The 67975-nt window shown below is 47.8% G+C and overlaps 7 protein-coding genes across 13 annotated transcripts; 4 read left to right on the forward strand and 3 right to left on the reverse strand.

Annotated features, from left to right (window-relative positions):
* Window positions 1-662: 662 nt before the first annotated feature.
* Window positions 663-6988, reverse strand: necap1 (NECAP endocytosis associated 1). Its single transcript, XM_086171241.1, has 8 exons — window positions 6865-6988; window positions 5639-5739; window positions 4973-5077; window positions 4805-4886; window positions 4374-4482; window positions 3694-3841; window positions 3369-3462; window positions 663-2787 (listed from the first exon to the last, which is right to left on the reverse strand). The coding sequence occupies exons 1-8, from the start codon at window positions 6957-6959 to the stop codon at window positions 2733-2735; spliced, it is 789 nt and encodes a 262-aa protein (XP_086027367.1). The 5' UTR covers window positions 6960-6988; the 3' UTR covers window positions 663-2732.
* A 671-nt stretch (window positions 6989-7659) lies between these two features.
* On the forward strand, window positions 7660-15991 carry LOC147219626 (uncharacterized). Its single transcript, XM_086171387.1, has 10 exons — window positions 7660-7725; window positions 8214-8360; window positions 8438-8545; window positions 9128-9283; window positions 11076-11204; window positions 11346-11466; window positions 11543-11718; window positions 11997-13449; window positions 13851-13940; window positions 14137-15991. The coding sequence occupies exons 3-10, from the start codon at window positions 8477-8479 to the stop codon at window positions 14148-14150; spliced, it is 2208 nt and encodes a 735-aa protein (XP_086027513.1). The 5' UTR covers window positions 7660-7725; window positions 8214-8360; window positions 8438-8476; the 3' UTR covers window positions 14151-15991.
* Window positions 15992-17715: 1724 nt separating this feature from the next.
* On the forward strand, window positions 17716-24074 carry LOC147219627 (germ cell-specific gene 1-like protein). Of its 4 annotated transcripts, XM_086171391.1 has the most exons (7): window positions 17716-17956; window positions 20474-20759; window positions 21404-21598; window positions 21955-22014; window positions 22075-22233; window positions 22303-22414; window positions 22492-24074. In XM_086171391.1, exons 2-7 carry the CDS (start codon window positions 20564-20566, stop codon window positions 22982-22984), a joined length of 1215 nt encoding a protein of 404 aa, XP_086027517.1. In that variant the 5' UTR covers window positions 17716-17956; window positions 20474-20563; the 3' UTR covers window positions 22985-24074. The 4 variants fall into 4 exon arrangements, with proteins under 4 accessions (XP_086027517.1, XP_086027514.1, XP_086027516.1 ...); XM_086171388.1 differs by having other exon boundaries at window positions 21955-22233; XM_086171390.1 differs by having other exon boundaries at window positions 20529-20759; window positions 21955-22233.
* Window positions 24075-24803: 729 nt separating this feature from the next.
* Window positions 24804-27882, reverse strand: LOC147219628 (recoverin-like). The gene is made up of 4 exons (XM_086171392.1): window positions 27814-27882; window positions 26744-27288; window positions 25501-25612; window positions 24804-25107 (listed from the first exon to the last, which is right to left on the reverse strand). The coding sequence occupies exons 2-4, from the start codon at window positions 27122-27124 to the stop codon at window positions 25022-25024; spliced, it is 579 nt and encodes a 192-aa protein (XP_086027518.1). The 5' UTR covers window positions 27125-27288; window positions 27814-27882; the 3' UTR covers window positions 24804-25021.
* A 3208-nt stretch (window positions 27883-31090) lies between these two features.
* On the reverse strand, window positions 31091-32288 carry tmem238a (transmembrane protein 238a). Its single transcript, XM_086171594.1, has 3 exons — window positions 32187-32288; window positions 31672-31830; window positions 31091-31482 (listed from the first exon to the last, which is right to left on the reverse strand). Exons 2-3 carry the CDS (start codon window positions 31820-31822, stop codon window positions 31322-31324), a joined length of 312 nt encoding a protein of 103 aa, XP_086027720.1. The 5' UTR covers window positions 31823-31830; window positions 32187-32288; the 3' UTR covers window positions 31091-31321.
* A 763-nt stretch (window positions 32289-33051) lies between these two features.
* On the forward strand, window positions 33052-37073 carry LOC147219630 (coiled-coil domain-containing protein 106-like). The gene is made up of 7 exons (XM_086171246.1): window positions 33052-33099; window positions 34496-34589; window positions 35178-35369; window positions 35770-35916; window positions 36179-36397; window positions 36660-36820; window positions 36918-37073. Exons 1-7 carry the CDS (start codon window positions 33052-33054, stop codon window positions 37071-37073), a joined length of 1017 nt encoding a protein of 338 aa, XP_086027372.1.
* Window positions 37074-38524: 1451 nt separating this feature from the next.
* LOC147219631 (CCR4-NOT transcription complex subunit 3-like) lies at window positions 38525-51376 on the forward strand. Of its 4 annotated transcripts, none has more exons than XM_086171242.1 (19): window positions 38525-38660; window positions 41311-41373; window positions 41562-41629; window positions 41919-41993; window positions 42665-42754; window positions 43046-43174; window positions 43286-43381; window positions 44013-44141; window positions 44220-44310; window positions 45022-45155; window positions 45368-45424; window positions 45638-46559; window positions 46634-46757; window positions 46847-46994; window positions 47484-47580; window positions 47687-47882; window positions 48394-48526; window positions 48599-48724; window positions 49602-51376. In XM_086171242.1, the coding sequence occupies exons 2-19, from the start codon at window positions 41349-41351 to the stop codon at window positions 49698-49700; spliced, it is 2739 nt and encodes a 912-aa protein (XP_086027368.1). In that variant the 5' UTR covers window positions 38525-38660; window positions 41311-41348; the 3' UTR covers window positions 49701-51376. The 4 variants fall into 4 exon arrangements, with proteins under 4 accessions (XP_086027368.1, XP_086027370.1, XP_086027369.1 ...); XM_086171244.1 differs by having other exon boundaries at window positions 46652-46757; XM_086171243.1 differs by having other exon boundaries at window positions 45368-45415.
* The last annotated feature ends 16599 nt before the right edge of the window (window positions 51377-67975 follow it).

Below are 67975 nucleotides of genomic sequence, written 5' to 3' on the forward strand. Positions count from 1 at the left end.
GAGGAGCTCGTTAGTGGAGGCCGGGAGTCGAGCCCTCCTGAAATTACAACTCATACATTGCAATAACACTGTGAGTCCTCAGCATGCCGGCGGTGTGTGTCTATGTGTGTGTGTGTGTATAGAGATGTGTGACTCATCTGTCCCAAATATACAGAATAAGCCTAATCATGATTATGAATTATGACAGCGAGGATCGGAGGACAGGACTCCCTTTTTCTGGGTTCTAATGAAATAAATCGTTTTCGATGCACTATGACATGAAACGCGTTAGTAAAAATAACAGGAAGTCAAAGATTAAAAAAACAAAAAACAAGAAAAAGATCCAATAAAAAAAAAATTTTACTCACACCTGACCTGAATAATGTTAATATTTACTGAACCTATATTTAACTTGTCAAAATCTTCTTGAATTTTTTCCCTATCAATTATTCACCATGACCTGACATTTCCCACGACCTACTTACTGATCAATACTTGTGATAAACATAAACAGAATTATTATTGTTTCAAAAATACAGTGCCATTTTGTTCAGAATGTTGCAGAAATGGACTTTGCACAAGTCGCGCCGAACTCTATTTTGGAGAATGTGAACGGCGGCAATGGAGACGCTGCTGGCGAGCAAAGAGGCAGCGGGCGGGAGAAACAAAAACAGACAGAGGTTAGAAGCCTCTCATTTCGAGAGAATTTATTGCCTCTTTCTCATTGAATGGGCCGGGGTGGAATGAGTGAAAAGTGTTGTAGCCAGCGGTGCAAAGCGACGTAAACGCAACACGTCCACGAGGCGAAACGATCAGGCCTCCCTTTAGCTTAACGACAACATAACAATAACAACAACGGCGGTGATTCGACCGCCGGGGATCCGAACATTCGCAACACAGACAAAAATGATTCACAGTTGTGCGTAAAAGTCCTGTAAACAACAGAAACCACGGGTGGATCCCGGACGGCGGTCCGATCACACGGACGGCGTGGAAGGTGGACCGGGATGAGCTGCAGCTCAGAGACCTACGTTCAGTCATTCATTCGTTATCAGTGCACATTAATCCGCTCACTGGGTCGGGATGTCAGCTGTCAATCAAAGACACGTCCGACGATTAGCCAATGAAACGTCAGGAAACAGGACTAAAGGTCAACCGGTGTCGGTGGAAGCCCAGGATGTTGTAACTCCCTTTTCTTAACACGCGGTCAGACAAAGATGGACAATTCAGAGCTTCTTCACAGTTGGTGAGCTGGAATCGAGAATCAAACCAACTGATCGATTGGCGACAGACTGATTCCACTTTCTCCAGGTCCTTCTGAAGATGTGGTTTAAAATCCAGACTTGGAAAAGTTTCCGCATGACTTTAACTTTACTGGCTCTAAATTTGACGCTGGCTAACCTTCATCAATTTCCGTTTCTTTTTCTGTGAATCCGTTCTAAAATCTTCCTTTCAATTTCAGAACGTTCCTCTCAGGTCCTTCCACCCCTCGGTTCTCCTCCTTCCAGCCTCGGTGTTTTCATACTAAGACGACGTCCTCGCCGATTTAAGGACGGTAAACGCACGGCAGCAGACACCATTTCCTCACCAGAGACCAAGAAAAGTCTTTCCCCCCATCCTGTGAGATTACGTCTAACTCCATCCCATAGAGGGTGAGAACATGGAGGAAGGACACATCAAGAGCTGCAGACTCTTCCCTCCCAGCGTCCGTCCACTTGAAATTTAAGAGATCTGACAGAGGAACATGACGGGCAGCTCCCTCGTACTGAACCCCAAAAGTGCAACAACACCCGTGTTTGTGACAAAGACATACATGGAATACTTTGGGACTAACAGAAAGACGGGCCGCTAGTCCTAATCTCAATAAATTCCTGCATCAGATGGCAGGTGTCTGACTTCTTCCTGATTCTGCATGGCTTTCAGCAGCATCTCCAAACACAAAGTCACAGCTGAGAGATCTCGGAGCGGAATGTCGATGCTGCTGTCCGCCGGCTCCCATCCTAGTCGCTGTGGAGTTTGCCGGATTATTTTCGACAAAGTGTTCCCTAAAATCCTGATTCAATAAACAGACCGTGCTGCAGAGGGTGATGGAGCAGATGGCTGGAATAGAACACTGACAATTTAAAGGCTAGTTCTGATAGTAAGTGACCTAATTTGTTTTAATTAGGCCCGTTCCAAATTAATATTTGGAGCGTTTTAATTTTAAACAGTAAACACAATTAATTTCCGCAACTTTCTTTCCTGCGTTTTAAATCAAGGGATGACAAAAACTTTGATGGCGGAAGCATTAAATCACCCAGCAGCAAATAAACCATCTGAAATGTGTCCTTAGCCTTCAGTTAATTGGGCCGCGGGCTTGTTTCTCACAGCAGAAATTAAAATGAAGAAGCAGAAGCTCAGGCGCCTCCAGGAAGCCGTGAGGTTGCAGCGCCCTCTGGCGCCAGCAGGAGGAGCCGTCATTGACGAGCCGTTCCGGACTAAGGACGAAGTTCCTGCTTGGAGAGCCATCCTGTGGCGAGAAGACGCAAACACACGTAGAGAGGAGGAACGCCGGCTCGGGACGTCACACGTAGCCCTTGAGATTTCGTCGGGAAAGGCTGACTTCATGGAACGGCCCGGACGACGTCGCTTCCTGTCCTGAAAGCGTTCTGCGGCGGAGCGGCGATGTGAGGGGGTGCTGCTCGCACAGGAAGCCACGGGGGGACACAAGGACGTGGGTGATGGACGGGCGTGACGGCGTGACGGGCGGCGGCTCAGAACTGGATCCAGTTGGTTGCGTTCTGCGGCCGCGGCGGTGCCGCCACGGAGCTGAGGACACAACACACGCTTTGGTCGGGACCTGCTGCGACCACCGGACGGCCGAGATCACCTTTACACACACGAGGAAACACCTGGGATGATTTGATTCCAAACGGCGGACGCTTGACAGTCAAACATAGTTTCAAATTAACAATCATGAGGGAAAATTCTAGCAATTTAACAACCACTTTCATAGCCCTCAATTCTATTTTGATAATAGCAATAATATATAATTTTAATAATTAATAAAAAAAAAAATTTTAAATAAATAAACACAAAGAAGAGCTCATTTAAATGATCTCCCTCCAAGGTGTCAGCAGCTAGAAATCATAAATATAATAATAAATAAAGATACAATAAAAGATGGATGGGAGATTGAGAAATTGACAAATTTAGACACACAAGTTGTTAGTTCAGGGATACAAGTCCCCATTTATATGTTTTTTCTCATTTAAAAAGATTTATAGTAATATTTATAGTTTTTAGTTTGTTCAGGCAGAGAAACGATGCCATGAATACAACGAACTCCCTGCATCACAATCACAAATCAAAAACACCAGTAAACAAATCTTCAACGCCTGAAGGTCTACCTCGCCGGGGCGGAGAACTCTCCCCACAGGTCCGAACCTGGGCTGGACTGAACCACTGTGTTGGAGTTACTGGTGTCCAGCTCCAGCAGACACCCTGGAAAACACACACACACACACACACACACACACACACACACACACACACACACACACACACACACACACACACACACACACACACACACACACACACACACACACACACACACACACACACACACACACACACACACACACACACACACACACACACACACACACACACACACACACACACTAGCATTAGCTCACAGACACTCAGGACCCAGAGCATCATAGGATTCACCTGTTGCCGTGCCACCCGTTGTTGCTACTGTGTTGTGATTGGACGAGCCTGATGAGGGAGGCGGGGCTATCTTGCCTCCAGGAGGAGGTGGGAGGAGTCCCAAACCGCCGGCTCCTTGTGGGCGGGGCTTGTCCCTCTTCTTTCCCTGCTAAAAAGCAATGATAAAAATGTTGTTTATAGGAAATAGTCAAAGATAAATATGTTAAAATTGAACTCGAAACTTGATTTTTTTTCCAGTTAGTCATTGATTCGCTGTGGCGACCCCTGAAGGGAAAAGCTGAAAAGAGAAAAAGTCATTGTTTTCATATGCAAATTCACTTGGCTGCTTCCCAAATCTTCATTAAGTGTCACAGAAAAAAGAAAAAATTTGGAAAAAAAAAAAAAAAAAAAAAAAGTAAAACCACTGGCAAGAAATTTTGCACGATTTTAAATTCCTAACAGTTACAATTTCAAAGGAAATTCCTCAAAAAATTGGAATTGTTGTTTTCACATAAAGATAAATATTTGAATATTAAATATTTAGATATTTAATATTTAAAATATGAGTGAAATACCGACATTGTAAAATGTCAGCTCTGTCTGGTGTGTATAAAATTATTTTCTTATCACACAGGTAACATGAGCAGGATTTGGGATCCGGAGATTTTCCGGAAGCCCTGTTCTGATAGACATTTCCTCACCCCGATGTTGAGAGTGATGGTTTGCCCCTCCTTAAAGCCCAAGTCCAGCTTCGGCCCCGAATCTCCCAGCTGACCTGTTTTGCGGATTTCGATCTCCTGTTTCACCCACCTGTTGGGAGACGGGACGAACGGCTGATCAGCAGGGTTTAAGTTCAGGGAACGAGCAGAGGTCCTGTACTCACAGAAATACTTTACAGACAAGTACTACAGATGAATCACTCAAAATTCTTGACAGAAATTACATTTTTTGGGTTGTGAGCCTGACAGACCCCGCTGTCGGAACAGAGGCTCAAAGTGACAACACAAGCTACAGATGTCAGTCATCACAAAAATCAGCGCCAATACTTCTCACGCAGTTAAAAGCTATTAAGCATGACGGACTTTATCCCACAAAGCCAATCCAGAAGGGACAGGAGGTAAAACCTCCTCACTTGAAATGGTCCTGCAAAGCGACGTTGAAATCGAAGGCGTCCCCTCTGTCCCCGAAGCCCACCCCGATGAAGGCGCTGCGACCTGCGGACGAGACAAAAAGACGCCGGAGGTGTTCAGAGCTGAATGAAAGGTTCAGAGCAGTGTAAGTGAATCTTCATCGGCCTCACCGTTGTCGTCCTGTATCCGCAGGACAAAGTATCTGCTGGAGTCACTGACCGTTTCCACCGCGACACCAGGGTACTCCTTAACCGGCGCCTGGGCAAACAGCTCCCCTGCAGGATGGGAGGATTTATTACACCTTAATGTTTTCCTTTCAGTGGCTACATTTGAGATGAGGCGTTATAGAAAAACTAAAATATTTAATGTGGGCTAAATTGCCTGAAAACGCTAACAAGATTAGTTGAAGTTGTGCACGCTTGTTTATCATTTACCTATCAAGTAAAAACTTAAAAAAAGGTTAAAATTAACCTAAGTTTGACGTTAGATAAAAATTGGAAAATATTAGAAAATATGCCAATGTGTTTCCACTTGCATATTTTGCAAAGTACAAAACAATACATTGGAGAGAAAAAATAAATTAAAAAAATGACAACACGCGTAGAACCACTCGAGAGAACACACAGTTCCCTCCAGGTGTAAACAGACAGCGTCAAAAATCAGCAAAGAGTACCAAAGAGGCCTGCCATTTCCTGGGAAAAAAAAAAAACAAACTAAAAACAAACCACTATGCGGGACGTTAAAGGTTGTGATCAGAGCCGTTCATCATCCCACGAGTCAAACTCAGAGGTCCGCCAGTGAAAATTCAGTTTAGATGGTAAAGACTAAAGTGGCACCTGAGACTTTGTCCTCCAGCTTGATGAACGCCACCTTGCCCTTGGCGGTGATCCTCATCCGGCCCGTCCAGTCCGGAGAGTCCAGCTTCCAGTCAGCCGCCCTGGAGACAAAACACCATTCAATCCCTCTGACGTCTGCTTTTTAATGCATCAACATGGCAACCTCCAACCCCACTTAAGACAACATCCAGGAGCATCTAAACACAGGACATCTGATCTCAGGTTGCCCATAGAGCTCCTCTGTGGTCTTCCACTGGTCCTCCTGCCTGGCACTTGCAACCTTAACATTCTTCTTCACGTCCAAACCATCTCAGTCTGACTTCATCTCCAGAACATGTGCTGTCCCTCCGATGAATTCCCAAAAAGAGAACCTCCACCTCTCCATCTCTGCCTCCTGTATTCTCCTTAGTGTCTCCAAACCAGACATCATGGCTCCATCTTTACACGTTTCTTTTCCAGAAAGAAAAGAAACGTGTAAACACGCCTGACACTTTTCAGCATCTGTTCCAGCCTGCTTGCAAACATTTCTTCACCTCTTGAGAAACTTCAAATCCTTCACCTTCTTTTTCTCACAAGTGCAACGTCAAACAAATAAAAAACACATAAAAATGTCAATACGGAATATGAATTCTGAAATTAAAACAAAACAAGGGATCTGAATACCAGCCAAATATTAGCAAAAACAAAATCCGTCAAAGAAGCCTTTACAACCAGTGCGACTACGAATTTAAATAAACATTTCTGTTGACAATATTGCAATAAAGGTGACACTCCAAAGAAACAGAATCAAAATATTTGACATCCGACAGAAGCTGTGAAAACAAACAATTAAATCACCTCTATTTGTTTTAAAATATTATTTTCCTCGGCAGACCTACTTTCCCGGTCGTCACTAGCTTAAGTGTCCCCGATTCACCCCCGGCGTCCACCGGCCACACGGTGACTCGGAACCCCCCCCGCCATTCCAAACGACAAAGAAACCGGGGAAGAAAACAAAAACAAAACTGTATTTTAAATCAAATAAAAAAAAACATGTTTAAATATATATGTGTATATATATAAAATCACGGTCGTAATTTGAGATCCATCCACCAACGGCGGCTCGAGGCTCTGACACCGCGGCGGTGAAACGGAACCGGTGGCGGCGGGAAGACGTGTAACAGCGTCTCTACCGGGTCCACCGGGTCCACCGGACCACCGGTAACCGGCGGGGCCCCCGTCAGTACCTGTAGGCGCGGTTGGAAGCCCGCGGCGGGATGCGGTAGACGCTGACATCGGGCTTGACGCACAGGATGGACTCGTACTCGCCCTCGGCCGCCATCTTGCTTCGCCGTTATCGATGGTTGTGACTCATTTATCCGGCTCGAGGGACAGGGGCGCGCTCCGCGCCTGCGCACGACGCTTCAGATGAATAATTAGTAAATAAAAATGTAAACACTGATTTTTTCGTAGATATAAAGCAGTATTTTAAAAGTAATTAACACGTAAACATCACGTATCCCCCTGAAATCAGGAGTTGTTTCAGGATTCTTACCTTTAAATTCTAGATTTCAATCATCGATTTTTTTTTTGATTTTTTTTTTTTTGCATTGTGTATGTTTTCTTTGTTGTTTTATTTTGTTATTTTTCAATTCATTTGCTCTTTTTCCGTTGGATTTTACCGTAAATTTTGTTTAATTGCACATGTTCTTTGCACACATTCTGTTTTAATTTATCACTCATTTCTTTCTCCAGATGTTTCGTTGGATTATTTTCAAGTGATTTCGTGTTATGAATGTCTTGTTTGCAAGCTGTTACTGGGGTATTTTATTGCTGATTTCCGCTATCACATGCATTATTTGCAGATTCCAGCTCATTTTTGCTCCGTTTTTATTTAGGGTTGATTTTGCTGATTTTTTTTGACGTTTTGCGTCTTTTAACGTGATTAATCGAGGGATTTTTGTGGCCCCGGGTGTCCGACCTTTTTGACCCGAGCCCGGGGAGAGGAGGCGTGGACCCACGGCGGGGGAGGGGGGGCTCAAATCGGCGGAAACGGAAGCCGCAGCTTCGTGCCGTCTCCTCGAAGATCCCTCGACATCTCCCTCTGGGTAAGAGCCGCGATTTACTTTAAACCCTGCCTGTCTCAGGTGCACTTCTCAGGTGCACTATGAGAGTACATGTTTTCCTCCCGGACGCTGCTGCTGTTTTGACTGAGACCCTCCCGTTGGACGCTGGCGTCCGATGTTGGGCGCTGCTAGCTTGACAGCTGCGCTGGGCTGTTAGCCATTTTGACGGCCGCCGGGTGGCTTCGGTCGCTCTCCGAGGTCCTGAAAACGGCCCGGCGGCGAGACGCTACGGGGAAACACGTCGTGTTTCTGCTAATACGGCGACTCTAACCCGAATGGTTAAGCTTGTAGGGTGTCACTTGGCTAACACAAGAGGAGGGAGGCCTAGCTTAGCTCGTAGCTTAGCTGGACAGTCGGACGAGGAGCTGTATTTGTCGCAGTGACGGACGCTGTCACCTACCCTTCCCCACTGCTGCATCACAAATTCATTGCCATTCATCCTTTTCTTCACGACTTGTTCCTTCCCGCAGGTAAAACACCCGGTCCTGGTCCTCCGGGGTGAAGCCAAAGCAGTCTGGAGGAAGGAGGGCCAGCAGAATGACAGCCCACTGAGCCAGGAGCAGCACAAAACACACGAAGAACATACCTGAATTCTTTAAAAGCACAGTTTAAAAAATGTAGGTCCACATTCATATGCACAGATGTAGGCATGGTGTTATTTGAAAACAGAGTTGACCGGTGTCTTCTGGCCCAGATCCGGGAGGTTTGAGTCCCCGTCCTCCATCCAGACACCATGACGTCCTCAATGCTTCGCAGGCAGCTGAAAAACCTGGTCCAAAACTACTCCGAGGCCGAGGTCAAGGTGAGGGACGCCGATAACATGACTGGTATCCTGTGCATTACTTCAGTTCCAACCCTTTTAGAGGAAACACGGCGCTCAGGCTTCTCTCCAAGCTGTATGAAAACAGCTCACAGTGTTAAACTCTCAAAACAAAAGTCAAAGACTGCATAGCGTTCACTGTATTGTGGTATTGTTACTTCTGCGCTTTGATTCCTGGACCAGGTAACATTTGGTTTCAACTTTTTGCCTCAAATCGGTTTTCGGTCAACCTGGTTTCTGCGGTGGAAAAAATAAATAGGCATTCTTAATAATTGAACTGTCATTGTAGAAAAAGCTAAGCCGAATCTCTTGATGCATGCATTCACTTTGGTGACACTGGGACTGCTAATTATATTTGGACATGAATAATCCGTGACCTGTAACCTATAAATATGGCTCATGAAAGTCCATCCCTGCTTAAATTTAAATATAACACCCTCACATTATTATTTCCGTTGAGGGCAAAACCTTGTTAATTTTTTGATGATGCAGCGATTGCTAACACCTGCTTCGACTTATAAAACATTACATCCGCTAACTTTCCTGGCCTCTGTCCTTTTGCAGGTCAGAGAAGCGACGTCCAACGACCCCTGGGGTCCGTCCAGCTCTCAGATGGCCGACCTCTCCGATCTGACCTACAACGTGGTGGCCTGCAATGAGATCATGACGATGCTGTGGAAAAGGCTGAAAGATGACAGGAACTGGAGGCACATCCACAAGGTGAGGAGGCGTTTGAGGGCCGGGCATCGCCATCGTCAGCTCGGAGATAGAGAAAAGAGCCGGTTATTAAGCCGGCTGCTGGACTGAGAAGGTCCCACTGACTACAGAAACACAGTGGAGCTGGCTACTACTTCCATATATCTGGGTTCCCAGCAGTTGCCTGGTTACGAAAGCATAAAGAGGAGAAATGCTTCTTTTCCTGCACAGGAAAATTGCAATTCTGCATTGACTGCAAAGAAAAAGCTAAGAGTTCCAGTGGGACAATAATAGAGCAAAAACAGGGTAAAACTGGATGAAATCAAAATAGTCAAAATGCATGAAATCTAATTATCAGGCTACTTGAAAATTTTGACGTATTAAGATACGATGTGGAAATTCAATGTCACGTCAGCGTTACAGGGTAGAACAGTGTGCAAATGATAAAAAGAAAGGATATAAATACAAATTAACAAAGACTATGTACTGTATTGGGTTTTAGATTTCATTTAAACATGTTTTTGGTTTTCAAGGGTTCAAACGCATTTTGTAATTTTATACCGTGATTGCTGGGCCACAGGCACTTCTGCTGTTGATTCTGTCCTAATGTGATGGCAGCTACTTTATGTACAAAAAAAAACAACCTTTATGTTGATAAATGATTTATTTGCTGTGTTCAATCAAACTGCATTTGTTGATGTTCGCTTCCTGCCTCGGCCCTCATGTCAGCCGCCAAGTCGCAATCTGAACCACCGGACGGATCAGGTGGAGCCAAAGCGCGAGGACAGCTGGTCGGAGCTTTATGTTTGGAGATCAATAAAATATGCAGCTACAAAAGAGCAAACAATCATCAGCGCAGGGAAGGACAGGACAGGACAGGACAGGACAGACAAGCCTGGGCTCAAACCACAATGCAGAATTTATGATTGGTTTCAGGCCCGAAATGAGCCATTAAATGGAATTAGGAGCCGACGAGAGAGACGGACTTCACAAACTGTAAACTGCTTCCGTCGTGGATGCATCAAATCAGAGATGTGAAGGGAGTCAGAGGAGTTTCACCTCAAGAAGTTTTACACAAACAACCACGACCATCCAAAGTCAAACCAGGAGTCTGTTTTGCAGCAGTTAGCGTCAGCACAGCGGAGCGACGAAGCGCTGTCATTTGGCAGTCCTTCGTCCCTTCTGTTGTCGAGCCGCCCGGCTGACCACCGACGTTCAGCCTCGTAAGAACACAACAGGATGCCTGTATGCGAGTCTGAGAACAGCGATCGTGTTGCTACGTGGGTTTCCGAGCATCTCTTGTTTCCATACAGGCTGTTAATCAAACTATACCGTCTTTGTCGACGCCTGTTCGGCCTCTCAAAGGACGCGTTTTTTTTCCCGAATGAACGAAGGCTCTGAAAGGGTTCGGCTTGAGCCAAGTTTCCATACGAAGCGCCCTTTCTCCTGTCAACTTGCTGGCGGGGAAGCCCACCCGGCTTTTAATAGCAGTTATTGATCGCAGGACAAATGGCCGGCGCGTGTTCTCGTGTTCTGTAGCCGTCAGCTTCAACACCGACCTCTTCTGTCCCGGGGAATCGATATTAGCCGTACAAACGGCAAGGTCTTCGAGAACGACAGGGCGCAGCACCCCTGCTAATACCATGAGGGTATGAAAGCTAACCGTGCACACATTTGGACCCCCGGTAAATGGCGTCGCTCTGTTTTCGCAACGTTTAAGGAGATCGGTTTACATCCAGGCGCGCGCGACTCGTTTATGTATTTCGTTTTAGCCCAGAAAATGCTAACAGGAGCTCGGTTCGGGGTTTGTTCTCAGTCACTGACGCTGCTGGAGTACCTGTTGAAGACGGGGGACGACCGCGTGCTGCTGAAAATGAAAGACAACATCTACATCGTCAAAGCCCTCACGGAGTACCGCTTTGTGGAGAAGGACGGCAAAGACCAGGTGAAACTCCCCCCCCACTCCTTCATTTTCAGGGAGTGTCCTTACCTGCAGAATCCAAACGGGCCGACGTCTAAAAAGCACTTTCAAACAGCGAAGTGCATCGTAAGCGTGACCCTTTGTTTTACGGTTCTCTCAACCCAGGGCACAAATGTGAGAGAGAAGGCCAAGGTCGTCCTGGTGCTGATGGAGGACGACGAGAAATTGAAGGAGGAGAGAGCCTTTGCCGTTAAAACCAGAGAAAAAACGTCGAAAAGTTCCGCCGGTGAGGCCCCTCGGATCCCTCGTCTCTTTCCGCTCTCACACAACATCTCACTTATCTTCTCGCCCTTTTGCCTCAGCCTCGTCCTCAGACAACATCAAGGATCCCAACTACAAGCCCTGCTTCGTCCCTGGAGCGTCGGGGCTTCCGTCCATCACCAACATCCCCTCGGTGGCCGACCTGGCGGCCTCCTTCGAGGCCCGGAAGGAGGAGCGCCTGCGGCAGGAAGCTGAGAAGAAAGACGCGGAAAGAAGGGTGAGCATGAACACATTACATTACATATAGCAGACGCTTTTATCCAAAGCGACTTACAATAGAGGACATAGGGACTGCAAATAACACTTGCAAATACAAGATGCACAGGAAATATACAGAACAGTAAGCTGGGGTTAGTGAGTTTTTTTTTTGTTTTTTTTTTTTTTGACAAAGACATACACAAACAGTTGTACTGTTGCTGGTGTTTCCGTTGTCCATTGAGAAAATGAACTAATTCATTGACTGCTTTTGTTTCCGTTCCATTTTGGCTCTTCTAGGCCAAAATGAGCGAGGATGACCTGAAATGGGAGGATGCAGGCAAGGATGTGGAGGGTAAAGGAGGTGCGTGGGGAGGAGCGAGGGAGAAATCGGAGGAGGAGGAGGTGGAGAAGCCAAACCCGTGGGGAGCCTCTGAAGGGGCGAGCAAAGACCCCTGGGGAGCTCCGGCTAAACCCGAGAAGGATTCATTTGAAACTCCTAAAACTGAAAAAGATCCCTTTGCAAAGAATGGGGAAGACGAGCCTGATCCGTTCACCGCATCGACCAACGGGAAAGATCCGTTCGTGGCCCAGAATGACTCCGATCCTTTCAACGCACCCAAAGAGGCTCCTGACCAGTTCGACGCACCCAAAGACCAGGAGGATCCGTTTGCTGCGCCCAAAGATAAACCAGACCCATTCAGCTTGTCTAACAGTGACCCCTTCAACGCCCCCAAGGACGACCCCTTCAACGCCCCCAAGGACGATCCCTTTACTGCCCCCAAGGACGATCCCTTTACTGCCCCCAAGGACGATCCCTTTACTGCCCCCAAGGACGACCCCTTCAACGCCCCCAAGGACGATCCCTTCAACGCCCCCAAGGACGATCCCTTCAACGCCGCAAAGGACGATCCTTTTACTGCCCCCAAAGACGACCCCTTCAACGCCCCCAAAGATGATCCCTTTACTGCCCCCAAGGACGACCCCTTCAACGCCCCCAAAGACGACCCCTTCAACGCCCCCAAAGACGACCCCTTCAACGCTCCAAAAGACGACCCCTTCAATGCTCCAAAAGACGACCCCTTCAACGCTCCAAAAGACGACCCCTTCAACGCCCCCAAAGATGATCCCTTTACTGCCCCCAAGGACGACCCCTTCAACGCCCCCAAAGATGACCCCTTCAGTAATCCAAAAGATGACCCCTTTGCTGCCCCACCACCTGCCCAAGGTGACCCATTTTCTGCTCCCACAACCCCACCAAAAGAGGACCCTTTCTCAGCACCATCCAAACCGGCCCAAGGTGACTCTTGCGCCGCCCAGTCGTCGCCCCCCTCGGGGGATCCGTTCTCTACCCCGTCTGAGGGGACTCAAGAAGACACCTCAGCAACAACGCCGCCAAAGGAGGATCCTTTCTCCGCACCGTCCAAACCCTCGCAAGACGACCCCTTCGCCGCTCCGCCGACTCCTCCCAAAGAGGACCCGTTCACCGCACCGTCCAGCCATGCTACAGATGGAACGCCCGATCCCTTCAATGCCTCTCCGCTGAGTTCACCGAAAGGCAAGGCGGACGCCTGGGAGGCCGGCTCCCCGCCGCCCGCCGGAGCTGACCCCTGGGGGCCGCCATCCTCCGCACAGGTGGAAGCAAAAGCCGGGGATCCCTGGGGGGACGGCACGAGTGCGCCGACATCTGTTGACAGCTCCGATCCATTCGGAGATTCCTCCAAACCAGACAATGACCCGTGGGGAGCCCCGGGTAAGAATACCCGATGGTATCGTCTGCAAACATTAGACCAGAATGAGCCTCGGATACAAATTGTTGATTTTTCTGGTTCCTGCCTGCTTCCTCTGCAGACGCACGAACCAGAAAACATAGTAAGATCAAATATCCGTTCATCTGTCTCTTTTCAAATTGCCTCAAACAGTAAGTTACCGACCGCGGAGTGTAAAAATAAGCATTTTATTTCCTAGAAAAATCATCCCGCGTAAATCCAACGGATTAAGAACCAGAATGAGTACCGACTCCTTTCGGCTAATCTCTAATCCACCGCGAGCAGCCCTTCCTTTCCGTTCCTTCCCACCTGATGGTTATTTTTCGCCGGCAGTAAAACAAAGTTTTAACAACAAGTTCCTCAAACGTGGTTTCTCTGTGTGAAGCTGCAGCTCCGGCCGGCCCCTCGGCCTCCTCCCCCACCGACGACCCGTTCGGGGACGGCGCCGCCAAGAGCGACCCCTGGGGCAGCACAGGTGAACACGCCTCAGCCGACCGCTAACAAGAACCCGTCATCGTCTCGTGGCGTTTGTTGTCATTCCTTCTCTTATCTCTTCACATCCGTTCATGCGTCGTCATGTCACCTCCAGCGCCAGCCTAACAGTCTTTATTAACTCGACTTTTCCTCCGCTTTGCTCTCTTCCCCCCCTCCTTCCCTGCCCGCCCTGAAAGAAAACACCTTTTAGAGTAGAACTGGACCTTTATGTTATTGCAGGGAAGCGAACGCCGCGGAAAGAAGAGGCCACGCGCCGAGCGACGGCTCCCTCCTCGGCGTCGCTTGTTGAATTCGACCATCCGTTTTGCTCCAATCTCAAATCTCAAATCTCCGCCACCCACACACAGGCCCTCGGTAAGGAGAGATAGCGTCTTCATCCGCTGGGAAGAGGAAAAAGAAAAAGGTTAACTTTTGGGGGAAACGTGGCGTCGCTCCTGGAGGACGGTGGATCCGTCACACAGACGGTTGGAGATAGTTTGACAAATTGTAGTTATCATGAGTTCGTATGAAATAGTGGTTGTGTTTTGCCAAATGACCCGTCACAAGTGGTCCTATCGTAGTGTGTAGATGTACTCTGTGTGTGTGTGTGTGTGTGAGAGCATTCACGGGCTACCAAAGTAACCCTATATAGATATGTAGTGTGTAGACGACCGGACGCGACGGGACTCTTGGAGGAAATCACCAAGTAGGCGCAGGCCGGGCGGGACGTACCATTCTGCCGTCTGGAGGGGGAGGCGCCTCGGGAGAGACCATTAACAAAAGCGACGACCCCTTCCTGTTGTGACCTCCCAGCATGGAAACCCTGCGGTCCCACCGACATTTAAAGGGATTGTTTTGGATCAGGTGGGACCCGTTTGCATGTTCTACCATCGAGTTTGTTGTCGTTTACAGTCGCGTCGTCTCCCCGGCAACTCAAAACAAAATACGCCTGCCGACGGTCGTCATGGCAATCGAGCGCGATCCAATGGGATGCGGAATCGTGAGAAATAACTTCCTGTATAATTTCAGTACTTCCTGTTTTTCCGTCTCGCGATATATGGAGTTGTTTTTTTTTTCTGCCTTTATCACAGAATCGCAAACTGATTTCAAAGTGAAATGGTTCACCGCTGTTTTGTTGCAAGTGAAATAAATAAATGACGTTGCAATCCAAAGTTTTTGTTCGCAGATAATGATATGATATGATATGGTTTATCTGATTATCAGATTTAAATCTGAATTCTGTCCGGGGGTACGCAAACACTTTGGATTTGCAAAATATTTCTTTCTTTTTTTTGGAGTGTTTATTTTTGCAAACAGATTTTTATTTTTTTATACTCAAAAGCGTTTGCAAGTTTTGTTTTCTCAATCAAACATTTTTGCATAAATGACCGGTTTTATTTCCTTGCAATCAGACAACAGGTGTACACATATTTACAAGCACATTTTTATTATAATCATTGGCATCCTTCTTTTGTTCTGTGCAGTAAAAGTTATAAAAAAATAACTCTGTATATTTAGAGAATCAGAGAAAAACATACTGGTCACTCAGCAACGGCGCCGGGTTTGTCGGTTTGACGCTAGAAACCGACAGCTGTCTTAAAACCCCAAGCAAGGTGGCAAGAGTGTGTGAGTGCGTGTGTGTGTATGTGGGACAGGAGTGTGTGTGTGCGTGTGTGTGTGTGGTCAATGCACGCTCAGTGAGTGTGCAGTATTTATTGTGCTGATGTAAATAGTGGCGCAATCACAGATAAACCTTGAAAATATGCTGTATATGGAGAAAGTGTTACAATCCAGAGGAACTATTTATTGTTTATCACGAGGATATTTATCGATGCAACGACAAAAAATGGCCTCCGGCGAAGATGAGGTCATATTTGTGTGTGTGTGTGTGTGTGTGTGTGGGTGGAGCGGGTGTTCCACTGTATGGGTTTGTCGTCGTTTCTGATTGGTTGGTTGTGTGACCCCCGTTGTTTTTTCTGTAGCCGCTGCGCTCTGGTGTGTCGCTGTACGGTGTTTAGCTACGTGGCTTCGAAATAAAAGACCTTATTTAAACATCAGTGCACGTCTGAGTGTATTGTGAGTGTGTGTGTGTGTGTGTGTCAGAATGACTGCTAAAATAATAAAAGATATTTTTCTTGGATTTCAGTAAATTTAGCATCAAACCGTCCTGCTGTGCCCACTAGAGGGCCATAAACACACACATTTACACTCAGCACACACTTGGGTGATTCGGTGTCCCCATCCGAGGCCTCGAATTTCCAAAAAGGCACTTAAATATGGTCAAGTTATTCATTTCATCATGTTTTATTTTAAAACAATATATCTTCTTCATCTAATAATCTGTATCACGTCGAGCAGCAGATGTTTTTTCGGGGTGTCCTTCTTTTTCTGCACCCGTCGCTGCCACGGCAACCAAAGGGCCGTAACATGACTCAGCAGAGAAGTGGATTTGGCCTCTGAGCCGGATCTGAGTCTCCATTCGCAGCCGGCAGCTTAGCCTCTTAAAAAAAAAATCCGAAGGGTGCAGATTTGTCATTGGGACGTGATGGTCCGCTGCCTTTTTTTGGTTTTTGTAACACAAGCCTGTCAGATTACACCCCGCCGCTCCGTCTGCAGGCCGAGCGGCCCAGATCATACGCCAGATTTACATTGGGGAAAGACATCCCTTTATTTGTATGTAAAGGGTGTGTGTGCGTGTGTGTGTGTGTGAGTGTGTTGGCGTCACGGCAAGTTGAATGATGGCGGCCATCTTCTCAGACCTCAGCCCCATCAGCTTGAAACTTTTTTTTTTTAAATTTCCAATCGTTTTCAACACTGACACAATTTAAAATTTTATCTTAAAGCTTTATCTGCTGCTAAATCAATGATATTGCAAATATTTGCATTTTTTTCATGATTTGAAAACAAAAATCATGGGCGAAAAGACAAATCTGTGGAAAAAAAAAATTCTAATTGTTTTCAACATGTGATGAAATTTAAAGTTTCATTTCTAGGCTGAAATTTCACCAGAAATTGGCTAAATCAATAAAATCGCAAATATTTGCATTTTTTCACGATCAGAAAAAAGGAATCACGGGCAAAGAAAGACAAATTTGGGGAAAAACTAAAAATTCTAATTGTTTTCAACATGTGATGAAATTTAAAGTTTAATTTCTAAGCTGAAATTTCACCAAAAATTGTCTAAATCAATAAAATCGCAAATATTTGCATTTTTTCTTGATTTGGAAAAAAAATCACGGCCGAAGAAAGACAAATTTGGGGGAAAAAAAATTCTAATTGTTTTCAACAGGTGGTGAAATTTAAAGTTTAATTCTAAGCTGAAATTTCACCAGAAATTGGCTAAATCAATAAGATTGCAAATATTTGCATTTTTTTTATGATTTCAAAAAGATCATCATTGAAGAAAGACAAATTTGAGGAAAAAAAAATTCTAATTGTTTTCAACATGAGATGAAATTTAAAGTTTAATTTCTAAGCTGAAATTTCACCGGAAATAGTCTAAACAGATAAAAGCCAAAATATTGGCAGTTTTTCATGATTTGAAAAAAAAAATGATGGTCAAAGAAAGACAAATTCGGCAAAATAACACAACAAATTTTTCAATTTCAGTCAAAACAAATCAAAATAAAGGTCAGTTGCAGGCTAACGTTAGCAGGATTTGTGACGTCGGACCCTTTATTTCTCAACCACACACACTCGAAAAAACCCACCCCCTCCAGGGACGGATTGAAGTGGAGCGCCGGCACGAAGCCCCGTCGCCAAAACCCCAACAGCTCCGCCGCGTCGCTCCACGCCGCCGCCGTCAAATTAATCCCGCCGGGAGCAGAGGTCAGGGCGCGGAGCAGCGCGGCGACCCGGCCCGGAACAGATGGGCTCGCCGGGATTAGGCCGGGAAATCCGGCCGGGTTTCTGATGGAAACTCGCCCGAGACGGAGGAGGGAGCGTCAAGGCAGCGCAGAGGAGGGATGAGATCGCGAACCTCCCTGCCGGAGGAGCCCGCCGACGTCCCACTGTGAGGTAAATTCAGTTTATTAACATAAATCTGCGCGAGAACCTTATTTTTAGTCGCATATATCGAGACATTTCATCCTCTTGGGATTACGAATGATGCCGCCGTCTGACGAAAAACTCCCGCTTGGATTAAACACGCCGGTGTTTATTGTTTTATATTATTTTTTTTAATCTGCTACGCAGTAATATTTGCAAAAACAAAACAACAAATCTGAAAATAAGATCCCGGCGGTGTGAAGGGAAACCGGTGGAAGAAAGAAATCCGTTTAAGCCTCTCGGCGATGATGCTGAGATCATCCAGTTGTTGCGGAAAAACAAACATGTTTTTTTTCCAAATAGTGAGAAAGCTTTTGAATGTTGAAAGATGTCATTCGGTGTTGTTTATTGCAGACATTGTAGTTTTAGTCCTTTGGACTAAAATGCTGATTAGTTTCACATATTTTAGTCATTTCTATTTGTTTTAGTCCAGTTCTAGTGTAGGCTTTTAATAAATGACTTTATTTCATTGCTGTTTGGCAACAACCTTTTCTTTTCCATAGTTCAACTTTTCTTCCAACAGATATCGGTTGTTTTATTTCATGAATTGATGTTAAACAGGAGTGTCACACAGAAGTTGTTATAATAGCAGATCTATAAGTCCAGCTTTTAGATCGGCTTTTTCCAACAATTATCGCAATAATAAAGGAACGCTCTTTTCCATCTCCAGCATTACTCCCCAAAAAAAGCCAAAAACATGATGACTTTGGCAATTTTACCTTTATGGATGAGAATTTGCAATGAAAACAGACAAAAAAATAGTCTGTCTGATGTTTTTTGGACCGCCAAGTTCTGGTTGCTGGGATCTGGTTGAGGGTAAAAACAAAGAAGGGACACAATTCCCACACAACAATCGCATGTAAATATATTACAAAAATACTCAAAATACTAAATAGGAAATAAAAATTAAAAAAAAAAAAAAAAACTAAAAAAATTGTCCAAATACAACCATGTTAAGAAAACAAGAAAAAAATTTCACGGCTTCATAACCCACCCTGTACTGGAAAATAAGAATAAGAATAAGAATAAGAATAAAAACAACTTTATTTATCCCAAAGGAAGTTGTTGTGCCAGAGTTTCAAGTAAAACATAACAATAATAAATAATAGTAGGAAATTGTATAAACAGGAAAAAAAAGGGGGGACGATAAGAAATACAAATAAAACTGTAAAGTCTGCGTGTGTCTGTGATGTGTGTGTGTGTGTGTGTGTGTGTGTGTGTGTGTGTGTGTGTGTGTGTGTGTGTGTGATGTTTCAGTCAGACATAGACTGATATAGTTGCTAAAAGCCCCTGCATGTACTGTATGCACATTAAAACACACATGAGCTAATGACGTGATGCTAGCATAGCTAAGCTAACTTTAGCCTGAAGCTAGCAGCCCTTTTGCGTGTTGAGCCTTCGGGCGCTGCAGTGCATTCAGGAGGTTTCCTGCTGGATTACTATTAGACTGTTAGCCGCTACTTTTTCCACACGCTTAGAACACGGCGGCTCAAACAACGACGCGGCTAATTTATGGATTGTTTTGAGCTAACTAGCTTCACGCCGCCAAAAAATGTAGCCTCGTCGCATCGGACCGTGAAATTCCGAGGCCGTTCAATACCGACGCCGAAGAAGACGACTTTTAATGGTTTTAGTGCGCAGGAGGAAGACCAAGATAGCGATCGGCTAGCCGATCCTTATATTATATATTTTCATCTCGTTTTCATGGAAAAAATGGGCGCTAACGAAATCATTTCGTCACGGTTGACGAAAACAACGGCGGTGTTACGTTCAGGTGCCTCGGCAGGTGGTTGCTGAAATCAGCCCTGCATTTATCGTCGAATCAAGATCACCAAATGATGCAGAAGCTTCCGGTGGATTCAATTTAAAGACATATTTATGACGTAAGGAATCGGTGATTCGCAACGATCAAAGAGTCAGAGCACATTTGCACATTTGCAAACTCGTTCTTTTCTAGTTGCATTCATGACGTGCTTCTGGAAAAGCAGTATCCAGAAAATGATCTCCTTAAAGCAGGTCCACCTGATGAGTCCTAATCCAGATGTGTCCCTGCCATAGGTGGTCCCACACACACACACACACACACACACACACACGGCATCCACAGTGAGCGCTAATCCCGTCCAGCCGACCCCTGCAAAGATTAGCGCAGATTAGCGGCTCCAGAGGTAGCTCTGAGACGCCGGACTAATCGTCCAATCCTGCCAGAGGTGGAGGAGCGGCTCGAAGAACCTTCCGATTAGACGTAAAACCCGCCAGATAAGACTTAGATATTTATCCGCCGTCGCAGATGTGAGGGTCGGCGGCGCTGGAAGGACGCGGAGAGGCCGCCGGGTCGCACCGTGACGTCAGGAAGAGTTCGGTTCTCGCCGGAGTTCCCCCCGCGACCTCTGACCTCTCGCATCTGCCCGCTTTACTTCCTTCGCCGCCGTTGGCGATTAAATCCCGCCGCCCCACCCCTGACCTTTTGTTCCACTTCCCCCCGAGATCCCTAATCCCGCTCCTCTCAATCATCGCCCGTCAATCAATCCTGGACGCCCAGGAGTCGCCAGAAGTCTCCCGACGTCCGGCGCCGCCATGTTGGAGAAGATGTCCCGGCGCAACCGCTCGCTGCTGTCGCTGGCGCTCACCTCGCTGGCGCTCACGCTGTCCGTGTCGGCGTTCTGCACCTCGTACTGGTGCGAGGGGACGCACAAGGTGGTGAAGCCGCTCTGCCTGTCGCCCGTCAAGATGAAGAACTGCGGGCAGAACAACAGCCAGCCGTACACCACAGGTGGGAGACGCGAACCGTCGCGACGGCCAATCAGAGCGAAGGAACGGCGGCCGATCGCAACCCGGGAACGTGTCAAATCGTTATTTGTTTTGAAATCGGTAGATTTGAAAAGAAAAGCAAAATGTTTGGGTAATTATTCCACTCCGGTTGGGATTAGGGGACGCTGGAGGCGGCACCTGAGCAGGTTTGGGGATTATCGGAGCTTTGTTTTGGATGAGATTATAATCCCAGTGACTCGTGATGGAACAATCATCTCCGAGGTCTTTAAACGCACCGGCACTGTTTGTTTTGTTTTTCCCTCGTCCGCAACCCGGGTTTAAGTATTGCACACTTGACTCAGCGATAATCCCGGCTTTGTTGCTAATCTCAGACCGCATTCTCCTCGTTCGGCATTAAGCCTATTTGTTTCCGTGCAATATTCACTTTTCGCTGTACGGCCGGAGAACCCGCGGATTATCTGCGGAACAGTGTTCCAGCCGCGGATTGCGTTACACGCCGAGACCCGAACAAGCCGACCCGCCGGGGATTTACACGGCTTCCTTGGCGAGCGCCGTGTACTGCGTGTGTCGCTGCGACAAGTATCGCCTTTAAATAAAAAAACCTCCCTTTCTTGCTTTTATCCCCAAAATCCTCCGCCGCCCCAGAGGCCCCGACCCCCGACCCCAGGAACCCGGCGCCAAACGTGACGCTGTCGCCGGCGCAGAGGGAGGAGCTGGCCAGGATCAAGAGGAAGCAGCTGGCGAACGCCGTCCACTACATCTGGGAGACGGGGGAAGACAAGTACATGCTTCGCTACTTCCACACCGGCTTCTGGCTCTCCTGCGAGAAGCACAATGAAGGTCGGTGATGAGCTAGCGGTCGCGTCTTAGCGCACGAACATCTCCATGCTGGTAGGAAGCGCTAACGGCTACACGGTTCTGGGAATGGGAGACGGCGGGAGGTTAGCCTTGCGCTGCTACGCTCTCGCAAAAAGAAGCTAGATTTACCGGGAAGTCGTGTTTGCGAGTAAAAGTCGACCAGCCCTAGCATGCGGCGCGCGCCGTGAAGCTAACCGGAGCGGGCGTCGGGTGATTTCGTCGCTCGATTTTAGAAGTAAAAAAAGAAAGAATCTGATCACGTGATGCTTGAAGCTGTGTGTCTGAACCCGGTTCGTTTCACGCTCCCGAGATCTTTGCTTTGTTTCGGGAATCTCCAGGCGAAGATCAGGAAGAAAAGTGCCGCAGCTTCATCGAGCTAACGCCGGGGGAGACGCAAGGTAACGCCGCCTCGCCGCCCCTCGCCGCCCGCCGGTCCGATCACCTCCGTCTCCTTCCAGGTGTCCTCTGGCTGTCCGTCATCAGCGAGTTCATGTACATCGGCCTCCTGGCCATGGGCTTCCTGCTGATGTGCGTGGAGGCCATCTGCCTCTGCGCCAAGAGGGAGATGAACGCGCTGAAGATCAACGCCTTCGCCGCCATGTGCACCGTCCTCTCAGGTACGCGCCCGGAGGGCTTTTTCACCGCCGCTTCTTCAAACCTCCTGACTCCTAACGTTCATCCCCCAGGGATGATGGGGATGGTGGCCCACATGATGTACACCACCGTCTTCCAGATGACCGTCAGCATCGGGCCCAAGGACTGGCGGCCGCAGTCGTGGGATTACGGCTGGTCGTTCGCGTGAGTCTTCCGCGGGGGAAGGAGCGCGCCCGTCCGCTGCGGAAGGACGGTTCTGATCCGCCTCTCGCCGCGCCCAGCATGGCGTGGCTGTCTTTCAGCTGCTGCATGGCGGCCGCCGTGGCCACGCTCAACTCCTACACCAAGACCGTCATCGAGATGAAGCACCGGGCGCGCGTGCGGCTGGAGGAGGCCCGCGCGGCGGCGCGCGCCCCGTCCTACGAGGAGGTGGTTCGAGCCGGGAGCGCCGGGGTTTACTCCGTCAGCCAGTTGATCCAGCTGGGCCAGCAGGGGGCGCTGATGGACCCCTTGTGGCCCCGAGGGGCCGGCCCGGCCGTCGGGCCGCTGGCGTGCGGCGCCGGCGGCGCCCTGCTCGTGGGCGGCGGGGGAATCGGGGTCGGAGGGATGGGCGCCAAGGTCGCGGCGGGGGATCTGATCGGAGGACGGCTGGTGGATCCCCGCGGGGTGGTGGTGGTGGAGGGATGCGGCGCCGAAGGCTGCGAGGACTGCGAGCGCGAGATGGACGAGATGGACTTCGCCCTGCAGGAGGACGGGGAGGACTCGCTCTGCTGAGAACCGCGCGCTTCTCCTCAACCAAGAACCCGATTCGCCAGCGGGGGCGAACAAGAGGGCGGGCGATTGGCCGAATCTCGGCCCGGCGTCTCCACCGCGCCGGACGACGAAGGATTGAACGGACGGATGAGATAAACTCCCGCTCCGACGTTCTCGAGCAGGAGGAGAGAAGACGAGGACGTTGGAGGCTCCTGGGATCAGATGGTGGACGAGGAGGGTTTCATTCCTTCCACGTCAAACCTCCGTGAACATGAAGGAGGAGGAGAGGCTTCCAGGAACAGAGGGATTTGGATGTGGAGACAGATGCTTTCAAATGCTCTACGGAAGATTATCTCAATAATCCCAACTGTGTGTGTGTGTGTGTGTGTGTGTGTGTGTGTGTGTGTGACACAATGCAGGGAGATCAAGGAGGAGGCAGCGGGGTTGCAGTGTAATTAAAAATGTCAATAAGGACGGATTATGTAACCGCAGGTTTAGCAAAGTATGGAATGTGATTATTGATTATTGATTGGGGAATGAGTCCTAAGTTGGTCAGATGTTCTGGAGGTGAGATGGTTTGGAGGGATGGTGGTTTGTGGATGGAGGGTCAGACGGAGGCAGGTGATTGGCTGTGGGTCAGACGGAGGCAGGTGATTGGCTGTGGGTCAGACGGAGGCAGGTGATTGGCTCCAGAGCCGCCCGAGGAGGAGGAAGAAGAAAATGCAAATTTAAACCATAATGGGCTTTTTGTTCCTGAATCAAATTAAATGTTGTAAGAATTCCAATTTGTCTTTACTAAAAAAAAAAAAAAAAAAGGTTTTATTTTTATTTTCTAATTTCTTTATTTTCTCACCCTGCTTATCCAGTTGTTCCCCTGTTGTTGTTGTTTTTTTTTATTCTGATATCCTTGCTGTTTTTGTCACTTGTCTCTTCTATTTAACTGTCTCTTTTATTTTATATTTATATTTGCTGCTGTGACAACAAATTTCCCCTATGGGGATCAATAAAGTACTATCCTGTCTTATCTTAATATTTTACTCTGGCAGATGTTCAGGAAACTTGCATGTCCTGTGATGAAAAAAGGGAAATAAAATAAAGTTTTTTTTATGAAATTCGCACCAAAAAGGGAAACTGGGCTTCTGGTTATGAAACCGTAATAATCTTCCCTTTTTTTACAGAAACCTCTGGACACTCGCACTCGACTCAAATCCAAATTAGCCGCATGAAATTGAAGGAGGCGATTGTTTCGAAGGTCGCGACCTTTGGAGATGCTCGAATTGAAGGATCTTCTTCCGGCCGGTTCTGGGTAACAAACCCGCTTTTTTGTCTTTTTTTTGCATTCACTTGTCACAATGTAAAGTTCAAAAACACCCTCTGAGAAGTCCTGACAGGAAGAAAATCCATCATATGCACTCACAGGGACTTTTTTCTTGGTAAAAACGAGTGAAAACGCATTGTTTCCAAGACTTGTGTTGTGACAAAAAGATAAAGATAAAAGATAAAGTGAGGACGACGGCTTCGGACAACTTTATTTTATTTTCATAGACCAACCCAGAGCAGCACATCATCGTATCTGAACACGGCGCACAAATCTAACCACTGTGTACCAAAAAGACAGAGGCCGTAGCTAAAGCATGGGTTTTTAACAGGTAACCACACACACACATGTGCGCACACACACACACACACACATACTTGTGGGAGGGAGGTTTTAAGAAATAAAAAAAGGGATGCTACGGAGATCGATGGCTGCCGGACGGAGGAGGAGGAGAAAAAAAAAAAGACATCGCTAACAAACGTGGCGTCGCACTGCGTTAAAAGTCAGAGCTTTAGCTTCTAGAAAAAAAAAAAAAACAACCGGTCTGATGATTTACTGCACCTCAGAACAACTTCTTTTCTCGCGAGGTTTTACCTGAAAGGGTCTGCAGAAGCACCGGAGAGTGCAGAAGTTCTACGGAAAAACAAAGAAGCCGCTCGCGTGTTCTGACGGCGCCGGTTGTTCGCGGAGGTTTACTGTGAAAGCGAGCGCGGGACGAAACCAAAAGAACGGGAAAGCGTTTATTTCAAAGGCTCGTACTGGATCAGACGGAGGGCCTGCTCGTTCTCCAACACCCCCTTGATGAACTCGCCTTCCGCCACTCGATCTGCAAGACACCAGAAACACCAGGAGGAAAGGTTAGCTGAGGATTGGGAAACGGATGCTAAAGCTAAATTGAGAAAATACATCAGAGTGTCATCTGCGTAAAAACATACAATCGGTCTTATTGTCTTATTATCCTCTCATTCAGTTGGATGGAATGATCCAAGAAGATCATGTCCACCCCTGCTAGCACCCAGATTAGCCACTCTTGAATAGCAAGGTGCTATTCGAGATCCCAAAAACCAGGAGATCATGTCGCATTTCCATTTTCTCAGCGCTAATTTTGAGCGCTCCCTTCTTGCGACTGGTTTCCGGTCCAGACCGAAAGCCTCGACTTGGAATTTGTGAAAACAATCATGGCGTGAAAGCCTCGTAGCAGACTGGCGGTCTCGCTCACCGTTGTCACCCTTGTCGAAGAACTTCCAGAGTTTCTCCGCCCTCTTGTCCGCCGAGTTTTCGTCGGAAGGCAGTTTAGCCAGTTCCTCTTTGGGAATCAACTTAAAAATGGCCTGAAACAAAACCAATAAAACAAAACAGTTTGGTTAGTTTCTCCGTGCCGAACATTCGGGGGAAACATTCGCCGTCCAAAGCGACGTCCTTAAATTCTGTGTCGGGATAAACGGCGGCCATCAAATCATGTGATCCGGCGTCTCTTCCTGGTTCTGTCTTTTCTTTTCCAGATCAAACAAATCATTGATATTTTTATTGCTTTTAGAAGAGATTATTAATCCAGAGTACTCTGTCACTTTTGTTTGAATGGTTTTATTTCCTTTCCTTCCCCCGTGGAGGCGTTTATTCTGGGATTTTATCATCTTTTAGAATTCTCTCCTTTGGCCTTTTCCCTTCAGAGGTCGCCACGGCCAATCCACCTTCTCCATCGAACCCTATAGTTGGCCCTCACACCAACTACCTTCATATTCCGTCTCCCTCCGTCCATAAATCTTGTGTTTGTTGGGTGGAAATGATGCACAAATAACTCTGTAACCTCCACCTTTGGTTCCCGGGACTCCAGGCCCCGCCCAGCCCTCCGCTTAATTCACCCTAAACTGTTTATCAGCATCAATTAAAGTCTAATCCCATGTTTAGTCTTCAACTGGGATTTGCACTGAGTGGCGCTGACACTGAGTCAGTGTGTGTGTCTGTGTGTCTGTGTGTGTGTGTGTGCATGTTAGCGTAGCGTGCGGGCGGATACGACCAAAACAGATGTGTAAACATGACAGAATCTCACGTAGAGCGGTCAGATGTGAGCCCGGCTTTCCTGAGCTTGACTTCCAAGCTTTTTTTTTTAATATGCGGTCGCAGATCGTGTCGAGACGCGAGTAGATTCGCCTTCCGGAAAGTTCCTCTGCGCTGAGGTCAAGGTTGGGTTGAGAGGAGAAACAACGTGGAACAGCCCAACTCGGGGTTTAAAACTTAGCATCTCGTGCGTCTTCTTCATCCCCCTGTGCTAAACTGAAACTCGTTTTTTTTTTTTTTTTTTTTTTCGCGCTTTGGTTTTCCAGCCTCGCCGCCCACAAAGAGCGATCAGATCAGATTACAAGCTAATCCTCCGGCCTTGTGGCTAATGTCGATCAGCTCAGACCCGAGCGAGCGGACATCCACTTAGCCTCCAAAGCTAATTTTGTTAGCGTATTCCTCACCGTGCAAATTTCCTTGACCTCGGACTTGGTGATGTATCCGTTCTTGTCCACGTCGAAGAGGGAGAAGGCCCACTCCAGTTTCCGGTTGGTCTTCCCCGTGGAGGTCATGTGCAGGGCGATGATGTACTCCTTGAAGTCCAACGTGCCGTCGTCGTTGGTGTCGAAGGAGCGGAAGACGTGCTGGGCGTACGTGTTGGCGTCGCTGTCCGGGAAGAACTTGGTGTAGATGGCCTGGAACTCCTCTTTGGAGATGCGTCCGGTCGGACACTGCCTCTTGAAGTTCTCGTACCACTGCACCAGCTCGGTCTCGGAGAACTTGGTGTTGAGCTTGAGGTCCTCGAGGATCTCCTTCGACACGGCGCCGCTTTTAGTGTTGCCCATGGTTCGCGGTGTCGGGTGGCTTCTCGGGCCCGCTGCGAGGAGGAGCGACCGCCTTCAACTTCCCCTCGGGTGAACTTCTGGCGAGGACAATTCCTCCTGAGAGTCAAACAAGAGGAGGTTTGCCGATCGACGGCCGCTGTGTCCTTCCAGATCCTGATCCAGTCCTGCGGAGGCAGACGTGACTCGGTGAACCCGGTAAACCGATCCGACCGATTAAAAACACCGGCGAGGACAGTTCGCCAATTAGCTCCTTCTGTGACGCTTTTAATTCGTGCCCTCTTGGATTTAACAAGATGGAGACGGTCACTTTTAAGCCGTCCGCGTAAATAAACCCGCACATATCTTCAGAGAATAAACCTATACGCCGATGACACGTTTGTTTATTTACAAAAAAGCTCACTCTCAAAACGAGACGCTTTCGTCTCCCAGCCTGATTTGACGTTTTAGCAAGTACATGGCAACACTAGCCCTCAACTAAAAGACATTTAAAAATGAGATCTAGGAAGTCCCTAAGTCACCGCAAAGATTTAAAAAAAGAGCACAATTACATCGAACTACAAGCTTTGCTCTGCAAGAGAGGCGTCGCCCCTTCTGCTGGCTCACGGCAACAAGCGCCAACCATCCGGAAAGGAAAAGTTATTGAAAGCGACTCATTTGCGTGACATTTGATACGTGGGAAGTCGTCCTACCTGCGAGCAGCTGACGAGTCCGGGATGAACAGGGATGCTCTCTCTGCCGGCCAAAGAGGAAATCGCTCCCCACCTGCCGGGATAAGTCTATTAATGCGGGTCACCCTGAGGCGGAGCTGCAAGAGGCTCATGTGAGCTCCCACGCCTCCGACGCTGCCTCCTCATCACACTTTTTGGATGTATTTTTGTCTGTTTTACCCCGATGGAGCAGCCGGGCTTTCCTGTTTGAACGCGCAAACAAAGTGTGCTACATTTGTAGTACGTCAGAACACTGTTTGATGATATTGCAATGTCATAAATAACAATTTGAGAAGCGGGAATGATACTTTTTTTATAAAAATATATCAAATTATTTTTAATTTAGCAGTCAAATTAGCTGATCTGTTTCTATATCAACATATTACATCATATACATAGTATGTATTTGCAAATATAAATGTGTTGTATTTATTGATGAACATTTCAATGAGAAACGTTTGAATAAGTAAAAGTATTTTGTAACGTTTTGACCAAAATAAGTATTATTATTGTTGTTGTTAATGTTATTTATGAACATAATGCAGCCTTGAAGAGCTGATGCATGGGGAAAATGAAAGAGAGCCAAGGGTAGAAGAGGTTTGCTGTTGTAGACCACCAAGTAGCACAAATTAGTAAAAGTGAAGTGAGGAAGGCATTGAAGAGGATGAAGAGTGGAAAAGCAGGTGGTCCTGTGGAGGTGTGGAAGTGTCTAAGAGAGGCAGCGGTAGATTTTCTGACTAGATTATTCAACAGGATCTTAGAGAGTGAGAAGATGCCTGAAGAATGGAGACAAAGTGTGTTGGTGCCTATTTTTAAGAATAAAGGGGATGTGCGGAATTGTGGCAACTATAGAGGGATAAAGTTGATGAGCCATACAATGAAGTTATGGGAAAGAGTAGTGGAAACTAGACTGAGAGCAGAAGTCAGCATTTGTGAACAGCAATATGGCTTCATGCCTAGGAAGAGTACTACAGATGCAGTATTTGCGTTGAGAATGCTAATAGAAAAGTACAGAGAAGGCCAGAGAGAGCTGCATTGCGTTTTTGTAGACCTCGAAAAAGCATATGACAGGGTGCCAAGAGAGGAGCTCTGGTATTGTATGAGGAAGTCTGGAGTGGCCGAGAAGTATGTTAGACTGGTGCAGGACATGTATGCTATCTGTGAGACACTGGTACGGTGTGCTGTAGGGGTAACAGAGAAGTTCAAGGTGCAGATCAGCTCTGAGCCCCTTCTTGTTCGCAATGGTGATGGACAGGCTGACAGATGAGGTTAGACAGGAATCCCCATGGACCATGATGTTTGCAGATGACATTGTGATCTGTAGTGAGAGCAGACAACAGGTGGAGGAAAATCTAGAGAGGTGGAGGTATGCTCTGGAAAGGAGAGGAATGAAAGTTAGTCGCACTGAGACAGAATATATGTGTGAATGAGGGGAACTCGGGTGGAACGGTGAGGCTACAGGGAGTGGAGATCAAGAAGCTGGAGGATTTCAGGTACTTAGGGTCAACAGTCCAGAGCAACGGAGAGTGTGGAAAAGAGGTGAAGAGACGGATCCAAGCAGGTTGGAATGGGTGGAGAATGATGTGATAGAAGACTTTCAGCCAGAATAAAAGGAAAGGTGTACAAGGCAGTGGTGAGACCAGCGATGCTGTATGGACTAGAAACTGTTACAATGACCAAAAGACAGCAGGCAGAACTGGAGGTTGGATTGCTAGGATCAGGAATGAGTCTATCAGAGGAACAGTGAGGTGCTTCTAGCAGTGGTATCAACCCCTCTGCCCTGAACAGATAGTTGGCGACGTGGAGCCAAAACCCATCCCTGAAAATATACCTGACGGGGGAAAAGCCGGATGTTTCCTGGAGCAACCTTGAACGTCGGCTCCATCAAGGACTCGTGGTTTAAATCCAGCCGAGGAGCTCCAGGGAGTTCAGCCGGGATTTAGGCCTGCTTAGCCGAGCGCCGACCGCTGATCCTCCATCTGCCCCATCGTAAACAAGCCATCGCTTGGCAACCCCACGTCCCGTGCAGGATCATGACCTCGCATATTCTGAAGCGTGTCAGTAAAGTCCGAGCGTGGCGAGGTCACGACCCCGACGTGTCCGACCTTCTATCCCCGACGCCCCCAACTGATTTTGGATCATTGGTCGGATGATATAAAAGTAAATCTTTGTAAACATTTCACATTTCCATTTCTTAAGTCATTACAATATGAAGAAATGGGTTTCTGGTTATAGCTAGCATATGAAATACACAAAAATATCCCCCTGTCATTTTCCACGCAAGTTATTGTAGGAATTATCATTGAAAATTGATACATAAAGTCAAAAAACTTGAACAATTTCCATTGAAATAAAGAAAATATTAGCATGAGCGACATGGGGGCTAGCACTCTTGCATCACTGAGGGAAGGTTCAACGTTCTGACCCTTTCACTGATCGGGTTTTGTGTGTGTGTGTGTGAGTGTTTTCTGTTTTCTAACTGTATTTTTTTGTTCCGTCTAATTCTTCCCCCATGTATATACTGGATATTTTATATTGCCCTCTGAAACCCTTCGATTAAGGTGAGTTTCCACATCTGTGCATATGTGAAAAAGTATCCGTTTCTAGAGTCTGGTCTAAAAATAGTAAAGATAATGTTATAGTGTTAATGTGACATGACATATCGAAAAAGAGGCGCAAAAACAAAAGAGGGAATCAATCACATGATTATTCCTTTAAAAAAGGCATCACAATAACATGTTTGTTAACTCATATTTCTGGTAAGCATCTGAGGAAGAGCCAATGTTTGCTCAGAATGTCATATGAAAGTACGTTTTTTTCTACTATATGTAGAATAAATTATTTTTGGAGCAGCGGGTGTGCGTGTTTTTTTCCTATATCTAGGTCTTTGGTGAAATATACAATATGAAACGTTTCACACCACCTATGCTGTCTTTCTTTACATCTTCTTTCACAATCAGATCTTTTTCTCTCCTGTCATGTGATCTCACCTCTAACCCGAGAGCGGCATCGGATCAGGGTTCCAGGAAGGGATTCCTTCGATGGAGGATTAAAATGGAGGAAACAGAAGGAGAGAGAAAGAGGGAGGTAGTGAAGGTGGCATAAAGAGGATTTGAGAAAGACACAAAAGGAAAGGGAAAGCATTAGCCTCCAGGAATCCTTTTCCAGCGAAAGAAAAAACCCACTTCCTTGCCTCTATTCAGGTAATACACATATATAAACACAATATTTAAACACATCTGCATTGAAATTAGACTTTATTTTAAAATGAGTACAAAACTAACAGCTTTTATTGAAATGCAAAACATGACCAGTATCAGTGGATAGGGAGGGATTCTTAAAATACTGTAAAACTAAACACTAATTTAATGTTGGCTGTTGAAATGATACGGAAACGACTGTGTTTCATTGATAATACTGAGCAGGGCTTAGCACCGCCTGTGGATTTGGCTCTTGGTCTTTGCGGCCCCTGTAGGTGTGGATCTTGGTCCTAATGGCCCCTGTAGGTGCGGATCTTGCGGCTGAGGTTCCGTGCCAGCCGATCCACGGCGCTGCTGATGTGGCCCAGTTCCTTCTTGGACGTGAGGCCCTCGATGTTCCCGCTGTACCAGAGAACCCACCCGGCCAGGGACGCCAGGACCAGCAGGGCTCCTGCAGGGAGAAAGAATACGGAAGAACCCTGGCATTAAGGTCTGGACCGAACCTGTGGCCCCTCAGAAATCAGAAAGTCGTGTTTCTAGTTTCAAAACAGGATGACTGCTTCTAACAAAGGGTGTGTTTTGATGCAATATGCTGGACGTGATGCATCGCCACAGACCGACTTTGTCTCCGTAGACGTACCCGTGTAGACCAGCAGGTCCCCGAAGTCACGACCTCTGACGTCCAGGGGGGCGAAGACCCCCAGCAGCAGGGCGGTGCCTCCCAGCAGGTCCATCACCAAGGCAAAGGCCAGAGCCAGCTTGCAGTGGGACAAGCCGTCGCAGACGCCCATCTCCCGGGCTGGCAAAAGGAGCAGAGAAAAGAATTATGTAGAAAATAGTCCGTGTTTAATCTATCTAATTTCATTTTAGAACCACGGCACAACAATTAGTGACTTAAAAAATGATTTAAAAAAAGACAAAAAGGCATTAATTATTAAATGGTTAGTTACAGAATCATTTTAAAAACAAAAATATATGTCCTTAACGTTTCGGTCTGTGTTGTATCTTTATTTACATGGGTGCCGGAATCATGTCAACACACAAGCACAAAAACAGTTGCCGTGTTATGAAACAAACAGAACACAGACATTTTTTTTACAAAAGACCGTTAAAAACACACAACCACCCCCCGCAGGAATGAGCTCCTGGACCCACCCGTTGTTGTTTGCCGGTCTGCAGCTTGCAATCGGGTCCTTTAGACGATTATATCACAGACAAAACTTTCGTCCCTCTTCGCTTCCGGGTTCTCTTCTCCCGCCCCGCGCCGCTCACCTGGGCCACGCCCAGACGTGACGCACTTCCGGTTGCAGTGGGTGCTCCTTCCTTGCCGCTCGGATGTCTTTTTACACGAATGTTTACTTGGTCACTAAAGAAGTGATAAACACACACATTTATCAAGTAGAGGTTAACGAATAAATACAAATCTATGAAAACGAAACTTTTTATCTTGTTTCGTCAGTGACAGAAAAACTGCAAGATTTCTTGTTTTGTCAATATTCCAATAAAATATTAAAGTTGGAAAAATAATATTGACGCGTAGAACTTTAGCATTAAAGATGATGAACATCTATTTTAAATGACATGTTATATGAAAAATACCGAATACCTGTGTACTAAACTAAAACAATTTTTTCGTAGAACGCAGATAATATTCCGATTTTAACCCTCAGGTACGTCAAACTACTACTATTATATTTCATTGAATTTATATTAATTTGTGACCTTTGCATGTTGAAATATAACGTTGTTTTAAAAATACGTTAACGTTTTCAATCCTGTCGGGTACGAGGCGGCGGACTGCGCCCTGCGCATGCGCGGGCCAGGCAGGAGACCCCTGCACCTGTTGGCGGTTCTTATAATCAGGTAATTGCCGCCTTGGACAAGCTCCGCAGCAGCTGTGGCCTCCTTCCGGTCGTATTACTCAAGTATAAGCGAACACATAGCCCCAACAAAGGCAAACTATAACACGACCTTCGTTATTACCTTGCACACACAGTGGTTAGCAGACGGCTATCCGACCATGAATCCTCCGAGCGCCAGAGAGGAGGCTAACGCGGCAGGTAACGAGCATACAGCCCTGTGAGGGATTCACGTAACCACACGTCAAACCCGTTTTAAGATTTTTTAAGCGTTAATAAGCAAATTGGTGACTTTCAACGAAAGCCCGTTATATTTTTAACTTAAGAACTTAAGTTTAAAGTGGAGTTGCTCGAAAATTGCGCCTTTACATGCGTGATACATTAGCCATTTATTAGCTTAAACATACCCACGTCTTGGAAGTGTTAAATTTTTCGGCCGTTATGACCGTTTTAAAGTTGTTTTCTTTTATTTCTTATTGTATGCTGCATTGAGTACACTGAGCGAGTTAACCTGGTCACAATAAATGGAGTGGTTGTGGTGTCAAGCTGTTTATAAGAATGTTAAAGTTTTACTTACAACTTTATGATGCAGATTACAACAAGCTAGTCATGTTTGTCTGAGTTTGATTCCCACTGAATTAAGTGAAAATAAGAATATAAAAGTCAGTTACACACATGATAAAAGTGAATATAATTGTCTGTGAAATAAATACAATTTACTTACAATGTTTTATTTTATCTTTTTTAGTCAAAGTGCAAGTGTTGGTTATAAGCTAGCAAGTAGCTAGCACAGCTAGATAGTTACTAGCTTAAATTTGAAACTACGTTTGATTATTAAGCAATTGACTTGTGGCTCTCGATACACAAAAAGTTTGCTTTTCATTTTAAAATCTTATTATACAATTAGTTCTTTCTGCTATTTTTTTTGCTGACTTTTGCCAGTTTTAGAGATCGCTGTGATGAACTTCAGTTTTTCAAAGTAAATATTAAACTTTTATTTAACTTCATGCTTAATGTTCAGGTGGATTTCTTTCCATATTTTGGTACTTCTTTCCTTATTTGTAAATAATTATAGGTATTTATTGTTAGCTAGCTGATTTTTAAGGTGACAGTCATTAAAATTTTGAGTTTTTTTTTTTTTCATTAATTTGAAAAATTATTATATATACTCATTTGCAAATAGCAATTTAAAAAAAAAACTTTTCCTGCCAGGATGCAGTTTATACTGTCTTTTTTTTAAGACATTAGTGTATCAGGAAGATGACAAATTACTCAGCTTTAGTATAGAAAACCAAAAGGGTTTTCCCAAGAAAACCTAGAAACCTATAGAAACCCAATAGGGTTAGATGGAGAAAGTTGACTCGCTGTGGCGACCCCTGACGTGAAAAGCCGAAAGAAGAAGTGTAGAAAACCAAAAAATACATTTAATTTCATAGCTTTCATACAGTTCTGCTGTGTCTGTATGCATATCTGCACCACATGCCCCATTCTTCCACAGCAGGGACACCAGAAGCAGAAGCAGAAGCGGCAGCAGCAGGAGGAGGAGGAGGAGGAGGAGGAGGAGGTGGTGGTGGCGGTGGTGGTGGTGGTGGTGGTGGTGGTGGTGGGTTGTACCTGGAGCCATACGAGGTGTCTTTCCCTCTGGAGGAGGGCATGGACAGACCCTCTTCCTACCACCACAGCCAGCAGATGATGGATGGTACACATTACTTCCACTGCCATTTGAATTTTTGCCTTGTCATAGTCAAAGTCAACTTTATTGTCAATACTGCCACATGTTTAGTACATACGGGGGGTTGGAATTGCGCTTCTCTAAGACCCACGGTACCGTCGTAAAAAAAATATAACTATCACAGACAGCAACTTGACACAGTGTCACTGTTCAGACCTTACTTTTAAATTTTTAACCCTATCGGAAGCAATACAGCTTTCTTGTATCTTATAATTTGCATTTGATTTCATTTAGGAATGTTACTGTTTTTTAAATAATAACTTTTTTGAGGGGAACTTCTTTTTTATTTGAGAAAAATCTTGCTATTTTTTTAATGGACCTTTTCTCACTCTATATTGATATTACATATTAAAATGTGTATTAAAACAAACCTTCCACTACTATGTGAAATTAAGCCTATCTAAGCCCAGAATTAGCATTGACGGATGAAAGAATGAGCAACACGCTGAATACATTTAGCTACAATTACCTCTTTTTAACACGTCTCAAAGACTGAGGTTTAATACCTCTCTGTGTTCTTTCCACACTCTCATTACGACCACTCCTGCCCAGCAGAGGGTGCAGTGCAGGAGCCTACTCACTCCCCGTACAGCCCCTTCATCCTGGTCACCAACTTGCGGGCCCACCTGTTTGTGGCGTTGGAGAAGAACGCCTGGCTGCAGAAACGCATCGAGGAGCTGGAAGAGGAGAGAAACATCCTGCGCTGCCAGCTGGACAGATTCATCATCTGCATGAGTGGGCCGGACGGTGGGTTTATCAGGCTGATCGCCACCAGGGCCTCTTCATAACACCAGGGGGAAGGAGGGAAAAGTGATTGAGGCTCATTTTTTATGTTTTATCTGATTTAAAGTCACGGCATTGAAATTAATTTAATCAATAAAGTAGTGGTACTTGCTCATGTAGTTACACCCTGACCCTCAACTCTTGGCTGATACTGCCAAAGATTTAAGATAATTTTTGCCCATTTTTAGGAACTTCAACTGCGTCTATTTCCTTTCATTTTTTTGGATAATTTACTAGTGACTGTGAGATACTTCATTGCACGATTGCATCATTTCGTGCACAGTGTGTTTCGACATTGTGAACTGGTTTAGAAAATAGTTAATAGGGGAACAACTGAATCGTGAGTGATGATGTGCAGTGACAGACTGGAGCGGAGACCCCCAGCGTGGCTCAAGGGTCCAGGCCTCCAGCTCTCCCTCCCCTCCTTCTCCAATGACCACCAGGTCCGGAATGACCCTCAAACGCCTGCAGGGCTCCGGACCTCGGACACGCCGCAGCACCGCCATCGCTGGTGAGAAATGCACTCGAACACCTGAGACGTTCAGACATCAGGAGGCAAAAAGACAAGAAAAGTTCTGTCACAACAATTAACTAGTGATTTTATTGTAAATTCAGTTTTTCCCTCTTTGAAAATGATATTTACAGGTAATTTCTCCTTTTCTCTGTAACTAAGAGATTTTCAGCTTTCATCTCAGCGTATCAGATTTTAATGAAACCAGATAAATTTCAACTTTTTTTGTCTTCTTAAAACCGTTTCCCTTCCCTGGTTGTAGTGAAGCAGGAGTTCCACCTTGAGGAGGATCAGTATTATACCAAGGACGAGTACATGGAGGAAGAAGAGGAGGAGGAAGACGAGGAGGAGGATGAGGAAGAGGAGGACTCCTCTTTGGAGACAGGTTTGAAGAAGAAGAGTAAAGGGCGAGGCAACGGAGAGCCGAGGATGAAGATGAGGAGGATCTTCAGGATCACCCACGGGAGGGAGAGGCAGAGAGGTGAGTCGTGTGAGCCAAAATGGCCGCCCCACCTTCAACCTGCAGGCACTGTAACCTTCTGGAAGGTGGACGGCCTTGTCTCTGCTGGGGTAGCAGCCTTCATGACCTCTGAGCAATAAGAAGGAAAATATTTTTTTGGTAAAAAATGTTGGAATTTGTTTTTGAAGAGCTGAAAACCCTTGGTCTGTCATGTGTGACACTTCTACCTGCTCCATCTCACCAGAAACCCAATTCCTGAGAAGCTTTTCTTCTTTGCCCTCAGTCAAGGACCCAGACGGGGTTCTAATCCGCTACAAGAAGATCCTCTCTACCTACCAGCGGGTGAGGAGCATGTCCAGGGCCTTCCAGATCCATGGCGTCGACAGGAACACCATGGCGTCCACCTCCCCTATCGCAGAGCTTCTGCTGGTGGCACCGGAGAAGGTTTGGGCTTGGTGTTGTAATCAGAATCGGCAGCGTGAACAAAAGTCGTGGCACTGCTTCCTCTGGTTCCTCGTCTTCATCCTCCTCCTCCCTGCAGGTGGCAGAGGTCGGGGAGTTCGAAGCGTCCAAGGAGAAGCTCCTGGACTACGCCCGGAGGTGTTACAAGACGATGGATGAGCCAACGCATGCTAAAGTCCAGACCATGAAGAAAACGCACAAGCTTCTACCCATCTCCTACCGCTTCCGTAACTGAGCAGGGGATCCGAGCTCCTCTTCATCCAAAGGAAAGGGAAAGACTGATGTCACAGAATCCAACGTGCAGCTCCATTTCACTTCACGTTAGTGTTGAAGTTTCAGCTCTGTTTGTTTTGGTGACTTGGTAGACAGGGCTCGACCGAATGACACAGCAGTATTTGTTGTTTACAGACTACTCTGATTTGTTCTCCGGCAGGAAACTGGGGAATTTAAGTGGCCGTTTGAGCATAAGTGTAGAATTTGTTTAAGAATTTTCTGACTTGGAAAGTGGTCATCTTAAGTGGCCTTCATATTTTGCACATTTTGTTTTATTTTATTTTGAAAAGTGAGAGAAATATTTGCCTCCTTATTACATTATTTCTAGATGATGTCAGAGTCTTGTGTCTGCTGATGAATCTGAGGCTCTGATTACAATGAGTATTTAAGTTTGTATTTGAATGTAATTATACTTTGATACAAAGTAAAAGTTCACTTCTTGCAAGAAATCAAAAAAGTGTAAATCAGTTATTTTTTGCTTAATGTGGAGCTTTAAAGGGGGTTTAAAGTTTGAATCAGAATTTGGGTAAAGACCTTGCAAGATCTACACTGCTGGCTCTGACTGCAACACGTTTAACAGGAGGCAGGCGCCACCCAGTGGATAAAAGTGATAGTACATTCTTCAGAAATGAAGGACATTAATTGAGCTTTTTTAAAAATTCTACTAATATTAGGGTTTGGATTTTATTGACGGATTTCCACAGCTTAAATTTACTCTGATCTACTAATGATGATGATATGCCACCGTTTTAGGTATTTCCACCCTGAGAGAAACCAATTGGTACGCATCCATTCATACCTTGTGGATCACAACTTTGTCGTTACTGAGAGACCTTGCATCTTCCAACAAATCCTTGCAAGTAATTACGCTTGTGTCTTTCACATTGTCAGGTAATTTCCAGTTGGTTTTATTAATTAATGAAATCGACTGACCAAAAAAGGCAGTACCCGTGGGGAAACTTGTTTTTTTACAGAGCAAGGTCTTTGCACTATAGTTTCTTTTAAATGGGTTAGTTGCTTTTAAAGTTCAGACGGGAGTCAGGGGAATTCAGAAATGGGTGCAAATTACATGGATGATCCTGCGAACATTACTTTGCCACTCAATAATTTGGAAAACCTCCATCCGGCGAAGAAAGTCTATTGGAAGCGCTCAGACCAGAGAGAACATCATTTCCCAGGATGTCTTGCGAAGGTGGAGGGGGGGCTAACGCATCTTCTTTCACCTTTGACCTTTCCAAACAGGCCAATCATAACCCGAGTTATGCTGGCAGTTGTAAAACCAGACCTCCTTGATTGACAGCTTAATCTAACGAATAGAAACGCGGGAGCGGCCGAAGTCGACCAATCGCGAGCCAGGTAGGCGGGACTTCTGTCCAACAGGGCATCAGAGGAGGAGGTGTTCCTGGTAGCCATCTTGGATGTGCGGACTGATTGTTTAGCGAGAAGAATTGACATTTTTTTTTACTAATAGCCGTTTTCTTTATACACCGAAGGTCAACCGGAGAGTCAAGACGGAGGGAAAATATCGTAACTCGGGAAAAAAATCCAGGTAAAGGAGTTGAAGAGCTGAATGTATTGAATTTATGTATGTATGTATGCATGTGTGTGTATGTGTGTGTCCTCCTCCTTTCTCTATATCCTTTCCAAATTATGTGTAATATGAAACCGCGGAGTTGGAGCCCAGCACGCCGGCAGCGGCTCAACTCGAATCGGCTGTCTCTCCGCCTCAAACACTGAAACTTTCCCCCCCCTTCCCTCGACGCTCCGGTTGTTGTCAACTTCAGCGCGGAGTTACTCGGTGCCCGCCGGCTGCCCTCCGCGGCGCCGATGATGCCCCGCGTTGTTTATAAACATCCCCCCCGGGTTCCGGACGCTTCGCGCCCGATGCTCTCGGTCTGAGTCCGCGGCGGAACCGCGGCGGCTCGGTTCAATTTTGAAAACAAAAAGTCAAGGAGAAGACGGACAGCGAAATCGCGCTCATTCAGTTGCAAACGTGTCGGCACGGACGAGATGGCATCTTGGATTACAAAATAATATCAATTAAATTGCGAGGTAAAGGATTGTAACCTGCATCCATGTTTATCCGGCCCGAACCGCCTTTCTGGAGTTTGTAGTTTTGTACTTTGTGCATTGAAACTCCCGCCATCCAGCTCCTCTGAGGACTCCAGAAACTCAGGTCTACTCTGGAATTCTGCCGTTCACACACCGATGATCCGTTATCATAACTGATATTACTGTGCTGCAGAAGCTAGCCTTGACATTGGCATCATCCTCCTCCTCCCATCCGCAGGAGGTGGAAGATCTACAAATATAGACATGCAGCTATACTACCCTATTTAATTGTGTAACAATACTAAGATAAGATAAAGTTGATGGATACCCAGAGGGGAAATTCCTTTGTCACAGCGGCGTAACCGTTATAATGTCGCAGATGTCAGTCGTTTTGTGAAAAGAAATACTCCCCGTTGCTGTTGTGACAAACATGCATTTAAGATTAAGTTTTCCTCTGCACATCTCCAGTCTCATGATAGTGAAGTAGGAGTAAAAACTTATGATGCTTAAACAGGTCTGGCTATTTTCACCTTGAATATCAACTGCATTGGATGCCAGCTGAAGGCAGGGATGGTCGACGCTAAAGGTCGAGGCCACTAATGCCGCATCGTTGTGACATCGATGCCAGGATGCCGGATTTTGGTTTGCTCGTAGCTGAGCGTGAAAACAACATGACGTCGGCGTCCGAAACGATCCGCTGACGTCGACGCTGTCACGTACATCCAGCCAACCACCAACATCTGAGCAGCCTTGGAGTCCAGCTGGGAACTCAGAAATCAAAAAAACATAACGAGTATTGACTCGTGAAGTTTTTGTACAAGGTGTCACCAGGGTTCTAGCCGTGCCACGTCAGGAGAGATCAGGTCACGTTCATGCAGCAGACACGATCTAGAGTCTAGCCTTCACCTCAAATGTATTCAGAATTTAGAGCATTGTCTCAGGATTTAAACCACAGTGGAACCTTGACTTACAAGTGCAGGAGTTTTCCGAGATACGAGCTGTCGCTCGGTCGATTTTTATTTATTTCTTGCCTTGTGATACAAGCCCAGATCTGAGTTAGGAATAGGTGGGGTGAGCGTTTGACACCGATGTGGCTGCAGACAGTGGGACGCCACCTGCCGCAGGGTGAAGCAGAGAAAGTCATGGAAAAACACCCGTGAGTTGTGCTTGTCCTGGACTCGTGCATGAAGAGATGGAGAAGTTGTTGTCGGGGAGATACCGTGACGAGAGCATCGTCTGTGAGGCGGCGGGAGACAACGAGAACGTCAATGGACGAGTCATTCAAAGTCGGTCGGGGACGGTTTGATCGCTTTAAAAAGAAGAGTTGCACACACTATGTCACTAAATGACACTTTTATTACAGTTTTATTATGGATTATTATTTTTTATACATTATTTGGCATTCAGAAAGTACATTTTTCCTATCACAAATGTGTATCAAAACCAGGGGGCTGCAATGGATTATTTGCGTTTGAGTTCATTTTAATTTGGAATGATTCAGAATTTAATTTGATATACGGGCAAAATAAAGTCATAAGTCAAGGTACAACTATTTTTTTGTCTGCATGATTACCTGAAGTGTTACCTCTTGTCCCACAAGCAGATCAGATGGATATGTGCCTGACAGGCTCTTGTGCAGGGGACAAGGTAACCATGGCAACCCCCCGCCAAAAAAAAAAAAAAAATTGTTGGAACGATTAAAGATTGGATTCAAACTTTATGTCTCAGATGGGCTGGTTCTATTTCCTGGAGGAGGAGGACGTCCCTCAGACCTCCTCAGACTCGGAACTTCATTGAGATCCATTTTAAAATAACCCCGAATATCCGATTCCTCCAGCTGTCGCGGCAACAACAGGTGACCCCTGTTTCAATGAGCAATCAGGGAGGCGCGCACTCTCGCATCTGAGCAGCTGCAGCATGAACACGTGCAGCTGCGAGGGAACGCGGGGTGAAGGGGGGGGGGGGGGGGGCCTCCGACCAACGGGGGGCGCCACACAGCCGTACAGCCAGAAAGAGAAGGTCCGGGGAAATATTTGAATTGTGGGGGCGTCAGTGATGAACACCAGGTTCAGCTTCTTCTCCGCCCGGAGACCTTCCTCAGACTCACTGTGACCTGATGGCTGTGATGTGTCTCCTCCCTCCTGCAGTGAAAGACGGCATGAAGGCATCATCCTAGTCGTCAGTCATGGCCGATAAAAGGAAACTTCAAGGTGAGTCGGATCCGGGTGACGCGGCTCTGCCACGAGCCCCGCCCACCCGGCGCCCCGCCTGCACGGATTCTTCAGAGAAACGGCTTTAGGATAATGAAAAAGTAGAGAAATAAAATGAGATTTAGTTTTTCAAAAATCCCTGAAACCTCTTTCCTGAGTGCAGCTGATGGTTTTGTCTCGTCCTGCAGGTGAAATAGATCGATGTCTGAAAAAAGTAGCGGAAGGAGTCGAGCAGTTTGAAGACATTTGGCAGAAGGTGAGGAATAGAGCGTGTTTGTAAGTGAACATGTTTGTGTGCCTGGGTATAAATTACCTGCGAGTGTGTGTCAATGTATCTGTCGTTGTGTGTCTGTGTGTGTGTTTGGGCGTGCGTTATTCATAATAAAATGGATCAGAAACTCAGGTTTCTGCAGGTTTTGAAGGGCATTCCTTGTCAGTCTGATTTTATTATCATTTTTTTCTGGCAAATTCCTGATTATTTTATTTCCTAACCGTTTGCTAATTGTAATTCACCCTCTTTCCCCCGACCTCTTCCATCTCTGTAGCTTCACAATGCAGCGAACGCCAACCAGAAGGAGAAATATGAAGCAGACCTCAAGAAAGAGATTAAAAAGCTACAGGTTTGTGAAGGGAAGGGAAGCGGCGAAACATAAAATAAATGTTTGAAAATCCAGAAAATGGCCTCATGAACCTGCCAGGTGCTACACAGAGGTGTTATTGACGAGTCGTCGATTTAAAACATCGCCGATGGTCGTGGTGGTTGATGGGAAGCAGCTCAGACGGGTGGAGCCCCCGCAGGGCCCCGCTGGGGACAAGGAAGCTTCATTCACACCGTTATTACCAATCAAACTGTGTGATTATTGATCAGTTGACCCTGAAATTAGACTCCACGGGTTACGGATCCGGAATAGTTAGGTGGCAGCGCGTAAAACTTTCCCGTGTGTCGAGGAATATTGTAAAGTAAAATTAAAGGTGCTCATCATTGACCCCGGCGGTAACTCACAAGGCCAGCAGCGTATCAGCGATGATCAATATCCATCGATACGGAGGAGCCCATCGCCTCGGGACGGACCGCAGGCGGGGCTGCGTGCTGACCGGAGGTTATTTAACCCTCTTCTCCGGCCGCGTCGCCGGCGTTAAATATCTCAGCGCTCAGCCAGAAGTCGTTTGTGTCGCCGTGGCGACCGAAACGCCAAGCCAAGCTGGCGTGCGTCGCGTGTCGACACCCGAGTCCAACGGTGCGTCGGTGACTCCCCTCATGCCTCTCCTCCTCCTCCTCTTCCTCACCCAGCGCCTCCGAGACCAGATCAAGACGTGGGTGGCGTCCAATGAGATCAAGGACAAAAGGCAGCTCGTGGAAAACCGCAAACTCATAGAGACGGTGAGTGACGGCCGGGAAAGGTTTGGAAAGTCCGGGGAATATTTTGGGATCCGACGCTGAGAAAACTCAGCTAAAATTTAAAGTTATTGAGTGTCATTTAATATCTTTCATTTCTGACATTTTCGTATGTTTAGCTCTGCAAAGACACAAGAAAACGTTAGCTTACAAAGAAGTTGGAAGCCGAGAAATCAGCCGGAGAAGATGGTTCATTGTAGGATTGGAGAAATCATCAAGTCGCCTTTGTGTGTGTGTGTGTGTGTGTGTGTGTGTGTGTGTGTTGCCGTCCTGCAGCAAATGGAGCGCTTCAAGATCGTGGAGCGGGAGACCAAGACGAAGGCCTACTCCAAAGAAGGTCTGGGTCTGGCCCAGAAGGTGGACCCGGCCCAGAGGGAGAAGGAGGAGGTCGGGACGTGGCTAACGGTGAGCGCCGCCGTGTGTGTGTGTGTGTGTGTGTGTGTGTGTCCTCCACATTTAAGTTCGAAACAAAATCATCCGTTACTGATGAAGGTGCTCTAACCTCCGACCCTCCAGAGCACCATCGACACCCTGAACATGCAGGTGGACCAGTTCGAGAGCGAGGTGGAGTCTCTGTCGGTCCAGACCAGGAAGAAGAAAGGAGACAAGGAGGTGAGATCGCTCGTTCTTCCTCTTCTCGCTCCACCTCCCCTTCCCGCCCACATCCTGGTGGGGCCGCAGGGGCTCCCGTGGGTCCCCTGTGACGTCGCCGCTGTGAAGCCACATCACAGCGCTCGCGCCGTCGGCTGTGAGCCGCCGCCGCCGCGGCGCCGGCCTGTGATTCGGCCTCGGCCTCAGCTGCGGATGGAAGCCCGGCGGGGTTCGCCGCCTCTCGCTCTCCGACTGGCTCCGCTAGCAGCCAGGGCTCCGCCGTAAGTTAGACAGAAAATCAAATTAACCGTCTCAATTGACTACAACGGGGAAATTTAATTTGATATATGAGCAAATCAAGTTAGGAAGTTGAGGTTTTGCCGTAATGATAAAGAAGTCGGAATAATAAGGAACCTGAAACGGCGGCGTCGGAAGAGATCGCTGACGATGGATACGGCGATGGAATTGTCCGACGGCTTCTTCTGTGGTGTTTGTTCCATGAAATATTGAAGCTGTGAGCCCCTTCACACACACAAACACACACAGATGCCATATTTTGCATGAATAATACGGGCGGAGGGCCGGCAGGCGGTGCAGGTTCACGGCCCAAAACAAAGATCTCCTCACGTCTGCGTTCTCCCTCCTCCTGCAGAAGCAGGATCGCATCGAGGAGCTGAAGAAGTCCATCGAGAGGCACCGGTACCACGTGCGGATGCTGGAGACCATCCTGAGGATGCTGGACAACGACTCGGTGCAGGTGGAGGCCGTCAGGAAGATCAAGGTGCGTGAACGCGGCGCCCGATGCTGCCTGCCGCCGGAGGAGGCCTCGCTTGATGCTCCGCCCCCTTTCCGCCCACAGGACGACGTGGAGTATTACCTGGACTCCTCGCAGGATCCAGACTTCGAGGAGAACGAGTTTCTCTACGATGACCTGGATCTGGAAGACATCCGTGAGTAGAGACGGTTTCACACATCTTACAATCTTACAAAGTAACACAAAGATAAAGAGTTCTGATTGAAGTTCCAAATAAAATGTACAAAACAAGAATTACTGCATCGATTTGCATCAAAATAAAATTTGTCCATGTCTTCCACCCTGGTAAGATCTCAGACACACACACACACATAACCAGACCCAATGACCTTCTCATCTGTTACCATGGCGACATAACCTGCTGCCCTTTCGCGGCGCTGAAAACAGCAGGTCAAACCTTGAATCAGACGGGCCGATGGGCGGCTCCTGTGGCACCATTTTGAAGGAGCGCAAGACCTTTTATGTCTTGTCAATCCACTCACACACACCTCTCGGACGTGCGTGTGTGTGTGTGCGTGTGTGTGTGAGGCACACATTGAGTGCACACACCCAAAAATGGACATGAATGTTTGCCTCAGAGCTCGAAGTCTCGTCCTAAAAACAGTAGAAATCCTCCGTAGGTGTGAACGAGGGTCTGAATGGTGTTTCTGTGACAGCTGACCTGTCCGGGTTAAGCCCCGCCCCTCGCCACCGGTGTCAGCCGTGATTGGCTCCCGGCCACGTCGGTAAACAAACAAGTGAATGAATGAACTTTATAAACCGTGTAGTCCCGTGGGGCTCGGGACTAGTTGAGTGGTGGTTAGTTAAACCAACCCGATCCAGCAGTAATCTCTGTCCCGCCCCGCAGCCCAGTCGCTCGTCGCCACCTCCCCTCCTGGACACTCGCACCTGGAGGACGAGATCTTCCAGCACTCCAGCAGCACGCCCACCTCCACCACCTCGTCCTCGCCCATCCCCCCGTCACCAGCAACTTGCACTACGGTAAGAGTGGCTCGGCTCTGGTCTGAGGACGCCATCGGCGGCGGCCCTGTGATTGACGGGTGACCCGTCCCGGTTAAGCCCCGCCCCCTTCCTGTTACAGACTCCTCTTGCCCGCTCATCAGCCGCCCTTTTCTCTGCTTTAACAGCTTCATTTGTGTGTGTGTTTGTGTGTGTGTGTGTGTGTGTGTGTGTGTGTGCGCACGTGTCCCCAGGAAAACTCAGAAGATGACAAGAAGAGAGTGCGTTCGACGGACAGTGAGGTCAGCCAGGTATTTTCTCATGAGTTGAATATTTCAAACACTAGGGGGCGCCAGTGGGGAACGAGGGATGCTCAGATTCACATTTCAATTCGATCGATTTTCTTGATCCATCAATCAATCAATCTTTCTCTGGCTTGTCGTTTGCATTTCCCGCTGCCATATTTTTGCCGTAGCCCTCCACCTTGGACGCGAGTCGACTGGTATTTCTTATTTTCCCTCCAGTCGCCCGTGAAGAACGGCAACCCCTCGTCCTCTTTGTCCTCCTCCTCGTCGTCCTCCTCCGTCTCGGGACTCACCTCATCCTCACTCGTCTCCATGGCAACTATCGCCGGCAACGGCGGCGGCGGCTCGGGGGTCACGGGCCACCCGGGCCTCCCCGGGGGTCTCCTGTCCAACACGTCGACGGGCAGCTACAGCAGCGCCACGCAGCAGCCGCCGCACCCGTCGGCAGCGCTGCAGCCCAAGAACTCAGTTAGCTCCTCCTCCTCGTCCTCGTCCGCGGCGCCGACCTCCAACCTCAGCGGCGGCACGGCCAACAGCCACCCCGCTTCCTCCCCGCCCAACGCCGGCCCTCCGGGGCCCTTCCCCTCCAGCTCCCAGGCGCCGCCGCGGCCGGGCGCCACCTCCAACAGCCTGGGGCTGAGCCTGGGGCTGTCGCTAGGGAAAGGCGCCATGTCCGCCGCCATCACCGCCGGCCTCGGCCTGTCAGGGATGCCGGCGTCCCTGAGCACGGTGGCCGGCCTCCTGTCCGGCTCCACGCCGGCACCGTACTCGCAGGCGGCCTCGGGAGCGGTGGGCTCGGCCCTGCTGGCGTCTCTCGGCGGCGTCAGCACCGCCGCCACCGGCAGCGGCCTGGGCACCATCGGCAGCGGGCTCGGCGCCGTCGGCGGCCCGACGTCCTCCTCGGCGGGGGGCCTGCTGGGCTCGGCGCCGACCGGGATCCTGGGCCTGGGCTCCGGCCCGTCGGCGACGGCGGGGCCCTCGCTGCTGTCGCAGAGCCCCGTCGGGAGCATGGCGCCGGCGAGCGGCGTGGGCGTCATCGGGAGCAACGGCGGGGGCCCGGGCCCGGCGGGGGGCCTCCTGGGGGGCGGAGCCTCGCTCTCCTCCAGGCCGGCCAGCCAGCAGAAGCAGAACGGAAGCACCAGTGAGTATCGGGGGGTCCGGCGGGCGCCGACGGCCGTCTCGGAACGGGAAGATGGCGCGGCAAGATGAGGACAGTTCTGTTCCCCCCGCCAGGTTACAGCGCCGTGGTGGCTGACAGCGCGGCGGACTCGGCCCTCGCCAGCGTCAGCCAATCGCATAGCAGCCAGACCTCATCTTTGACCTCCGCCGCCAATCAGCCGTGAGTATGAGGGCTCCGAGAAGAATCCGGAGATGGTCGCTCGTTGTGTTTGTGGAGCTTCGGGCGCTGACCTCCTCCTCCTCCCCCAGTAAGGACTCGGGTCCCAGCCTGCTGGGCTCCATCAGCCTCTCCAGCTCCTTGTCGCCGGCGTCTTACAGCGAGGCCAAGACGGCGAGCGGCGGCGGCGGCCTGCTGAACGGACCGCTGTCCTACTCCCAGCCCTCCGACAGCATCAAGGTGCCCACATGCTGCACACACACACATTCACACTCGCACTCGCACCAGAAAGAGGAAGACCCTCCTCAAAATTAGCGATATCGCAAGTGTGTGTTTGTTTTTTTTTGTTTCGGCCTCGGCTCAGGACAAACGCAGGCAGGAAATTTGAAAGGAGAAACACAAACAGGAGGAGGAGGAGGAGGAGGAGGAGAGAACCAGAGGCTTTTTCTGTCCGGCGTGGGATTCTCTAAAATATGAAAACACACATAAATACATCTCGTCCACCCAAACACTCCCAGACCCATTCTGGGTTTCCTCTCCTCCAAACTCCAGCCTGAAACCTGTTGATCAGCCAGTCGTCAATATCATATCCAATCACAATCAGCAGGAATCACTTTGCAGATATTAGTCTGTTACTGTTGCGTCTCTTTGATTTACTTCCACTCAGTGTGTGCATGTGTGTGTGTGTGTGTGTGTGTGTGTGTGTGTGTGTCTCTGCCCTCCCTTCAGGCCCAGGAGCCTCTGAGCAGCCTCAAGTCCATGGCAGAGCGAGCCACCCTCAGCTCAGGGATGGAGGGAGACGTGCCCTCCTTGCACCTCACCCCAGGTCACACACACACACACACACACACACACACACACAAGCTGAGAATCCGCAGCGGCTCATCGGAGTGTCTCTTCCTCACACCTTCACCCCTCTGCTCCCCCTGCAGACATCTTCCCCAGCGCGGCGCCTCCTCCCGGGCCCCCCGGCGCCGGGACCTCGCTCTCGGAGGTCAGCATCCCCCCGTCGCTGGGGGTCTGTCCCCTGGGGCCCGTCCCCCTGACCAAAGACCAGCTCTACCAGCAGGCCATGGAGGAGGCGGTGTGGACGCACATGCCTCACCCGTCTGACTCGGAGAGGATCAGGTGAGGAGGATCCGTGAAGTCCAGCAAGTCTGAAAATGAGGGAGATTCTCTGGGAGGAATCCACAAACGTAAAGCTCGGTGGTTAATGTTTGGACGTGCGGGGAGGGCAGAGCATGAAAACCAATCTTAACTGTAGAGTCTCACACACACACACACACACACACACACACGCAGCGCCACAATTAGCCAGCAGAGACGGAGGCAGTGAGCACAGCAGCCGGCCCACGCAGGAACTGTTGACATTTAAAACCAAACACTCCAAACGCTACCTGTTGTTCCCCCTCTGTCAGCACCGACACACACACACACACACACACACACACACACACACACACACACACACACAGGGGTGGGGGGGGCTTGAGGAGAAGAAAGTTCTTCTTTAAGGCTGGAGATTAAGGTCTTGAAATAAATCAAATTAAAAAAGACGCCTCTGATCAGAGGTGTGTGTGTGTGTGTGTGTGTGTGTGTGTCCTGCTGAACCATCTCCATCTCCTCCCCCCCCCTCCAGGCAGTACCTGATGAGGAACCCGTGCCCCACCCTGCCTTTCCACCACCAGGTGCCGCCGCCCCACTCCGACACGGTGGAGTTCTACCAGCGGCTCTCCACGGAGACCCTCTTCTTCATCTTCTACTACCTGGAGGTTCGTCCCCGGACTCTGGTCCTTCTCCTCCCCGAGCTGACAGGGTGCTGACGGAGTGTCTGGTCTCCTCAGGGAACCAAAGCCCAGTATCTGGCAGCCAAAGCCCTGAAGAAGCAGTCGTGGAGGTTCCACACCAAGTACATGATGTGGTTCCAGCGGCACGAGGAGCCCAAGACCATCACCGACGAGTTCGAGCAGGTCAGTGCGGGCGGAGGTCCGGGCCGGTCGGGTTCGGGTCGAGGTCGTGCCGGTGAAGGTCGACCAGAACCTGGTAACCGGGTTCCCTCGGAGGACCCGCAGAACAAACCCGTAGATCGAGGAGAACCGGAACCGGCTGCCGGTCTGGATCAGGCCGGTGGAGTCGAACGTAGTGCGCGAGTTTGAGGGCTTCATGGAGGCCGCCTCCAGGAGACACGTTTCCATGGAGACCAGATCAGGTGTCCAGTCAGGCACAGAGCGGGAAAACACCTTCAGCCCCTCGTTCACAGTCCTCAGAACCCATGCTGGATGTTTGCTTCCAGAACAAGGATGTCAAACTCTTTTTCACTGACGGCCTCTATAACTAACAGTAGAAACGTCATGTAAAATAAATGTAACGACTCCTTAATGTTAAACAACTCAACATATCACATGCATTTGCATAGATGTAAAAAAAAATGATGTTTACTAGTTGCTCCGTTCCAAAGCTAGCTTTCACTGCTGCAGATGAACACGTTCCGCTGCCGTCGTAGCCGTTGCTTTTCCGGAAGGCTAACTCTAGCATACTTAGCTCCGTGTTTGGTGTGAAACCGCCGAGGTAGATTTTACTCTTCGACGACCGACGCCGCCTCGTAACACAAAAGACGAACCTTGAAGCACAAACACGCATTTTCCGTCCCATCTTTCTTGTATTTCTCAATTCCACTTGTTGAAAATGGCATTGACGCGGATTCAGTGCCATCTAACTGGCACTTGGCGGGTAGCATGATCGAAATGTAGTTTATGGTCAACGCACACGTTTGACTTATTTATTTTGAGACGTTCTCGCGGGCCAGATGTGACCAACGGCTCACTCAGCGGTGATTCTTCTCCCCAGGGAACCTACATCTACTTCGACTACGAGAAGTGGGGCCAGCGGAAGAAGGAGGGCTTCACCTTCGAGTACCGATACCTGGAGGACCGAGACCTGCAGTGACGGACGGACGAGTGGAACCTCCGCCGCTCCTCCCGCCGTTGACATTCCAGGACGTGACCTCGGCGAGGAGACGTTTTGGGCCAAAGAGCGAGGAACCCCGAACCTCCTCCACCTCCAAACCCCCTCTATCTCACGGGGAAGGTGCCTCCGCCTTCTCCTTCAAACAGACCTTTGAGTAAGAAATGTTCGCGTTCCCTCGGCTTTAAGAAAACAGAACACGGTCCCGCGAGGAAGCCAAAGATGATTGAAGAAGATGACCTGGTCCGTCTCCGCGCCAGGACGTTCTCCAGCCGGGGCCACATTCCGCACGCCTCCACGCCGGTCACCCCCGCCAATCCGGATTAAATCACCTCCAGGTTCGCCAGAAGCCACGTTTGAGGACTCTTAACACCTGAGCAGATCTCCTCAGGAGGACCTCTGCAACCCTTAAGCACCAACATCCTCAGCCGTCATGGCGTCCCGTGTGTGTGTGTGTGTGTGTCGCTGGGAAGCGGAGGTGTGTGTCCCTGACGTCCTGTAGCGAGCGCCTCCTGCACAGAAGCTCTTCATCTTGTTGCCTCCATAGACTGAGAAGCCAAGCTAGCACTTCTGACAAGCGGGATGTTCCTGGTGAGGAGGTCCTCCTTCCAGGACGTCTGGAGGACAGAGCTCCTCCCTGATTGGTCAGGACCAGCGGAGGACCTCCACCCCCCTAAAAAAAACAACTGCCACTGAAATCAACACCAGCTGGAAGTGGAGGTCCTCCGAGGCCCTCGGGGCTCCGGCTCCCCTCCAGCTTAGAAGCACCCACTGGACCAAGCCAAGGACCTGGAGGACGGACCCAGAAGATCTGCCGGAGGCCCAGGAGGCTCCAGACTCACCGGAGGGGTCGTCACCTCCGCGCTCCCTCATCTCCTCGGCCCACCGGCTCCACACATCTACCGCCATCCTCTCCAATCATCCACACTTTCAGACTTTTGAAGCAGCGGCTTCGTGTAGAAGTTTCCCCATCGGCTCTGGATCATCTGGAGGAGAGCGGTGGAGAGACATCTAGCAGGAGGCCTCTCCTCCTCCTCCTCCTCCTCCTCACACCGGGCAGATCCTTACTTTCTTTCTCAGGAAGCCTTTGATAAGAGTTCTTAGTTCTTTTTTTTATATATGTATATATATATGTGGAAATATACATATATATGTATATATATAAAACAAACAAGGAAAACGTTGACTCCAGTCGCCATGGCAACACCATCCAGTCATTTGTTCAAATAAAGGTCAAAGGTCACCGGACACGAGGCCCTTCTCATTTCAACCTTCATGGGTTTTCAATTTTTGCCGGAAGAAAAGGAGGCGGCGTCCGTGGAGCTGAGAGGGCGGAGCCTAACGGGAGGAGGCGGAGCCTCTGCCACCGGCGCCGCGACCATTTCTTTACTGTTTTAGTGTTTTATAGCCAAACAGACCTGTTCTTTTCCCGACAGACGGTTCTGACCCCCGCCATGTTTCCCGGCGGGGGGGTCCGAACCCCAAATGTGAATCCCTCCGCTGTGTACAGACTCTGCTTCCGGAAAAAAAAACAAATCCTCCCGGGGGTTTCGGTTCTGTCGGTCCGTCTGTTGTCGAGTGACATTCGCCAAGCAAAGTGACGCCGACAAAGGTAAATAATTACATAAGGATTGTAAGATATTAATAAAAAGAGTTACTTTTCAGAGAAAGTGTCCGCGTCCTGAATGGCTTCCTGTTTTTCACAGCCGGATCACCAAACCAGGGGACGGTCGGTCGGTTGACGGGTTAACTAGTTGGTTAAATCCCATCAGCTGTTTTATTTGGATGCGGTCACCGCTGACCTGCATCTACGGGCGTGCTGAGAGAAGAAGAAACATGTTCAATCATCTCGATCAGTGAATATTTCCCGGGCAGCTTCACCCGGTCAACCGTCGGTAACCCATCACTAACCTCTCGTCAACCCTCCGTCGACCCCGTTAACTCCCCGACCGACCAACCCACATCCCCCGCACAGCAAGGCTTGCCATCGGGCTCCTCTGCAGACGTCCCTCTCCTCACCTCTGGGCTGCGACGCCCCACTTCTCCACGCCGCCGCCGCCGCTTTCATCTTGTTTACTCCTCGCACGGCTTCACCTCACGTAAACCGCGGCGGGACATATGGAGACATCTGGCCATATGGCCCTGTTTTCCTGTTCGGAGGAGCGGCGACTCGGCTCGCCCTCCATCTCTCTCTCTTTCCCCCCATCCCTTCTTTTCTTGGATGACTGGCTGCATATACAACACATCATAACATGACTTAACCCCGGTCAGCGCCTGCAGATGTTTCTTTTTTTTCTTTCTTAAAGGGAGTGATGTCTGAGTGTGTGTGTGTGTGTGTGTGTGTGGAGATAGAATAGACGTCTGTTTGTGTTACGTTGACGCATCTAGGTTTTTCTCTTCAGGGCCCTTCGGTTTGTTCCGTCGCCGTCGGCGATGTAGTGTGTTCCAAAAATTTCTGGGATGTTTTGTCTGCGTTGAGACACAATCGTCGCATCGGCGTTTGGAGGCGGGGCTTAATCCGGGACGGTCACCTGTCAATCACAGGGGCAATTAATCTTCTTCCTGGACTGAAGGTGGAAAACACATGGACAGAACACACACCGCCAGACTCGAGGTTGTTTTTAGTGTGTGTGTATTTGTGTTCCATGCATGCGTGTATGATGTGTGTGTTCCAGGTATATCTGAATGGGGTGTGTGTCTTCTGTATGCATGAGTCTGTGTGTGTGTGGGTGTGTGTGTGTTGTCCGTGCATATCTTGGTTGTGTGTATTTGTGTTTCATGCGTGCTTGTCTGGTATGTGTGTTTTATATGTGCTGTGTGTGTTTGATGTGTGTCTGAGTGGGTTCTTTGTCATCTGTGTGCACGAGTGTGTGTGTGTATGTTCCGTGTGTGTATGTGTATTTGTGTTCCATGCGTGCATGTATGATGTGTGTGTCGTGTATGTGCTGTGTTTGTGTTTGATGTGTGTCTTTGTGGGTTGTGTGTTTCTGTACGCATAAGTGTGTGTGTATGTATGTGTGTGTCTGTCTTCCATGCACATCTTGGATGTGTGTATTTGTGTTCCATGCATGCATGTATGATGTGTGTGTTGTGGATGCACTGTGTGTTTTATGTGTCTCTCTGTGGGTTGTGTGTCCTCTGTACGCATGAGTGTGTGCGTATGTTTCGTGTGTCTGTGTGTGTGTCTTCAATGTGTATCTTGGATGTGTGTATTTGTGTTCCATACGTGCATGTATGATGTCTGCGTTGTGTATGCGCTGTGTGTGCTCCATACATGTCTGTGTGTGTTAAGTGTCTTCTGTACGTGTGTGTGTGTGTGTGTGTGATCCTGTGACTCTGGCTCTCAGACTCTGAGGGTTCCGGCTCTTTGAGAACTTGGTTTCCTGGACAGCAGGACGTTCTCCTTCCTGTCGTCCTCAGCCATCTCGGACTTGGCAGGGGGTGCCGCGGTGTGTGTGTGTGTGTGTGTGTGTGTGTGTGTGTTTGTGTGTTTGTATGTGTGGGGGTGTTCTTTCTGACATTTTGGAGCTTGAGAGCATCCGGCGCCTCCACCTTCATCCGTGTTTGTGCGTCCGTGTGTGTTTGTACAGATGTGTGTGTGTGTGTGTGTGTGTGTGCTAATGTGTGCAAGTGACGCACACTCAGCTGGCCAGAGGACACTTTGACTCATCCAGTGTGTTGACTCTGGCAGGTCCACCACGCTGAGCAGCCCCCCCCTCCATCCCCACACACACACACACACACACACATACACACACACACACACACACACACACACACACACACACACACACACCTCTAGCTGCCGCCAGCAGGGATGAAGATGATGGAGGAAGAGGAGGCCTGTGGATTTTGGCGTTGAGCAGAACGCAGGATCCATCCAACACCTTCATCCCGACCCCTTTTCTCTCCCAATCAAATCATAGACAGACAGACATGTGACTGATATCTGCGACGTCATTGGGTGTAAACGTCACACTCGCCTCTATCGGTTTCTGTCTCTGGCATACAAAACTCTGCATAAAATAGAGTATTTTCAATTTTGGAATAAAAGTAAAATTAGGATGTTTTACATTTTAGCGGCTTAGAAACATTTTTAAATGAATCCTCTTGAATTGAACAGAGTGTCAGAACTGCTGTAAGCCGCCAAAACTTCTACTTATTTATTAATCGATTGATTTCATCAATATAATTTTACTATCATTTTATCAACCTGTCACAAAAAAAAACACAGATGTTAACTTAAACTCCCTACCAACAAACTCTGACATTAACAATCGAGATATCAAGAACAGGAACGTCAATAATAACAGTAATCATATTACATATAATATATATTACAAATGATAATATAATATAATATAATATAATATAATATAATAAAAAATATATATAATAAAAAATATAATATTGCATAAAATAATATAATATAATATATATTAATAATAATAGTAATATCATATATAAATATTGCTGTATAACAGAAATATCGGTATTTTGTAAAAGTTGTATCCATAATAGGAGCAGCGGCGTTGCTAACAGCAGCAGGTGAACTCGCTGGCCCCGCCCAGAACTCCAGGCCCCGGCGATGAAACCATGATTTTAAATCCGTGCTCTCCTCTCGGGTCCAACGGACGCTAACGTACTGAATCCTCTGATTCACCTGCCGACGTCAACTCTCTCTGCACACACACACACACTTGCATGGACTCCATGCAGACCTTCCGGCGCGCCGGTTTCCAAGAGCACGCCATCTTTGCTCTGACCTACATTCCGCCCGCCTTGACGCTTATCCGTTCATACATGTTACTATGGCGATGAGCCAACGTAGGAGGCGGCGGTGCTGAGAGCGGACGCAGGAAAATGCCCCACGGAAGCCCCTCCGCCCCCCCAGCTGGAGCTCGACGCAGCTGCTCCCCGAGAGAGCCCGCTTTTCCTGCGGGGGGTTTCGGCAACGTCCGGATCCCCGTCGCCGCGGGAGACACGGGGCCAACATCTGCCCCGAGACCCAAAACGCCCCCGGGGACTTTGGGCGAACGGAGGTCACGCATGTTTGCGGGAAACGCGGGGAAGGGAAGCGGCCGACCAATCAGATCCCCCGTTGACCTCCCGAGGCGACACCTGTCAATCACCTGGAGCGGCGCTGAGAGATTCAATGTCGATTGACGCGGCAGGAAAATAGACCAATATTTGCGCGTTAATTGTTTTTAACTGTCCAGCTGTTAGCATCTCCTCCGCTATCGTTTTAGTCTTGCGCCCTCTCGTGGTGGGACCTGCGATGTTTAACGTTATCTTTTTGTTTTTGTGTGTTTGTAAAAAATCTCTGAAAAAAAAAAATCTTTATCACCCGTCGTCCTGAACTCCATATTTGGTCTGTCTTTCATTTTGAAAGGATGTTTTTTTCTACATAGACGACTTTTCTAGTCGGATAACTCCTCGAGTGTGTGTGTGTGTGTGTGAGTGTGTGTGTAGAGGGTGACGGCATGCTTTATTCAGGATGAAATCCAAGCGTTTAACCTTCACTTTACCAATCCGTGCCACGTTCCTCCCGCCTCTTCCTCCTTGTCCATCTGTCCCGACCCCTGAGGGGATCATTAGAGGTTTTAATTCTCCTGGAATCCTGCTGCCCCACATTACCCTCCACACACACACACACACACACACACACACACATTCCTGCCTAAATCCCACCGACCTTCACACCCCAGCTCTACACCTCCGTTGCTCTTCCTTCTCCGCCCGTTCTTATTTTCTTTCTCAGAAGATGTGACTTTTCATCGAATGCAACTTTTGGCTCTTTCAGTGTTATTATTGATTTATGAAGTGGTAATTACCCAATTGTTTCTCCTCTTGGAGGGAAAAATGGTGATAATTAACAAAAAGACAGTGAATCTGGATGCGGATGGCCTTTTGTTGTCGTCATGTGTTGATCCTTTAGGTCAGAACTCTGGTGGGAGCCGCCCCCCTCCTTTATTTCATTTCTTTTTTTTCTTTTAAATATTTACAGCAATGGATTTGTACTCTTTTTCAGTTGACAGCTGGATGTTTTTTGTACACACACACAGACATAGACCACTGAGGGGCCCGATCCGGTTGAATCCGGACGGCTCGGAGACGAAAACCCAGCGGCATCGACCTGCTGCGACTCATTGATCGGATGTTTAGGGGAGGTATTGATCCATTGATGCCTCAGGCTCTTGTTATGAAAATTTCCAGCGAGGAAGAATAGCCTTATCATTTGAGATGTTACTCAAAAATACCGAGCCTGAAATGATTTAAAATATATGTCTATTTTGAAAATATTTAAGAATTGACAAAAATTAAAGAAACTATTTTCAAGTAATATGTTTATCATTTATTCCGTTTAAAAAAAGAAGGAAATTTTGATGATTTATGTCTTTTTCTGCATTTTTTTTTCAAATTGCTGGTTGCACTTTTTCTATTCCTTAATTATAAATATTTCCTCCTATCTCATTATTCCCTGAAATGTATCTCTTGGTTAAAACACCTTTTCCTGTAACTTTAACCCATTATTTTTTCATATTTCAAACACATTCAGCTCATTTCTGTCTCATTTTACAGTTGATATTCAATAACCCCATATGTTTGTTTATCTCCAATGCCCACCTTATTAATTTTCCATAATTAATCTCAAAGAAATGTAAGAATTATTTTCCTGGAAAACTCAAATGTGAATAAGCCAACACAGACACACGAAAAAACGCACAAAACAGCGCCTAAAGATTAGCAACAAAAACCCAAGCTTGTCATTTTAATAAGAAAAATTACAATTACGGTAACATTAGCATTCTCTTTAAATAAAGTAAGGATTTAAAGGCTAAATTGTGGAAATGTAGTGTATTATCTGGAGTTCTCTGCTGCAGCGGTTTGTGATTTTATAAATCCCCGACGGTCTCGAGCCCGCGCCTCATCCAATCAGCGAGGGCGTCCGGGACGAGCCCCTCCGTGATTGGCCGCTTACCTCCGCGCACCTCGCGAGCACAAACGTGGGCAATCGGCCGCGTCGTCCAATCAGCGGCGCCGCGGCTCCGAAGCCCGGCCGGAGCTCAGTGGGAGCCAGCCCGGCGGAGAGGAAGCATCACCGGGGGGAGGCTCGCTCAGCCCCGGCGTCCGCCGCAACCGCCTCAGCCGTCAGAGCCTATCGACCGGAGCGGCTCGAATCTTTTCTACAATCTTTCGTAATGTTATTTAATTTCTTAATCACTGAATCTCTTTCTTTTAAACCGGATGCGGGACGAAGACCGAGGCGTCACTGCGGCTAATCATCAACCTCCTCCTCCCCTCATCTTCCCCTCTCTCCTCCTCCTCCTCTTCGTGGGCTCGACCGGGGACCCGTGATTTTACCGTGAAAAATGTAGTTGACACATTTTCCACCGACGAACCGGGACCTCCACCCTCCTACCTGGACGGAGCCGAGAGCCCAAGACGACAACAGGTACCGCCTTCCCCTTTTATTCTTCCTCCCCCACCTCCCGCTAAAGGGCGTTTTAACGGCACAACTTTTAAGCTAGTAACATTTAGCTAACAGCGGTTATTATGATGCGTTTACGAGCGTCGTAAGGTAGCATTCCATCATTAGCCACACCGGCGGCTAACTTTCATCCACATTTATTCATCTTTTATTTATTTATTTATCCTCAATAAAACGTGTGTGGGTGAGAGAGAAAATGAGTGTTTAACCCTAAATCTCTCTCTCTCTCTCTCTTTCTCACACACACACACACATATATGACACACACGTTTTCCGTGCTGTTAGCGGGGAAAATGGTGATGGGTGCCGCATCTGTAGGATCGGCGGCGTCGCCTCTCCGGAGCTGCCGCGTTAAAGGGGGAAGGAGGTGGGGAGGGGGAACGTCTGCTGCCGTCTTTGTGTCGTTGTGTTGCTGCAGTGTTGCCAAGCGAGCCGTCTCCTATTTGAAATCAATGACTGTTGATGTCACTACGAGGACGCGCCGACGCCTGTGGACGCCGTGCAAAAACAAACAAACAAACAAAAACTCCCATTTCCCCCTCTCATTGTGATGTGATGATGCTCCTTAATGCAGCAGCAGCTGCAGCAGACATGGAGTCACCTAGCAGCCCATCGCCAAACGTGTGTGTGTGTGTGTGTGTGTGTGTGTGTGTGTGTGTGTGTGTGTGTGTGTGTGAAGAAGATAGCAGAGAAACACTCACACACTCATGGATGAATCCAACGTGAGCATAATTGTCTCATGAATGCTAATAGAAGAGGCTCCTGCAGGAAGTGGCTGCATCTGCCTGAGCTTTCTGCTCACAGGTGAAGGTGGGTGAACCCATGCTTTATAAAAAAAAAAAACAACCAAATAACAGGTTGCCAGTTTGATTCCCCGCTCCTCCCGCACAACACTGAGCCTCAAGTTGCTCGCAACGGCTTGGTTGGTGCCTTGCCTGGCAACGGCGAGGTGTGAAAGCACTCTATTAGTGGATTTTCATATCCAAGAGATCTCTCAAGTGATTTGTAAACAAGAAGAGGTTGTGAAACCTCCGAGAAATCGACACGCTCTGAAGGTGAATTCAGCGAATTGGTCACCTCTGACCTCCTGCAGTGTTCTGTCACCATCATGTTTACCTGATGGGTTTAAAACTTGGAACTAAGGATGAAGGAAATTCATTGAAAAAAAAAATGGCAGAAAAAATCGACATGAAATCAGCAGTTTAAGTCCTTGATCAAATTACCCTCAATACAAGTATGAGGAATATAAGCTTTGCAATTTCATTATAAAACGGCTGAAAGTTGGACGAACATTTCTGCCTGTTGGAAAGAAAGAAATCAACACCAAAATTAAATTAAGTTATGGTATCACTAATAAATAAAAAAAAAATGAGGATAAATTATTTATAAAATCCCCAAGAGAGTACTGAAGGAAAACGCAAGAATCTGCCAGAGAGGCTTTACAACAAAAGGAATCAGGAATCAGCATTCAATACAATGTAGACCAGCAAAACATATCACAAGTGCATAAACAAGAAACCCAAGATTAATGAATAAATTATTTTACATGAGGGGGAAATGTTCAGAAATACTAAAAGAAAGGGGTAAATCTTATACGTATAGCTGTTGAACTACTGGAGTGAGACAGTTTGAGAAAAGTTGAGAGGTTTTCACAAACAAACCCACATCTGTTTAATTTAAAAAAAATCAAATGAACCAAAACAAAACAAAGCACAGGGAGAAGACGTGGAGACTTGTGATACTCTGCAGCTCCAAGGCCTGACTGGTCCCTCTTGTGTGTGTGTGTGTGTGTGTGTGTGTGTGTGTGTGTGTGTGTGTGTTCGGTGTGTGTGTGTGTGTGTGTGTGTGTGTGTGTGTGAGGATGATGTGAGCACATGGTTTCGGGGCCGTGTGTACAAGGACACACACACACACACACACACACACACACACACACACCTACACCTGCCTCATCGCTCAACCCAAGCTGCTTCACACAGACTCTTTCATCCCACCGAGGTCCGCTCTGTCTCTAGGTGCAAAACAAGATCCCAGACCCTTTTAAGCAACTGTGGCCGCTTTAATTCAAAGTACTTGTGTAGTGTCTGACCGGAGCAGACCTCAGGACGTCCACCGTGAGACCACCCGACCCGGTGACGTCATCCCTGTCCCCCATCTCTGAGCTCCGATTGGCTGCCGGGAGGTTCAGATGATTAATGGCCATCAAAGATGGAGAGGAATCGAACCAGCCATCGACTTCAAACGCTAGATCAAAAGCCTCGACCAAGCTGAACTTCACGTGGGCGTTCTGAGTGTGTGTGTGTGTGTGTGTGTGTACCTCGACGTAACTGTTAAACCGAACCAACCTGATGACAGAGGACGGGTTATGTAAGAGTTGCTCTGCTGTGTTTTATACGGTGGCTGACCTCTGACCTCAGAGAGGGGGGTCAAGAACTGTGGTCTGTTTCAGTAAAAATCATCCATTAAATAAACAATAACAATGGTTTCCTGATTTGTCGGTCATTATTCAGCACCTATTAATTTTTTGCTCTCTGTTTTCCTTTAAACTTATTTTATGGGCATATCTGGATGCTTTTCATGTAATGTCCTATTTAAAATTTTTCCCCCAAACTGGTACCATTTCTGTCCCATTTATGTGCCAATTTCATTTTTTTTTTTTTTAATTTTTGTATATTTGGGACATTTCTTGCTATATATATTGATGTCTCTAAATATCCTGCGGATTTACTTCCATGTTGTATCTTATTAAGGTTCAGATTCATTATGTTGCACATTTTTGATTTTAAATGCACTTCATCTTCATATCTTGATTTCTTTGGGTGCCTTTTGTCCTGCGATTTTTATTTATTTATCGATTTATCCTGGAGAAAGTGATTTTGTCCCGCAGAACGTGAGGGTGAAAGCAGGGCCAGGTCACATTTCATGTGCCTAAATGGTTCCTGAAGTGTGTGTTTCTGTGTGTGTGTGAGGGGGTTATGATGTTGCACCCAGGGGCCTTATGCCCCCCTGGTGTGACGGGAGGCGGCATTAACCATCCATCACCGTGGTTTTATGAGTCAGGGGGGATAAATGTGACGGCCGGTGTTCAGGCTGCGCTCGTCGGCGCCCGGAGAACCGGTTGGTAACGCTCTGTGGATGGAGAGTCAATGACCCCACCCTCTGATGTGTGTGTGTGGTGTGGTGTGTGTGTGTGCGTGCGCGGCGGGGCACATCAGATGAACCTTCACAAACACAAGTCTTCCTGAAGCTGCAGTGCCGCTGTGACATGTGATCTCACACACACACACACACACACACACACATGCAAACACCTCACAAGACACATTCAGACAGCACATTTTCTCTATTTTTCTCTTGTCTATTTACATTGAATATTGTTGGGGTTAAAATGAGGTCGAAAAGCATTAAAACCAGATAAAAATGATCCGAATGGGGAAAAACGTCTTGAAGCTCTTACCTGTGGGGTGAAGATTTGCTGAAGTGTATCTAAATATCTGCTGATGAATGTCCCAGAGACTAAATCAACAGAAAATGACCTCAAAATGAGTCAGAGAGTGATTATGTCAATGTCGACAGGTGATTTTGCAGATGATCCCTGTTCCAAGTTCTCCCTGGATCTCCCGCCACGAGCCCCCGGACGATGTCCTCGGCCCGGCGGGCAGGTGATAAAGTTTATTTAAATGGGAAATGTGACCCAGTTGCGAGCAGCAGACGTCTGTGGCCGGCGGGTCTCAGGTCAGCGGGGACCGGAGCTATTTCCAGTCAGTCACACGTCTGACGAAAAGACAAAGTAGAACAGGGGCCATTATTCAGCGCGGCGGGAGCGGGAGCGAGGAGAGCCACATCAGACTTTATTTCACAAGCACAGAAGATTAAGACTAGGGATCGTCCGGAGCCAAACAAATGCTCTTATTGTCGGAGGGTCTTTTTGAAGAAACTTGTGATTTCCCTGATTTACCGATAACTATAGAAATAACCTGGAACCGACTGAAAGTTTCCTTCAGAAGAAATCACCTCAAAAACATCTGTTTCAAAGTTATTAGTAAATCAACTGAATTTATAGTGGAATAGAATGTATATGTAAAACTGCATTAGTCACATGAGAGAATTGATTTTAAACAACAGTAGAAAAATGAATGGATTCGCAAATTTTTATTCCTTTTCAAATTGAATTGATTATTTAAACTTTTAACTAGGACCATTCTGAATTTTTCCAAGTTAATCATGTCAAATTGCCCCATTTCTCGTAGTGTTTTGGCTTTTCACCCCCAAAGTGTTACGTCTAGCTCCCCGTGCATCACGCGTTGAATCACCGCTTTGAAAGTCGGACTTTTTATTTCCGTTAACTCCGTTCCCCTTCCTCTCATTTAAGCTCCTTTAGAAGTAAAGAAACCAGGTGTAGGTGACCTTTCCCGCATCATCAGCATTTTGACATTAACTGAATTTCCCAAACTACTCTTTTATTTTGAATGATATGTTCAGACTGGGAAAAAAATCTCAAACTTATGTGATCATTATTCATTTCTTGAACATTGGGAAGAAATGACGTAAAATGCACAAAAACCTTTAAAAGAATCGTTCAAAATTCAAATGCCATAAAATTGTGTCTGATGCTAAAATAGGAAATGAATAGCCCTTTTATGTCTGAAAGATGCATTAAAAATGTAGAGATCATTTTAAAATTCTCAAACTGCAGCCGATCACCTCAAAACTAGAAGCCTCAGATCTCAAACTGAGAATAATAAATGATAGAAATTAAATCGTGAAATGAATGGCTTTGAATATTTATTAAATGTATGCTACATCTGCCTCATATTTAAAATCAATTTCTTCTTAATTCTAATGTTAAATGTCGACCAGGTGTCTCTGCCAGAGAAGAACCGACGTCATCCGTCGGCAGCTCCCGCCGAACGTAATCCGATCAATAACATCTATCTGATATTGATCGGCTCATTCAGGACCCCCCCCCCCCGTCCGGCCTACACAAACTGACGCATTTCAAGCTTTTCACCACTTCACTAATTAAATCTCTTGTTTTTAAATGCATATTTTGTTCCTCAATGGGGTTCTTCAGCCGCTTCCATCCAAACACAGCAGCTTCTTTTATATTTCTTGGTGTTTAATTGATCTAATCCACACACGCTTCTTTCTGGAGGAAAATTCACTAGAAAATAGGTTGACCCTGATTTCCAGTTATAATCAGGCGACGCTACAGGAAGCAAAAGTTACAGCTGTGCAGCTTGTGGGAAACGCTCTTTTCCAGGTTATTGGTCATTTTGGGTGGAGTTTTGTGATTTATAAGGACATATTTTCTATTCTTGTTGGAGTGTGCTCCACAATTTCCTGCTCATTACAAAACAACTTTGTGTTTTTGTCTAGAGGAGTAGAAGTGGCGCTGAAATGTGCAGGGGATTATCAGGGAAGAGGCAGAGAAGGAAATCCGGGCTATCTGGTTGAAAAGTTTATTCTGCTATAAATAGGCCCGGTTCTCATGGTGTGATTTGTTTGTGTCGGTGAAAAAGGCACATTTACCCCCCCCATGCCCGAGAGCGGGTCAGCAGTGAGCGCGTGCGGCCTGGGCGATGGGAGCTAATGCTCCCGGCCGCCCGTCATTTAACGACTCGGCTGCATTAATGGATTTTTGTCTTTCGAGCCGTTTCAACGGGAGCTGGCGCTCTGACCTTTATAGGAAGAGTTCAGTGGAGCCACGCGGCGCTGCTGCTACGGCTGCCGCCGCCGCCGCCGCCGCTGCTGCTGCCGCTCGCCCCGCTTCCCCCGCTGCTCCCCACACACTGGCACATGTCCCGGGCCTCACATGGAGGCGGGGGGAGCTGATGCTTCTCCTGGAGAGACGTGGGGGGGGGACGGAGTCCAAGATGATGCATCGTCATGGTGACCAGACACAGTGACGGAAAGACGGACAGATGATTGTAACGAAGGAGAGAAGCGTCTTCCTCCATATACGCTTGTTTTTGTGTTTGTGACGCCGCAGCCTCCGCCCGTACATAGTGCGTGTGTGGGGGTGTGTGTGCCCTGCACTAATTCAGTGTCTGTCAGGGGACGTGTGTGTGTGTTTGAAGCTCATGTGTTCCTGCGAGGAAGAGTCAGGCAGGCGTGTAGCGATGAAGCACAAGAGCGTGAGGCAGATGAACGAGCATGTGTGGAAAAAAGAAAAAAAGAAATGCAGGAGGGAGAGAGATGTATTTTTGTAAAGTGAAGAGGCGACGGGTCCGGGCTGAAGCCATGACAGCTGGGACGGGCTGCAGCCGCACTGCGACCCTGGCTGAAGGAGGAGGGGATGAATGAATGAATATTTATGGAAAAGATTGGCCACATGCAGCCGGACCGTATGGAACGGAGGTCTTTTCTATTTTCTAAATCACATGTGTCAAACTCAAGGCCCGCGGGCCAAATGTGGCCCGCCATGTCATTTTATGTGGCCCGCGAGAACGTCTTGCAAGGTCCGACTGTCTTAGAATGTGCATAATGACCATAAATTGCATTTCCCTCAATTCGTGCCGATCATGTTGCTCGGAAAATGACGGCCTTTAGATCACAGTGAATCCACATCAATGCTATTTTCAACAAGTGTAATTGAGAAATACAAATGATCCCTGAATGTCCAGGAAGAGAGAAGTTAGTGCAGATGGAAGGCCGTTTCAAGAAAGATGGGAAGGTGAATCCATGCTTGTGCTTCCGGGAGGGAAAAAACGGCATGTCTTCTGCGTTTCGAGGCAGTGTCGGTTGTCAAAGCCAAACTATGATGGCAGCAGAATGTGTTCATGAAAGCTGCATCCAAAAACACTGCAGCAGTGAAAGCTGGCTTTGTAACAGAGAAACTACATCTATGCAAATGCATATGTAACATTTTGGAGTCATAAATTCAGTTATTTAACATTAAGCATTTATTTATTTTACATTAGATTTATACTGTTACCGTACGGAGGTTCGTCGGTGACCTTATTCAAGATTCAAAGCATATATTGTCACATGCGCAGCAACAATGTTTCCCTGTAGAGTGAAATTCCTGCTTTGCTGTCTGTGCATTTGGTGGGGAGAGTGTAAACATTGTTATAAATATGATTAGAGATATGAATATGGACAGTATGTGTTCAGACGTGAATGAATGCACGTCTACATGTGTTTCCCATGATTGGCCGGTCCAAAGTGAATCCCGCCTCTCGACCAATCACAGCTCGGATATGCTCCGGCCCCTCGGTGACCCTGAGTGCACGAGAAGCGGCGTAGCTAATGAATGAATGAAACAGAAAGCACCTGATTAGAGAGTTGGATCATGATGTTCCATCATTTCTTGCAGATTTTCTTGAATTTTCCCTCAGTGTCCCATCATTTTAATGGCAATTGCAGTCGATTTGCAGGTTATTTATCAATTATTTCGAGGAACGGTCTCATTCTTTTTCTGTTGAAATCCTGCTTGTTTATTCTCGCCGAGTCCCGCCGTCCTCCTGGCCTGCTTATTCTCCCGCTAGTTTCCGGCGTAACGTCAGACAGACGTTTACTTCCGCTCAGACAGACACGGGACTGCTCGCTGCTCGCCCGCTGAAAATGAGAATCGGGGCTGACAGTCCGACCGGCGCCGGACGACCCGACGTGAAAGGACGTCAGCGTCGTCCGCGGTCCTAGGGGCCGCCCGGCTGGCCGCAAGTGAAGCAAAAACGAAAAAGGCCGGAAGACACGCATCCTTAAGAATTACTCACACTCTCAGGTTTTATAACCCCGCGCTGAAAATAACCCCCGTACTCTCTTTGATTTAATGAACTGCAGTTCCAGGAGCAGCATGTCGGGAAGCGCTAACCGGCTAACCGGCTAACCCCGCGTGGGGTTTCTCAGCTGACCAGCGAGAGAACGGTTGACCTCATCCGTCGGCACCGAGGGGGAAACACTTGTATTTTATTTAGTATTTCAAGATTTAGCTGGAAAGGAAATGCAAAATGCTGGTGGGCTGGTTTAGGGCCACGGGCCAGCCGTTGGCCGCTGCCACCGCCGCGCAGCCCATGTATCCGTGCAGTGGAGCAGAACAGCAGGGCCTTAGGCTGCCGCGCAAATCCATACGTCTCTGCTGCAGCGCAGCAAGACAAATGGCCGAGCTCAGCAGGAACAGACCACATACACACACACACACACACACACTCACACACAGATACATGCACGCAACACGTTTTGTCATAAACGCGTGTTGCTTCCTGTTTGTGACTAAAGCTCCTGTGTGTTAGGTTGACGAGGGTTTAACGCCGCGCGTGTCGTGTGTGACCTTCATTGTCAGACACTCAGGCTGAAGCTGAACATCGGCCTTGACAAACCCGTGGCTACGTGAAAAAGCTGCTATCGGAGGCACGGAGCGGCGAAGGCCACTTCCTGCTTTGACGGCTGGCTGAAAGAGAGGAGCCTGAAAAATTCTGAAAATAATCCGGCTCCCTGAACTACTCATTCACACAAAAATATTTGGAGTAATACAACATGTGTCTGCTTGGAAAACATTGGAAATATTCAATAACCGACTTGATATATTTAAGATGATTATTTTTATTAGAAGTTCACATTTAATATAGTTATATAAATAAATGAATTTTTTTTTTTTGTTAAAAAAATAAACGCTACAAAAAAATCAAGCTGTTCAAAAATAAAATATAATGACATAACGATCCGAGTGCTTTCCTTTCTCTGTCAAGGATGACGGTCGTGGTTTTTTAAATAGCCACGTCGGTTCTGAAAAAATAAAACCGCGTGTAAATATTTAATCCGCGGCTGAATGAAATGTCCCGACGTCCATTCCTCGTCGTCCCAGCGCGAAGAAAAATAGGCCCGCGTTTATTTATTTTTGTTACTATTTTTATTGGCCGCCCGCCTGGAAAGCCAGTGAAAGCGGAGCCTCTTAATTACAACATCTGAGGACGCGGGTCCAACGGGGCCCAGGGGGGAGGAGAGGCCGCCGCGCAGCCCGGTTGTCAGCCCAGGGATGTTTAGGCTGCTCTGATTCAGGAAATGTACGACTCAGAACATCCTCTTCTCCTCCACTTACGTTGGTCGCGCCCCCGTTTTAAAGCTTCTCGTGTTTTTTTTTTTTTCTTCCCTCCCTCCTCCCCGGAGTGAAATCCAAGCCTCTGAGTTCTTGGATGTTTCGTCTCCGTGGAGACCGAGCGCCGATTCTTCTTAACCTCCGCGCTGCGGATGCAGGGAATTAGTCCCGTCCCATTTTTTTTTTTTTTCTTGGATTGAGAGTGTCAGTTTGAAAGTTGGCGGCGGGGAGGAGGGGGGGGTTAATTAATTTAAAAAAATACATGGAAAACCCTTGAGCGTCGAGATGACTGTAAGAACCGACGCTGTCAGACGTCAGCGAGAAAACCTGTTTAACTCGGGATTGCAAAACGGAAAAGTTCATCAGGAAGGCAACGCAAGCTGGCTTGGTCTCCATGGCAACAGGACTATAGTTAGTATAGCCCTTCACGTTCACGGGAATCGGCAGTGACAGAAACACTTCAGGCTGCGGAACCTCAGTCAGAACATTTGATTATAATGTTCTGGGGGTGGAGGAGGTAGAGGGGGAGGTGCGGTGGTCAGTGTTCTGGCCTCCCCAGCAAGAAGGTTCATCTCTGGAGCTCCTCCAGGTTCTCCCACTTCAGCCCAAAAACAGCAGGTTCGTCGAAGTCCATAAAGTTGGACGTCTGTGATTGACAGCCGACTCGTCGAGGTCAAACCCATGTGTGTGTGTGTGTTGCGGCGATCTGGCTTCAGGGAGAAACGGAGGTCCAAAGCAACGCAGCAGGTTTAATCTGGCAATGGTGTCGCCCGGGGCAACAAGGATGCCATTTACCCTCCAAGCCTGCATGTGTGTGTGTGTGTGTGTGTGTGTGTGTGCAGTATGCTACCCAGCCTTTTGTCTGTTCCTTATCAGCCAAGTCATATGAGAGGCCATGGTTTCAAAGTCGGGGGTGGGATTGAGTTTGGGGGCTCGGAGCAGTTTCAGCAGACATTGTTTGCTGCCCGGGGGACGTCCTGGAGACGGAGGAGCCCGAAGACGTCCCAGATATATACAAAAAAAAAAAAAATAGCTTGAAAACAGAAAGCACAAGCTTAAATAGGACTTGAAATGTGCTTCTAACAGGACGGCCTCGTGTAAGCGGCACATTAGGAATAAGATGATGTGTTTCATTGCAGGAAAGCTTTCGTAAACACTGTTTCTCACCGGCCCTCCTCTCTTTGCCTGTATTTCAGTGTGAAAACCGCTCGAGCGGAATTGTGAAGACGAGGAAGGAGAAGCTCCTCGGGCGAGGGGATTCCACCGCCGCCGCCTGGAACAAGGTGCCAAACTGACCGTGTCAAGACAGAAGCAAAAAAAAAAAAACACAAAACAAACCTCCATCAACTTCCACAGCTGTGTCCTTCAGTTGGTCGGAGCTCGCCACGCTGCTGCTAACCCCGTCTCCCTGGCGATCAGTGCATTATTGGTTCAAAGTGCTTTAAACACCTGCCCCTCTGAGGAGGAGGAGGAGGAGGAGGAGGAGGAGGCGCTCGCTCCGAGGCCGCGGCCAACACGCCATGCCGCCGCCGCCGCCGCCGCTGCTACTATCACAGTCTCAAACGCTCTGAGATCAACTGTCACTTCAGGCTGCGCTGTGAAACACTGCTGACACTTTGAGAGACAGACAGAGAGTGAGAACGAGAGGGACGCCTCTTCTGTTTCTTCCACGTGCGGCAGCCCGTACCTTTCCCACCAATCCCAGCCATTCTTCCTACTGAAACATGC

This window comes from Fistularia commersonii, chromosome 24 (assembly GCF_037954325.1).
Source record: "Fistularia commersonii isolate RoL2024-O1a breed Wild chromosome 24, RoL_Fcom_v1.0, whole genome shotgun sequence".
NCBI classification, from domain to species: Eukaryota; Metazoa; Chordata; class Actinopteri; order Syngnathiformes; family Fistulariidae; genus Fistularia; species Fistularia commersonii.

Bases quoted from the DNA above. Each gene is read 5' to 3' on its own strand.
- necap1 (XM_086171241.1), bottom strand. From the start codon at position 6,959: ATGGCGGCCGAGGGCGAGTACGAGTCCATCCTGTGCGTCAAGCCCGAT. The intron at 5,078-5,638 runs GTGCCACTTTAG...CCCATCCTGCAG, and splicing joins GCTGGAGGACAAAGTCTCAG to GGGAGCTGTTTGCCCAGGCG. The intron at 3,842-4,373 runs GTGAGGAAATGT...ATTGCTTTTTAG, and splicing joins CCATCACTCTCAACATCGGG to CAGGGAAAGAAGAGGGACAA.
- LOC147219626 (XM_086171387.1), top strand. From the start codon at position 8,477: ATGACGTCCTCAATGCTTCGCAGGCAGCTGAAAAACCTGGTCCAAAAC. The intron at 9,284-11,075 runs GTGAGGAGGCGT...GTTTGTTCTCAG, and splicing joins ACTGGAGGCACATCCACAAG to TCACTGACGCTGCTGGAGTA. The intron at 11,719-11,996 runs GTGAGCATGAAC...TGGCTCTTCTAG, and splicing joins AGAAAGACGCGGAAAGAAGG to GCCAAAATGAGCGAGGATGA.
- LOC147219627 (XM_086171388.1), top strand. From the start codon at position 20,564: ATGTTGGAGAAGATGTCCCGGCGCAACCGCTCGCTGCTGTCGCTGGCG. The intron at 20,760-21,403 runs GTGGGAGACGCG...CCGCCGCCCCAG, and splicing joins CAGCCAGCCGTACACCACAG to AGGCCCCGACCCCCGACCCC. The intron at 22,415-22,491 runs GTGAGTCTTCCG...CGCCGCGCCCAG, and splicing joins GATTACGGCTGGTCGTTCGC to CATGGCGTGGCTGTCTTTCA.
- LOC147219628 (XM_086171392.1), bottom strand. From the start codon at position 27,124: ATGGGCAACACTAAAAGCGGCGCCGTGTCGAAGGAGATCCTCGAGGAC. The intron at 25,613-26,743 runs GTGAGGAATACG...GTTTTGTTTCAG, and splicing joins AGGTCAAGGAAATTTGCACG to GCCATTTTTAAGTTGATTCC. The intron at 25,108-25,500 runs GTGAGCGAGACC...GGTGTCTTGCAG, and splicing joins CTTCGACAAGGGTGACAACG to ATCGAGTGGCGGAAGGCGAG.
- tmem238a (XM_086171594.1), bottom strand. From the start codon at position 31,822: ATGGGCGTCTGCGACGGCTTGTCCCACTGCAAGCTGGCTCTGGCCTTT. The intron at 31,483-31,671 runs GTACGTCTACGG...TTCTCCCTGCAG, and splicing joins GGACCTGCTGGTCTACACGG to GAGCCCTGCTGGTCCTGGCG.
- LOC147219630 (XM_086171246.1), top strand. From the start codon at position 33,052: ATGAATCCTCCGAGCGCCAGAGAGGAGGCTAACGCGGCAGGTAACGAG. The intron at 36,398-36,659 runs GTGAGTCGTGTG...CTTTGCCCTCAG, and splicing joins CGGGAGGGAGAGGCAGAGAG to TCAAGGACCCAGACGGGGTT. The intron at 36,821-36,917 runs GTTTGGGCTTGG...TCCTCCCTGCAG, and splicing joins TGCTGGTGGCACCGGAGAAG to GTGGCAGAGGTCGGGGAGTT.
- LOC147219631 (XM_086171242.1), top strand. From the start codon at position 41,349: ATGGCCGATAAAAGGAAACTTCAAG. The intron at 44,311-45,021 runs GTGAGTAGAGAC...CCCGCCCCGCAG, and splicing joins CCTGGATCTGGAAGACATCC to CCCAGTCGCTCGTCGCCACC. The intron at 48,725-49,601 runs GTCAGTGCGGGC...TCTTCTCCCCAG, and splicing joins TCACCGACGAGTTCGAGCAG to GGAACCTACATCTACTTCGA.